This window comes from Phyllobates terribilis, unplaced genomic scaffold (genome assembly GCF_046119375.1).
Source record: "Phyllobates terribilis strain yellow unplaced genomic scaffold, ASM4611937v1 Scaffold_7__3_contigs__length_470593459, whole genome shotgun sequence".
Classification (NCBI taxonomy): domain Eukaryota; kingdom Metazoa; phylum Chordata; class Amphibia; order Anura; family Dendrobatidae; genus Phyllobates; species Phyllobates terribilis.
In genome coordinates this window covers 238,509,445-238,563,754 of record NW_027362767.1, presented here as the reverse complement: position 1 = coordinate 238,563,754, position 54,310 = coordinate 238,509,445, and the positions used below count along the sequence as shown (strand labels likewise).

The 54,310-nt window shown below is 43.7% G+C and overlaps 2 protein-coding genes across 2 annotated transcripts; both read right to left on the bottom strand.

Moving 5' to 3' along the window:
• Window positions 1-20,287: 20,287 nt before the first annotated feature.
• Window positions 20,288-30,264, bottom strand: LOC141153103 (ficolin-2-like). The gene is made up of 8 exons (XM_073637784.1): window positions 30,093-30,264; window positions 25,918-26,031; window positions 25,094-25,147; window positions 22,678-22,716; window positions 22,115-22,242; window positions 21,594-21,723; window positions 20,831-20,965; window positions 20,288-20,537 (listed from the first exon to the last, which is right to left on the bottom strand). Exons 1-8 carry the CDS (start codon window positions 30,202-30,204, stop codon window positions 20,290-20,292), a joined length of 960 nt encoding a protein of 319 aa, XP_073493885.1. The 5' UTR covers window positions 30,205-30,264; the 3' UTR covers window positions 20,288-20,289.
• A 13,302-nt stretch (window positions 30,265-43,566) lies between these two features.
• On the bottom strand, window positions 43,567-53,898 carry LOC141153102 (ficolin-2-like). Its single transcript, XM_073637783.1, has 8 exons — window positions 53,661-53,898; window positions 53,277-53,390; window positions 52,897-52,950; window positions 52,482-52,520; window positions 47,122-47,249; window positions 46,236-46,365; window positions 44,464-44,598; window positions 43,567-44,096 (listed from the first exon to the last, which is right to left on the bottom strand). Exons 1-8 carry the CDS (start codon window positions 53,728-53,730, stop codon window positions 43,849-43,851), a joined length of 918 nt encoding a protein of 305 aa, XP_073493884.1. The 5' UTR covers window positions 53,731-53,898; the 3' UTR covers window positions 43,567-43,848.
• Window positions 53,899-54,310: the final 412 nt, after the last annotated feature.

Here is a 54,310-nt window from a genome sequence, read left to right as displayed (position 1 = left end):
ACCAGCAGCAGGACCGCTACCTCCACCTTTGTGCAAGGAGGAGCACTGCCAGAGCCCTACAAAATCACCTCCAGCAGGCCACAAATGTGCATGTGTCTGCACAAACGGTGAGAAACCGACTCCATGAGGGTGGTATGAGGCTCTGACGTCCACAAATGGGGGTTGTGCTCACAGCCCAACACCGTGCAGGACGCTTGGCATTTGCCACAGAACACCAGGATTGGCAAAGTCACCACTGGCGCCCTGTGCTCTTCACAGATGAAAGCAGGTTCACATTGAGCACATGTGACAGACGTGACAGAGTCTGGAGACGCCGCGGAGAGCGATCTGCTGCCTGCAACATCCTTCAGCATCACCGATTTGGCAGTGGGTCAGTAATGGTGTGGGGTGGCCTTTCTTTGGAGGGACGCACAGCCCTCCATGTGCTCGCCAGATGTAGCCTGACTACCATTAGGGCCCGAGATGAGATACTGAGACCCCTTGTGAGACCATATGCTGGTGCGGTTGGCCCTGGGTTCCTCCTAATGCAGGACAATGCCAGATCTCATGTGGCTGGAGTGTGTCAGCAGTTCCTGCAAGATGAAGGCATTGAAGCTATGGACTGGCCCGCCCGTTCCCCAGACACGAATCCGATTGAGCACATCTGGGACATCATGTCTCGCTCCATCCACCAACATCATGTTGCACCACAGACTGTCCAGGAGTTGGCGGATGCTTTAGTCCAGGTCTGGGAGGAGATCCCACAGGAGACCATCCGCAACCTCATCAGGAGCATGCCCAGGCGTTGTAGGGAGGTCATACAGGCACGTGGAGGCCACACAATACTGAGCCTCATCAGGAGCATGCCCAGGCGTTGTAGGGAGGTCATACAGACACGTGGAGGCCACACACAATACTGAGCCTCATCAGGAGCATGCCCAGGCGTTGTAGGGAGGTCATACAGGCACGTGGAGGCCACACACAATACTGAGCCTCATTTTGACTTGTTTTAAGGACATTACATCAAAGTTGGATCAGCCTGTAGTGTGTTTTTCCACTTTAATTTTGGGGGTGACTCCACATCCAGGCCTCCATTGGTTAATAAATGTGATTTCCATTGATGATTTTTGTGTGGTTTTCTTGTCGGCACATTCAGCTTTGTACAGAACAAAGTATTCAATGGGAATATTTCATTCATTCAGATCTAGGATGTGTTATTTGAGTGTTCCCTTTATTTTTTTGAGCAGTGTATATGTATATATATTGATTTTTCTTTTGAAGCTGAAGAAACTTATACAGATTATTTTGACTGTAATGATGAATTTACAGTTTACAGCGAATGCAGCTGAGGTCTTTATATTAGAATTATGGGCTGTAGACATGGATCACTTATGATCATAATGATTTATTATGGTTTTCCGATGTGCTCGTAAAAAAAATATTGTCTATCAGTGATTTTTTGATAAGCTATCCAGAAAAAAAAAAAAGAGTCAACTTTGCATCCCTGGCATAAGGTCTCGTTCAGACTTCCGTGAAGCAAGGTCTGAGTATTGACTGAGATGTACGGACTGAACGCGGTTCCCCTGACCTGAGCTTGACAAAAAAATGAAAGCCGTATTGTGATTGGTTGCTACACGCAGAAAGATTTGATAAATGGGACCCATCTATATATTAATAGCAGTACGTTCTTGGGATGTGTTTTTTGCTGGATTCAACCCATTGACTTCTAATGGGAGAAGGGTAAACATTTCCCCCCCAAAAATGTAGTTTTCCATAGACCTCAATTCTGAACTAAGTGAAAAGCTGGCCTTGTTGTTCCTAACAACCAATTGTAGCTCATCTTACATTTTGTAAACTGCTGTGGACAAATGAAAGCTGTGCTGTGATTGGTTGCTATAGGAGACAAGGCCTATACAATGGCTCTGTAAACACGGCCATAGGCCAAAAGCTGCCTCACGTTTTAGGAAGTCTTCTACTTTTCTATCAATCATTACCACATTGGTTGACATAACCGTCTTTCTCAGGCCCTCGCTCATCACACATTTGTCCCATTTGTACAAGCATTAAACAAATGGCCATTTTCTCTGTCAAAATGCAAGTCAGGAACCTGTAGCTAAAATATTAGTGACTGTGCCTCGTTTCCAGCCCCCGCCATGTGTTGTGTGTTTTGTATCAGACAGCAAAAGTGTCAAATGGGTAGTAGGTGACACAATTTGCCCCTTTGCTCAATTTGCTGTGCAGGTTTTGTTGCTAATACCCCCCAGAGAGGTTAATGCAATTTCAAGGGTCTGTGCTAATTTCATCAGTGTGATGCTAATTTACACTGCAAAATTGGATTTTAAGTTAATCATTACCCTAAAGTTTTTTGAGGCTACATTACATAGCACGAAAATTGACTACAGAAGCCAGGAGTTCAAGTGTTCTGAATCATCATGTGAGCTTTATATACTGTATGGCAGTCCTAGAATACAGAGCTAATTAATAATAATAATAATAATCTTTATTTTTATATAGCGCTAACATATTCCACAGCGCTTTACATACATTATCGTCGCTGTCCCCATTGGGGCTCACAATCTAGATTCCCTATCAGTATGTCTTTGGAGTGTGGGAGGAAACCGGAGAACCCGGAGGAAACCCACACAAACACTGGGAGAACATACAAACTCCTTGCAGATGTTGTCCTTGGTGGGATTTGAACCCAGGACCCCAGCGCTGCAAGGCTGCAGTGCTAACCACTGCGCCACCGTGCTGCCCATTTATAATACTCCTGCACCGATGTCATCTTAGTGATGGATGAAATACATTTTGTTTACATTTATGAAGGGATTTCCAATGTATGAGAGATGCCAACCGGGCTCAGTGGGCTTAATGGGTTTGCACAATGCTGTTCCCCCTATCAGTGACAGAATTTGCAATGGACACTCCAAACGTAAGTAAACTGGATTGAAGGCCTGTTTCACACATCCATGAAACACAGACTGTATTGGGCCGGAACACCCGACTCGACCACCGAGTTCCCTGACCTGAGTTAGATGCCTCATATACCCGGCCTGACCGCTGAGTCTATTTACCTGGGCTAACTGCCTCATATACCCGGCCTGACCATGGAGTCTACTGACCTGGGCTAACTGCCTCATATACCCGGCCTGACCATGGAGTCTACTGACCTGAGCTAACTGCCTCATATACCCGGCCTGACTGCCGAGTCTCCTGATCTGAGTCAACTGCTTCATATACCCAGCCTGAACGCCAGGTCTCTTGATCTGAGCTAACTGCCTTATATACCCAGGCTGACCACGGAGTCTACTTACCTGGGCTAACTGCCTCATATACCTGGCCCGACCACTAAGTCTCCTGACCTGGGCTAACTGCTTCATATACCTGGGCTGACCACGTAGTCTACTGACCTAATCTAACTGCCTCATATACCTGAGCTGACCACGGAGTCTACTCACCTGGGCTAACTGCCTCATATACCCGGCCTGACTGCTGAGTCCCCTGACCTGAGCTAACTGCCTCATATACTCGTGCTGACCACGGAGTCTTCTGACCTGAGCTAACTGTCTCATATACCCGGCTTGACCACTGAGTCTCCTGACCTGGGTTAAGTGGCTCATATACCTGGCCTGACCGCTGAGTCCCTTGACCTGAGCTAACTGCCTCATATATCCGGCTTGACCACGGAGTCTACTGACCTGGGCTAACTGCCTCATATACCCGGACCGAACGCCTGGTCTCTTGATCTGAGCTAACTGCCTCATATACCCGGCCTGACCGCTGAGTCCCCTGACCTGGGCTAACTGCCTCATATACCCGGCCTGACCGCTGAGTCCCCTGACCTGGGCTAAATGCCTCATATATCCGGGCTTACCACTGAGTCTCCTGACCTGGGCTAACTGCCTCATATATCCGGACTGACCACGGAGTCCCCTGACCTGGGCTAACTGCCTCATATATCCGGACTGACCACGGAGTCCCCTGACCTGGGCTAACTGCCTCATATACCCGGCCTGACCGCTGAGTCCCCTGACCTGGGCTAACTGCCTCATATACCCGGCCTGACCGCTGAGTCCCCTGACCTGAGCTAACGGCCTCATATATCCAGGCTGACCACAGAGTCTACTGACCTGGGCTAACTGCCTCATATACCCGGCCCGACCATGGAGTCCCCTGACCTGGGCTAACTGCTTCATATACCCGGCCTGACCACGGAGTCCCCTGACCTGGGCTAACTGCCTCATATATCCGGACTGACCACGGAGTCACCTGACCTGGGCTAACTGCCTCATATATCTGGGCTGACCATGGAGTCCCCTGACCTGGGCTAACTGCTTCATATACCCGGCCTGACCACGGAGTCCCCTGACCTGGGCTAACTGCCTCATATACCCGGACCGAACGCCAGGTCTCTTGATCTGAACTAACTTGCTCCTTATTCATTATTTAACTCGTCTTTTGTTTTTGTTTTTGTTTTGTGCGTTTTTTTTTGTTTTTGTTTCAGCATTAAGGGCATGGTTATAAGCAGAGGCGGACATACTATTGGTACATCCTGTGCAGCTGCACAGGGGCCCAGGTGGGAAGGGGGCCACTTCCAGCTCCAGAACAGCGTTTGTTACTTACACATAAAGGGTGAATTATGATGAACTATTGGGTTGTTAAGGGCCCACATACTTGTCTTGCACAAGGGCCCTCTTCTGTCTGTGTCCGCCCCAGGTTTTAAGTATCCAAATGTTTTTAGCCTAATAAATCATTTGTAACTTTTTGAAATGTTGAAAAATGTTGGTGTAATTGAGCGTCATACCCCAGTGGAGGACAAAATCTGTCTTCATATTTTTTGTGCATTTGCAACATTCTAAAACTTTTCTTTTTTTTTTCTAAAGGATTGTGTGACTTTTTCTTCTAAAAAGGTGCAAAAGAGGCAAAAAATTAGCATCTTTGAATTCATAAACCATGGTGCACCCATTTTGATGATGAATTTGGAGCAAAGTCCAAATTCCAAGCTTAAACAAAGGGATTAATGATTGAACTCCAACCGCCCCATCCGAACGTCCCCTGATACAATCTGTTGGGGAAGGGAACAATCGGGAAGCCTCCATACGCATTAGATTGTCAGTCTATCGCCCTAACATTATTGGCTTCCAATGACTTTTATCTAATGTTTATAGTGGCCCTTTTGTGTCTAGTGCTTTCAACAGCAAGTTTCATATTTTTTGGATTCCCATTTGAATAATATACATAACCGCTACAAATATGAATGTCAGCAATTCCAGTGCGCATGGCATCCTGATTCCTGCATTTCATAGACTCTGCCTATTTCTGAATCAACTTTGATTTCCATTGTATGAGAAAAATTAATATTTTTTTTTATTATTTCATGATGCCATTGCTGGACAGCAATACATCTCCATGAGCCAAATGAGAAAATATTGTGCCTTTTGCCCCTGTTCACATTTCCTATTGCATCAGCTCAGATCTTCCATGATAGGGCAACTTCTGAAAATAAAAATACATCTGAAAAAAGGATTGCAGAATTCTATGACAGCCATTCAGGCCTGTTCACAAGATCAATATCTATCCCAGAGGCGGCCTATGTAGATGATACATGGCTCCTGGACAGAGGGGCCCAGACTTAGTTGGCCTCATCAACAGGATATATTAAAGGGGTAAAGTGCAAGCACCAAATGCCTCCTGTTCAAAAGGATTAGAGGTGTCAACCAGTACCAGATGGAAGGGGTCATTTAATTGACTTGCTATCGGACTCCCTTTCCTCTGTGCACATCCATGTGTGAGTGAATAAAGTGCATTGGTGGATTCTCCAGCTTTGCTAATGCAATTTCTATTCTTGAAGTCTTAACTCCAACAAAAACAATCAGAAATATACAACATTACCAAACCAAAGTGATGCAAATGTAGAATGTAATGACTCCCCTGTACAAACAAACCAATGTCCTGATTTGCATGATTGAAGTGACAAGTCTGGCATCAGTTAATGAGTTGGCAGGGGGCAGACAAGACGTCCTGCCATTGTGATAGATCTGGAGATGAAACAGACTCTTATTGATGCCATCTTGGTATAACGGCGATTCACATTCAATATGTAGAATATAAGAATAAGGAAACCTGTAATGATTGGGTTTTAGATTCTCATCGGATTTGCTGCCTATAATGAAAACTGAGATTTTCCTACAATTATGATGTACAATATCAAGGTGTATTGTGGTACCGTGCTAGCCAGAAAAATCAATGTAAATACTTTTATGTGTTAAAAATGACAAAAGTATTCTCAAAGTGATACCTTTATTGGCTAACCAGAAAAAAATATATATATACAAGCTTTCAGAGCACAGAGGCTCCTTCTTCAGGCAATATTACAAAAAAAAATATTCAGCCGGGGAAAAAAACTTCAGCCAGGGAAACCAGTAAAACCCCATAAGAAAAAATGTACAATTTCTGATATAAACTTCTTAAAAAGTAGGCAAGGAAGATTCAACCATGTGCTGGAGTCACTGAAGGTTTTGGCTGTGTGGTTGTACATTTTATAGATGGCCATGGGAGGTTCACCTGCTGTTTGATCTCCTGCCCTGACAACTGTTCTCGGTCCTTAGTGAAGGTATGGCTGAAGATCCAAGACCCATCACCTCCTCATGTCATATACTAGCCCAGTTGGCTCATTAAGTCACACTTGCTGCATTTAGTCCTTGGACACACATGGGTGAGGATATGGCAGCAGATGGGTTTGGGGTAGTGGTGGCTTTCACACCTCGCTTTTGTTGACTGCTGCAGATTGTGGCCTTCAGAAAGATGTGATCTGGATGTTATTAGTGAGGAGTCTATTCCAGCTGTTCCTGATTCTCCTTATCTCCAGCCTGGCATGTGTGTGTCCTCCTAACAAATGCCAGAGAATCCTGAGCAGATGTGGCTTATAAACCTGACAGTTACATATCTTGCATATCCATCACTGATAAGAGCGACAGGCAATCTGCAGGGTCCGCCACAAGCCTGTTTTGTTAAGCTGGCCAAGCAAATGGTGGCCAGAGACAAGGAGCTTATCTGGAGGATAACACAGAATTACTGCACAGCACAATGAAATATCAGCCAGACCTCTAAGAAGTCACCATCACTTCAATAAGACGGTCTCAGGACCACAACATCAGTCTATGTACCATATCAGGGTTCATGAATGTCAAAGATGGAGCAAAGATGGAGGGTCAAAAGCCGCCCCAATACACGAAGCATGGCTGTCGGCTGACAAATGGTTTGTTGTGTGGAGCGCCTCGTACATTGCTTATGTCTGGCTGGAGCAGATTTTACCCGATCGATGGTTGTGCCGGGTGTCATTAATTGTTACGTTGTGGGCAACCTCTTTAACCTGGCCATAGGAGCAAAAGTTTTACAAACAAAGATAATGCATGCAATGCAGCTCCGAAACCCATCCACCATATGGCCGAGCACTTGGAGCCAATCACATCCCCACATACTGGCCCGTTTTTCAATATGGCCATCTGAACCCAACTTTCTAGATCTGCTCTGTAAATACTAACATCTGGCAGACATTTTCAAGAAATACTTTTATTCAGCTTCCCAGCTGTTGCCATGATGACTCAATGTCGTCATGACAACATCCGGGTCACCAGACAGCAGGATGCGCAGTACATGACCAAACGATCTTCTCCCTGTGCAGGGCTGACAGCCTGCATAGCACAGTTATGGTGTTCCATCCCAATGCTATGCAGGAGATCAGAATAAAAAAAGTGAAAGTCCCATAGTGGGACAAAGTAAACAAATAAAAAAACTGTCAGAAAGTGAAAAAAAAATAAAAAAAAAAATTGTAAAAAAATAAAAAAAATAATCCACCAAAAATAAAAATATAATGTACCCATCAATAAATATTATTATGAAAAAAACAAACAAACAATAAAAGTACATATATTTGGTATTACCGAGTCCGGAACGACCTGACCTATAAAATTGTCCCACTAGTTAACCCCTTCAGTGAACACGGTAAAAAAAAAAAAAAAACAATGCTTTATCATCATACCACCAAACAAAAAATAGAATAACACACGATCAAAAAGACGAATATAAATAAAAATGGTACCGCTGAAAACGTCATCTTGTCCCGCAAAAAATCAAGCCGCCATACAGCTCCATCAGCCAAAAAATAAAAAAGTTATAGCTCTCAGAATAAAGCGATGCAAAAAAATAATTTTTTCACTAAAATAGCTTTTATTGTGTAAAAGCGCCAAAACATAGAAAAACAATATAAATGTGATACCGCTGTAAACGTACTGACCCGAAGAATAAAGCTGCCTTATCAATTTTACCACACATGGAGTAGAATAAAAATAAAAAAAAAAAACAATTCCTGAATTGTTGGTTTTTGTTTATTACGCCTCCCAAAAGCTGGAATAGAAAGCGATCAAAAAATGTCATGTGCCTAAAAATGGCACCAATAAAAACGTCAACTCATCCCGCAAAAAACAAGCCGTCACATGACTCTGTCGGCCAAAATATGGAAAAATTATAGCTCTCTAAATATGGCGATGCTAAAACAAGATTTTACAAAATATGTGTCTTTTAGTGTGTGACAGCTGTCAATCATAAAAACCCCATATGATTCTGGTATCTCTGTAGTCGCACCGACCCGAAGAATAAAGTCGTCTAATCACTTATACCGCACGAGGAACGGCGTAAAAAATAAACGCTAGGGCTGGGGTTGGGGTTAGGGTTGTGCTAATGTTAGGGTTGGGGTTAGGGTTGTTTTTTTTTTTTTTTTAAAGTAAAAAAAAAAAAAAGAAAAAAAAGATGACGATATGGCAACTAGTGTTGAGCGCAAGTGCTCGCTACTTGAGTTTGCATTGGGTGCTCGGGTATGCACGAGTATCGCGGGTGCTCGAGTCTCCGCCCCATATGCTTTGCGGCCAAAAAAATCTCGCAGGGATTGCCTGCCATGCACGAGCGATCCCCGCATGTTTTTTTTGGGGTGTCTAATAACCGTGAAACATGCGGGCGGAGACTCGAGCATTTCACTTGAGCACCCGTGATACATGGTGCATAGCTGAGTACCCGATGCAAACTCAAGTAGTGACCACTTGCGCTCAAGACTAATGACAACTTATTCAATATGATGACCTAATGTTATCAAATTCTGTGTCGTACCTCTTGGTTCAAAATGTTAACTATACCCCTTGATAAAATCCTTGAGGGGTGTAGTTTCCAAAATGGGATCACTTGTGGGGGGTTTCCACTATTTCGGCACATCAGGGACTCTCCAAACGTGACATGGCGTCCGCTCTCGATTCCAGATTCTTTGCGTTCAAAAAGTCACACAGTGCTCCTTCCCTTCTGAACTCTGCCGTGCGCCCAAACACTGTATTTTCCCCACATATGGGGTATTGGCGTACTCAGGAGAAATTGCACAAAAGTTTTTGCGGTCAATTTTCTCCTCTTACCCTTGTGAAAATAAAAAAAATGGGGCTAAAACATCATTTTTGTGGAAAAAGTTTGATTTTTTTATTTTCACGGCTCCATGTTATAAACTTCTGTAAAGGACTTGGGGGTTCAAGGTGCTCACCACACATCTAGATAAGTTCCCTGAGGGGTCTAGTTTCTAAAATGGTGTCACTTGTGGGGGGTTTCCACTGTTTAGGCACATCAGGGGCATATCCGCTAATTATTCAAGCAAATTTTACAATCAAAAAGTCAAATGGCGCTCCTTCCCTTCCGAACCCTGCCGTGCGCCCAAACAGTGGTTTTCCCCCACATATTGGGTATCTGCTAACTCAGGAGAAATTGCTCAACAAACTGCATAGTGCAATTTCTTCTGTTACCCTTATGAAAATGCAAAAGTGGGGGCTGAAAAACATTTTTGTGGGAAAAATGTGAAAATTTTATTTTTACGGCTCAATGTTATAAACTTCTGTGAAGCACCTGGGGGTTCAAGGTGCTCACCACACATCTAGATAAGTTCCCTGAGGGGTCTATTTTCCAAAATGGTGTCACTTGTGGGGGGTTTCTACTGTTTAGGCATATCAGGGGCTCCCCAAATGCAACATGGCGTCCGCTAATTATTCAAGCAAATTTTACATTCAAAAAGTCAAATGGCGCTCCTTCCCTTCCGAACCCTGCCGTGCGCCCAAACAGTGTTTTTTCCCCACATATGGGGTATCTGCGTGCCCAGGGGAAATTGCACAACAAATTTTGGGGTCCATTTTTTCCTGTTACCCCTGCGAAAATAAAAAAAATTGGGTCTAAAGTAACATTTTTGTGAAAAAAGTTAAATGTTAATTTTTTTCTTCCACATTCCAAAAATTCCTGTGAAGCACCTGAAGGGTTAATAAAGTTCTTGAATGTGGTTTTGAGCACCTTGAGGGGTGCAGTTTTTAGAATGGTGTCACTTTTGGGCATTTTCTGTCATAAAGATCCCTCAAAGTGACTTTAAATTTGATGTGGTCCCTAAAAAAATGGTTTTGTAAATTTTGTTGAAAAAATGAGAAATCGCTGGTCAACTTTTAACCCTTATAGCTCCCCAATAAAAAAAATTTGGGTTCCAAAATTGTGCTGATGTAAAGTGGACATGTGGGAAATGTTATTTATTAATTATTTTGTGTGACATATCTCTCTGATTTAAGGGCATAAAAATTCAAATGTTGAAAATTGCAAAATTTCCAAATTTTTCGCCAAATTTCCATTTTTTTTCACAAATAAACGCAAGTGATATCGAAGAAATATTACCACAATCATAAAGTACAATATGTCACAAAAAACAACCTCAGAATCAGTGGGATCCGTTGAAGCGTTCCAGAGTAATAACCTCATAAAGTGACAGTAGTCAGAATTGTAAAAATTGGCCCGGTCATTAGCATGCAAACCACCTTGGGTTGTAAAGGGGTTAAAATGTATAAGATGAAAATATATATATTTTTTGCCTAAAATACAAAGGAAATGTGTCAGCTTTAACTTTAGGCCTTTTAGAGATCATTTCATCTTTAACTTGGTTCACTGTTCATGATAACAGTATTTTTGACCAGGGGTGCACAAACTTTTACATGCCACTGTATACAGTGGGGAAAATAAGTATTTTGTAAGTTTTCCCACCTACAAAGAATGGAGAGGTCTGTAATGTTTATCGTAGGTACACTTCACCTGTGAGAGACAGAATCTAAAAAGAAAACCAGAAAATCACTTTGTATTATTTTTACATAATTAATTTACATTTTATTGCATGAAATAAGTATTTAATACAATAGAAAAACATAACTTAATATTTGGTACAGAAACCTTTGTTTGCAATTACAGAGATCAGACGTTTCCTGTAGTTCTCGACCAGGTTTGCACACACTGCAGCCGGGATTTTGGTCCCCTCCTCCATACAGATCTTCTCCAGATCTTTCAGGTTTCGGAGCTGTCGCTGGAGAACAGAGCCGCCATCAGGGCATTACTACCCTTACTGCTGCATGGGGCCCTGTGAGCAGCAGTACAGAGGGGGACCTGGGCCTAGTCGGGGTCCCCCTTCTTGTGCTTCTGCTCACGGGACCCTATGCTGTAACAAAATGTGAGCGCCAGGGTGTGCACCACCAAAGGCGGCGCACACCTCGGTGCTGAGTTCCACAGCCGCGCAGCTCCCTCATACTTCTCCTGACTTCTGGTCAGGTGACAGCGCATAAACGCCGTCATCTGACCAGAAGTCAAGAGAACCCAGCGGCGTACCTCTTCTCGGCGCTGGGACCCTAGGAGCGCCAGGATGCTTCAGACTGCTGCATGGATCGTATGATAGGTAAGTATGACAACTTTATTTTTTTAAATAGAATTAATTAAATGGGAGTGGGAGGATGAGCACATGGAGAGTGGGAAGAGCACATGGGGAATTGTGAATGGGGGGTGGGAAGAGCACATGGCGAATTGGTAGTGGGGAGGATGAGCACATGAAGAAATGGGAGTGGAGGGTGGGAAGAGCACATGGAGAATTGGGATTGGGGGGGTGAGCACATGTAGAGTGGGAAGAGCACATGGCAAATTGGGAGTGGAGGGTGGGAAGAGCTCATGGAGAATTGGGAGTGGGGGTGGGGAGAGCAAATGGTTAATTGGGAGATGGGAGTGGGGATTGCACACAATGAATTGAGAGTGGGGGAGAGTGATGATGAAGTGGGGGTGAGGAGAGCACGGACATGACATAATGAATTGGGGCAGAGGGTGCATGTGAGATTTGGGAGTGGAGGAATGAGCACATGGAGAATTGGGAGTGGGGGGGTGAGCACACGACGAACTGGGAGTGGGGGGGTGAGCACATGACGAACTGGGAGTGGGGGGATGAGCACATGGCGAATTGGGAGTGGGGGGATGAGCACATGGAGAATTGGGAGTGGGGGGGATGAGCACATGGCGAATTGGGAGTGGGGGGGTGAGCACATGGCGAATTGGGAGTGGAGGATGGGAAGAGCTCATGGAGAATTGGGAGTGGGGGAATGAGCACATGGAGACTTGGAAGTGGAGGGGGGTGATCACATGGAGAATTGGGAGTGGGGGTGAGCACATGAGAATTGGGAGTGAAGGGTGGGAAGAGAACATGGGGAATTGGGAGTGAGGGGGGTGAGCACATGGAGGATTAGGAGTGGGGGGGTGAGCACATGGAGAATTGGAAGGGGAGGGTGGAAAGAGCACATGGAGAATTGGGAGTGAAGGGTGGGAAGAGCTCATGGAGAATTGGGAGTGGGGGTGGGGAGAGCAAATGGTTAATTGGGAGATGGGAGTGGGGATTGCACACAATGAATTGAGAGTGGGGGAGAGTGATGATGAAGTGGGGGTGAGGAGAGCACGGACATGACATAATGAATTGGGGCAGAGGGTGCATGTGATATAATGAATCGGGGGAGCAGAAACTACAGAGTAGGGGGCGTTGATGATGCAGGAGCATGACTGGTAATAAATTGAGGAAAAGAGTCCAGGTTATAATTAATTTATATATTTATTAGGTGGGGAAGTGGCTATTTACAGTTAGTGGGGGCACAGGGGTGGATTACAAATTATATTTGGAATGGTGGGCTGCATAATGACTAATTATATATTAATGGTTAGATCACGTTTGTATTCAGCTGTGTAATGTAAAATTTGGGGAATGTGCTCTAGATAACTGTGTGTTATTTTATGCAGAGACGAGTCCTGGCTGGAAGAAGTGATGGCGGTCTGTGCTGGATGAAGGAGAAAAACCAAGATGAAGGAGTTCAACTAGAGACGTCACTGGTGAGTCAGTGTATTACATATACACTGACACTATACACTGTATACTATGTACAGAGCTCCTGTGTATAATGTCACTGGTGATCACTGCATTACCTGTACACTTACATTATACACTGTACACCAGGGTTCCCCAACTCCAGTCCTCAAGGCCCACCAACAGGTCATGTTTTCAGGATTTCCTTAGTATTGCACAGGTGATAATTACATCACCTGCACAGGCAATAATTACATCACCTGTGCAATACTAAGGAAATCCTGAAAACATGACCTGTTGGTGGGCCTTGAGGACTGGAGTTGGGGAACCCTGCTGTACACCATGTACAGAGCTCCCGTGTATAATGGCACTTATGGTAATATTAGTATTGGTTTTTTTTTATTAATGATCAGTATTGTAGTATTTGGTTACTATGTGGTGGTAATATGTGGTCCAGTCATGATGTGGCGGTATTTGTCCCTTGTATGTGGTATTATTCGGTGACAATGTGGTGGTAATATGTGGTCTGGTCATGGTGTGGCAGTTTTTTCCCTTCTATGTGGTATTATTTGGTCACTATGTGGTAGTAATATGTGGTCTGGTCATGGTGTGGTGGTATTTGATCCTTGTATGTGGTATTATTGTTCATCTTAAAAATGTATAGGACACATTCCCTTAAAGAAAAATAAAGAAAAATATACCTAAAACATGTATTGGATATGTTAAGAAATGTTTAATAGGTTAGGGTAGAGTAGGACCCTGCCACAAGAGTCTACCTTATTGTGGTGGCGGCTTTAAAAATCTTTTGGCCAAAACAAAAGCTGCTGGCCGTGTGTGTGATCTGGTGTTCGATGGGAACTGGTAATGTGTGATTGGTGAGGACGTAGTGCCGAAGTGGAGTTTTTCCAAGAGTGGGCGGTGGGACTGTAAAAGGTTTTAGGGATGGAGGCAGAGCTGTGGTGGAGCCTGGGCGGAGTCCCAAGGGGGCCCAAAAATTTTGCTAGTATGGGGCCATGAAATTTCTGGTGGCAGCCCTGCTGGGCATCATTGCGTTTCAGCTCCTTCCAAAGATTTTCTATTCTGTTCAGGTCTGGAGACTAGTTAGGCCAATCCAGGATCTTGAAATACTTCTTACGGAGCCACTCCTTAGTTTCCCTGGCTGTGTGTTTCAGGTTATTGTAATGCTGGAAGACCCAGCCACGACCCATCTTCAATGCTCTTACCGAGGGAAAGAGGTTGTTGGCCAAAATCTCACAATACATGACCCCATCCATCTTCCATTCAATATGGTGCAGTCGTTCTGTCCCCTTTGCAGAAAAGCACCCCCAAAGTATGATGTTTCCCCCACCATGCTTCACAGTTGATGATCTTGGATGGTGTTCTTGGGGTTGTACTCATCCTTCTTCTTTCTCCAAACACGGCGAGTGGAGTTGATACCAAAAAGTTCTATTTTGGTCTGATCTGACCACATGACCTTCTCGCATGCCTCCTCTGGATCATCCAGATGGTCATTGGTGAACTTCAAACGGGCCTGGACATGTGCTGACGTGAGCAGGGGGACCTTGTGTGTCCTGCAGGATTTTAATCCATGATGGCGTAGTGTGTTACTAGCGGTAATGTTTGGACTGTGGTCCCAGCTCTCTTCAGGTCATTGACCAGGTCCTCCCGTGTAGTTCTGGGCTGATTCCTGACCTTTCTCAGAATCATCCTTACCCCACAAGGCGAGATCTAGCATGGAGCCCCAAACCGAGGAAAATTGACAGTCATGTTGTGTTTCTTCCATTTTCTAATAATTGTGCCAACAGTTGTTGCCTTCTCACCAAGCTGCTTGTCAATTGTCCTGTAGCCCATCCTAGCCTTGTGCAGATCAACAATTTTGTCCCGGGTGTCCTTAGACAGTTCTTTGGTCTTGGCCATGGTGGAGAGGTTGGAGTGTAATTGAGTGTGTGGACAGGTGTCTTTTATACAGGTAACGAGTTCAAACAGGTGCAGTTAATACAGGTAATGAGTGCAGAGTAGGAGGGCTTCTTAAAGAAAAACTAACAGATTTGTGAGAGCCAAAATTCTTGCTGGTTGGTAGGTGATCAAATACTTATTTCATGCAATAAAATGCAATTTAATTATGTAATAATAATACAATGTGATTTTCTGTTTTCTCTTTTTAGATTCTGTCTCTCACAGGGCTGCCACTAGGAATTTCGGGGCCCCATACTGATAAAATTTTGAGGCCCCCTTGAGACTCAGCCCAGGCTCCACCCCAACTCCACAGCCAGAAATAGCCCCCTCACAGGGCCATAAACAGCCCCCAGTCCTCATACACTGCCCGCTGTTTCCTTGGCCTCCTCACTGACACAGACACTGACACACAAGACACTGACACACAAGACACTGACACACAAGACACTGACACACAAGACACTGACACACAGGACACTGACACACAGGACACTGACACACAAGACACTGACACACAGGACACTGACACACAGGACACTGACACTCACACTGACACTCACACTGACACTCACAGACACACTGACACTGACACTCACACTGACACTCACACTGACACTCACACTGACACACACACACACTGACACACACACACACTGACACACACACACACTGACACAGACACTGACGCACACACAGTCTGCCTACCTGCTGCCGCCACCTAAGTCTGCCTGCCTGTGCCGGTTCCCAATGCACATGTGGCACGCTGCTGCTCTGCTCCAAAATGAAAGTGAGCGCGCAGCTTGTCACATGACCGGCGTCAGGACCATGATGCACCCGGCGGTGGTGTATAGCACTCAATTCCGGCTGCCGGGTGCATTAAGGTCTCAACTGTTGCCCCTGACTCCCTGAGGCCCGGTGAGTAGAGACAAAGAGAGGGGGGGGGGCGGGAGCACGGGGCCTACGGGTCTGGGCTGGCCGGGCTCCCCCTAGTTCATTCTGTTCACCAGGCCCCATACAGTAGTAAGGGCTGTAATGCCCTGATGGCAGCCTTGAGTGTACCTACAATACAAATTACAGACCTCTCCATTCTTTGTAGGTGGAAAAACTTGCAAAATTGGCAGTGTATCAAATATTTATTTTCCCCACTGTGTGTATATATATATGGACCATTTTTCATCAACAGGCATCAGTATGTCATCCATATTTCTGGTTCTTACATCCGTATGGCATCCATTGTTTTATACATCACATTATCAATTTAAAATATAACTGGCCAGATGCAATTTTTTATGTTAATAATTGCAATGTATCTGTACAAAGCACATGTCATATGCATGGTATCCATTTGGTATCTATTTGGTATCTTTTAATGCACCCATTGAGTTAATGGACGAGTCTGATCCGAAAATAACAGATCAGAGTAGTGTGTGCTGCAATTTTTTTTATACGTGGACCATCGGTCTGTGGGTAAAAACGTTCATGTGAACGGCATTGTTGTCTTGCATCTGTCCGTGTGCTGTACGTCTGCTGTCTGTGCTGTATAAGGATATAATACGCTCGTCTGAATGAGATAGAAAAAAGCAGAGAGGTTGATAGGAGCTAAAGGGGCACAAGATGTTCATTGATGTTTTTGGGCTCCTTTATATGCCAGGTCAACAATTCTTTGGAGCAGGAGTCTGTGGTATACCTATAGGGGGGTCCACATAAGACATCAGTAGGTGGGTGCCCTGGTATAGACGTAGTGTTGGGGCTTAATTGCCTAATGCTTTGCTTCCTGCATTCCTGAAGAAGAGCTTGTACTGGTACCAACAGGATTTGACGATTTTACCTGAATTTTGCTGTATTTATTTTTTTCTTAGATTTATACAGTGGTGTTAAAATAGTGGCAAGTAGTGAGTATCTGGGGGGATTTTTATCTCCAGCTGGGGATGTTCTTTGAACTGAGGATTTCTAGAAACTACTTCAAAGTTCCCAGCATGTTCTCCTTCAGCAGGGGAGATCTGGAACTGTGACATGAGATACTGGAAATCCATTAATTACCAGATAAGGGATCCTGGACCAGATCTCTTATCTGCCTTGTCTGCTGGCGGAGCAGCATTGCTCCCACATATCAGCCATGGTCTGCAGATTATAGGAGGTTTTAGCATATGGCTTTCAGGTTTTAGCAGTCTGCTTTGTGTACACCATAATCTCTTCTAGATACGGTTTTGCAACTTTAGGGTTAAACAGCAATTTTGCGATTTAAGATTACAATGTTCTGCTGCAACTAATGATTGTGGTCGCATCGCAACACATCAGCTCGCAGAAATACAAACTTTCTGCATTCATTTTCAGTTGTTGCGATTTTAGCAATTAGAAATTATCGAATCTTTAACATTTCAAGTTTGCCATCTTCGGTGATTTTTTCTCACAATCTTACTAATAAATTTTCCGCAAACTGATTTGAAAAGATGTGTGCAACACTCTGAGGTCCTCTAGGACTGTATCCAACCCGTCTTCAAGCTCTTTAATGCAAACACAGTCTCGGTAATATCAAAGTGACTTCCACATACTGTATACAGATGCAGGTAAAGGGATATTAATGGTTCTTCCCTGCCGTTTTGTCACACATATACTATCTGTGTAAAGCGCTTGTAGCATCGGCGTCTCTGCCCCCTGCCAGGCAGAAACACCGTCCCCCTTACCGCCGAGCTCCCCACCCGGCATCTTCCGGCTCTCCTGCTGCTGCCTGTGCACGCAGCTTCTCGGGCGCTGTGCTTAGGGCGCGCGCGCGCTCCCCCCCTCTTAAAGGGGCTGCGCGCGCCGTCCTAAGGAGTCCCCGGCCAATGGCCGGAGGACTTCTCATTAAAAAGGCACCTCCTCCAAAATGGAGGTGCCCGTGCAAGGTTGTTGCTTTGTGTGCTAACTTAGCTTCAGCCCTCAGATCCCGCTTTCAGTCTGACAACCAGTCCAGTCCGCCAGTCTGAATTCCAGTCCAGCCCGAGAGTCTGATTACCAGTCCTGTCCGCCAGTCTGTCTATGGGCTTAACGAGCCTGCCTACCTGGAGGCGCCTGCCTGTAACCTGTCCTGCCTGCCAGCCTGCCTACCTGGAGGCCCCTGCCTGAAACCTGTCCTACCTGCCAGCCTGCCTACCTGGAGGCGCCAGCCTGTTACCTGTCGTGCCAGCCAGCCTGCTTACCTGGAAGCACCTGCCAGCAACCCGTCAGCCTGCCTGCTGTGCTCTTCTGCTGTACCGGTCAGTCCCTGCCTTCTGACCCGTGGGAGTCACCCGCTCTCATACAAGGTCGGTCCCAGAGTGGCACCTGGTCCCCCTGCTCGGTCTCTCCCTGGTTCATGGAGTCGACTGAGCCGCCGTGCGACCTTGGTCAGTCCGAGTTGATACCTAGTTACGCCCCTCTGGCCCCTCCTTGCACCGCAGCACAGAGGTTCCACCACCCGGATCCGTAACAGTGCTATGGAATAAATGGCGCTATAATAATAAATAATAATAATAATATATGTACAGTATTTTGAGTTATTTTGGCTTTTACTTCCTATTTCTATTGCTAAGCCTATCATGTCCTCTCACTAAACAGATTCACCCCCAAATGGTTGCAGCGCTGAATTCCCTGCCTTCAGCTTTTATATAGGCTGTGCTATACTATAGGATTTCATAGCTGCAAGGGATTATGGGAAAGCCCACCCAGCCTATCCCCCAGTCATGTGAACCTTCTCTGGCTGATGCAATCTTCTACAATGGGCATTTTTGTCAATTCACAAATTCGGCGAATTTACCAAAATTCTACACAAATTCTATTTACATTAAATGAATTTGCTCATCCCTAATTGTGATCTTATATAAACCTCAAAAGGGTTTTGAGAGATTTTCTGAAATTTGCCAGAGTAATAAAATAAACAGAACTCCCATTTTAGATCTTCTCCTGCGATCCCCGCCAGTCCTGCCCCCCGTCACGTACATCACATGCCAATCACTGACCTCCGCAGTCTTGTGTCGCTCATGCTCATATCATAAGAAGACCCCAGTAATGTAGATGACACTTGGTAAGTGTAGGCCCAGGTAGAGATTTTGCATTTTGGCCCAGAAACTAGATCATGATCGTATTGCAGTAAAAATCCTTTAATCCACCATCAGTGGCACAGAATGAGTGCAGGATAATCAAATATTAATATATTCAATAGTGATAGAAAAGTGAAAAGAACCTCTAGGAATAAAGACAATAACTCAACTTACTATACAAATGAAACGTGTCAATGAAAATATAGAAATTATATAGATTTATTCATTTACATACTATATAAAATATATGTCAGCATTGGAAACGGTGTCACGTGGTATAATTGGTAATTAATTGGCGATCCCATGCAATACTTTTGCACTAGGTCCCCATAGGTGGACTTTTTCTCCTTTGTTCTTACCTCTAGAACCAAACCTATATGGCTATATATCCAATGCCTAGCTATGGGAGGGGAGGACTGAATGCTTATAAGCCTTCCAGTACGGCTACAACCAATACACTCAACCTAAACCAGTCCAACCTTATCTTACTTGCCAAAAATCCCGATATTGCTGGACACTTTGGGGACATTCCCACAGGTGAGGCTTAAATGTTCAGTTCAGAGAAGAGCTACCAGGATGGTGAGCGGACTGCAAACTATGTCCGACGAGGAACGGTTAAAGGATCTGGGAATGTTTAGCTTACAAAAAAGAAGACAAAGAGGAGACTTAATAGCTGTCTACAAATATCTGAAGGGATGTCACACTGTAGAGCGATCATCCTTATTCTCATTTGCACATGGAAACACTAGAAGCAATGGAATGAGACTGAAAGGGAGAAGATACAGATTAGATATTAGAAAAAACTTTTTGTCAGTGAGGGTGATCAATGAGTGGAACAGGCTGCCACGAGAGGTGGTGAGTTCTCCTTCAATGGAAGTCTTCAAACAGAGGCTGGATAGACATCTGGACCAGATGACCCTGGAGGTCCCTTCCAACCCTAACATTCTATGCTTCTATGCTTTAACTTCCAGCATGATGTCCATCATATGTACCCAAACGTTGTAATTTGGTATCAATCAAGAAATGTATCCAAATTTTTGTAAATTCACACAACTGCTATGCTCGCTCTTCTGTCTTTTTCTAAACTGCCCGAATCTTCATTTCTACATGCCTGAATGAGTAGTTATGCCCTTTTGCAGAAAACCAGTTGATGCCATCCCCATAAGAAGTGTGTGCTCCTAGGTGGTATAATCCATTGAGGTTTGCCCCGTGACAGTTGCTATACCACCAGCCTCCTTTATAGAGTAGGGAACAACTGCCCTCGTAAAGGTCGTTGTCCTCATCTTTAGTACTAAACTTGATGTTGCTTAGACCTCCGATAGAATCTCCTGCAAATTGACAGAGACGGACATGTCAAATATTAGAACAGCTTGTCATTTACTAAACAATCATTTTTATACAAGCAGTGACCTACATAGAAGTGTGAAGACTCCATAGCAAAGGTCAAAATGTCCCACCTGACCTAAGGGCAGAAGGACTTCTACTTTGCTTAGCCCATCACACCTTCAGGACTATTCTCAACCATCCAGTTTATTGATTTTACAATTTCTTTGTAAAGTTCAGTTTTATATGGAGTTAAACCAACTTTCATGAAGGACATTTTGGCCACAATGCTTCTCACCTGCAGTTCCTTCCTTAAAGGCTCCAATTAATAACTCATATTTCTTAGATTCATCCAAAACTTTGAAGCTCGCATACTTGGCAAACACCTTTTTACCTTCAAAATCTTGTAGATCAACACGTAATTCCCATGTTCCTTTATAGAGAAAGATACTTTAGAAACTGGAAGTTAAAAATACAAAGAAATGAAGAACTTGTTCAAAAACCTAACCCATTCAGAAAACGTAGAGGAACTCATAAAATCCTTTGTCTTGGAGTGAACCATTCTAGGCAACGTTAACTGGAGCAGAGATCTGGTGTCTTCATAAGGATAGGTCTCTATACTCAGGTCAGCCCATCTGTTCCTTGTCTTATGACCAGAATTCGCCAGAAAGGTTTAGACCACAGGAGGTGTAGAAGGTGATAGCTTTTGGTGCAACAGCTAAATTATATGTATGGAATGCTTAGGTCTTCATAGTCATTAGGTATGTGAACTAGAAGAGGTGGCGAGGGATCTTCAGAATAGTGAGTTGGTTTTCAAATAAGTCCATCTTTGGGTGGATGTAGATCACCAAGACTCTTCTCTAACTTTTTTTCTCAAAGTTTTTTCTTAGAAGCAGGGACAGATGATAGAGAACTGCTTTCAAATGAACAAGCACCAGGTCAAGTAGTCCATGACAAACCACTATCAACCACTTATGGACCCTTTAACCTAGGATACACTGTAAAAGTCATGCAATAGGCAGAGAAGTCAATAAGGAGATGATCCACAGGTTTCTCGTTACCTGTCGAGGTTATTTGATGAATATTTTCATTCCCAAGCCAAAATTCATTCAGCCGACTTCCAAACCCTTTCTTATAAGCATCCCAAGTACGGAAGAAGTCCACAGACCCATCCCAACGTCTTTGTATGACCTAAAGCAAGAAAAAAGTACAGATTATTGGGCCACGACTACTGTTTGCGGACATGTTATAGATCATAATAGATCTGGTCTAGGAAATATAGTCTACAATAAGGCTATAATTGTTTTAGAAGCTATAAAGGGTCATGGCCTCCCAAAAATTCTCCTACAGGAGAACTACAAAGGTGTCAATTCAGTGGCGTAACTTCAAGCTCTTGGACCCCAATGCAAAACTGTTGTCTTCTTATAGGGCAGTGGGCTCTTTTGGTCCCCTTAGACATAAGGACCCATGTTTAACTGAATCCTTAATACCCCAATTAAAGGAAAGGATACAATTGCAATGGATCTGGATTTTCCAGAAAAATCTTCTGAACGTGACTTCCATTGACGTTGTAAATACTTACAATCCATCCTCCTTCATCTGTGTCCATATCACACAGGACCTTCAGAGGCTGGCTGCCATCTGGGTATATGGTGTACCAGTCACTGAACACTGTCCCCTGATTCTGTAATTCTTTGCAGCTGCTGGAAGCTACGAGACATATATAAAAATACAACTTAATTCAAAGGTATTTAGTAAAACAATCTTCAAACACCCCTTTAGGGCATTTTGAGTTCTGCAAGTGCTAAAGTTAATTATGAATCATCATCTATTAGTCTAAATAGAGAACAGTTATAAAGAGCAGTCGGGAGGATCCTCTGTGACCGTGCATGAGTTTTCTGGTACATGTGTAATACTTAATTTCCCCTGCGGGGGTGCTGCAGGGGAACTGCACACTTTCTGAAATCCTTTTTAATCCTATGAAACATTCGAAGACTATATTTTAGAATGTTTTTTGTTCTTATTGAAGTAATTTGATTAATTGGTTAATTTGCTTAAGATGCGGACTAACATTTTGGAAACTACAGACTTTGGACTGATGAAAGTGGAGTAGAAGTTCAGTTCTCGCTTAGACATCTAACTTACTGTATACTGGCTCAGCAACACCACTTTCTCCTTTCTCTCCTATAAGAAAAATATATATCAGGATAGTTGTCACTCCATCCCCCACAGCGCCCAGTTGGCAGAGCATAAATATAATTTTCCTAAACTTGGTGTAGACTAGTCTAGAAGATTGATAATACCCCATGTAAAGACTACAACATTGACCAAAAGTTAGATATTTACTGAAATAGCAAAGACTTTTATTATATTTCTATGTGCCACCCTTCCTCCTATTGTGATTGTGTCCATGATGTAGCCTTTAAGAGCAGCCATATTAGCAGCTATGGGGTAATCATCATTTTGTCACAGAGTCACACTGGCTTCATAGAAATACTGTTTCTCTGCTCTTTTTTCTTCTTCTTTCCTGGTGGCTCATTCTGCTAGAGCTCATGTACCCAACAGAGCCATATGCTGAGGCTGTATGGAGGCCCAAGGAGTACCTGAGGACTATTTCAGAACTGTAGACCGTCTTTGTGAACAACGTATAACAGATCCAAACTGCATGATAAGTTCTGACTGATGGAAATCAGTATCTAATGTCTAAATTTTTTTGGTGTTGGAAGCTGAGATATGAGGAGATGTAGTGGAGTCCTCATAATAAAGAGCTGCCTCAGCTATCCAAGGACCACACCAAACAGCTACTCCTATCTCAGATTCCTACAAAAATGTCACATAATGTGGAACAAAGTGGTCTGTTACTTAGGTAAAACCCCATTACAAAGATTTAGGATCCATGGTGAGAAGTCCTTGAAAGTTACCAAAACAGGACAGATTCTTTGAATTCCACATTACTTTACTCCATTATCACACTGTTGGTATTACATACACTGCTCAAAAAAAATCAAGGGAACACTCAAATAACACATCCTAGATCTGAATGAATGAAATATTCTCATTGAATACTTTGTTCTGTACAAAGTTGAATGTGCTGACAACAAAATCACACAAAAATCATCAATGGAAATCAAATTTATTAACCAATGGAGGGCTGGATTTGGAGTCACCCCCAAAATTAAAGGGGAAAAACACACTACAGGCTGATCCAACTTTGATGTAATGTCCTTAAAACAAGTCAAAATGAGTCTCAGTATTGTGTGTGGCCTCCATGTGCCTGTATGACCTCCCTACAACGCCTGGGCATGCTCCTGATGAGGTTGCGGATGGTCTCCTGTGGGATCTCCTCCCAGACCTGGACTAAAGCATCCGCCAACTCCTAGAAAGTCTGTGGTGGTTGGTGGATGGAGCGAGACATGATGTCCCAGATGTGCTCAATCGGATTCAGGTCTGGGGAACGGGCGGGCCAGTCCATAGCTTCAATGCCTTCATCTTGCAGGAACTGCTGACACACTCCAGCCACATGAGGTCTGGCATTGTCCTGCACTAGGAGGAACCCAGGGCCAACCGCACCAGCATATGGTCTCACAAGGGGTCTGAGGATCTCATCTCGGTACCTAATGGCAGTCAGGCTACCTCTGGCGAGCACATGGAGGGCTGTGCGGCCCTCCAAAGAAATGCCAACCCACACCATTACTGACCCACTGCCAAACCGGTCATGCTGAAGGACGTTGCAGGCAGCAGATCGCTCTCCACGGCGTCTCCAGACTCTGTCACGTCTGTCACATGTGCTCAGTGTGAACCTGCTTTCATCTGTGATGAGCACAGGGCTCCAGTGGCGACTTTGCCAATCCTGGTGTTCTGTGGCAAATGCCAAGCGTCCTGCACGGTGTTGGGCTGTGAGCACAACCCCCATCTGTGGACGTCGGGCCCTCATACCACCCCCATGGAGTCGGTTTCTAACCGTTTGTGCAGACACATGCACATTTGTGGCCTGCTGGAGGACATCTCCTGTTCCTCTATGCACAAAGGCGGAGGTAGCGGTCCTGCTGCTGGGTTGTTGCCCTCCTACGGCCCTCTCCACGTCTCCTGGTGTACTGGCCTGTCTTCTGGTAGCGCCTCCAGCCTGTGGACACTACGCTGACAGACACCGCAAACCTTCTTGCCACAGCTCGCATTGATGTGCCATCCTGGATGAGCTGCACTACCTGAGCAACTTCTGTGGGTTGTAGAGTCCGTCTCATGCTACCACGAGTGTGAAAACACAACCAACATTCAAAAGTGGCCAAAACATCAGCCAGAAAGCATTGGTACTGAGATGTGGTCTGTGGTCCCCACCTGCAGAACCACTCCTTTATTGAGGGTGTCTTGATAATTGCCAATAATTTCCATCTATTGTCTATTCCATTTGCACAACAGCTTGTGAAATTGATTGTCAATCAGTGTTGCTTCCTAAGTTGACAGTTTGCTTTCACAGAAGTTTGATTTACTTGGAGTTATATTCTGTTGTTTAAGTGTTCCCTTTATTTTTTTGAGCAGTGTATATCATAAGTTCTTTACTAACCCTTTTGGCCTGGAGGTCCAACCTTCCCTGCTCCGCCTGCAGATCCCTTTTGTCCTGGAGAAAAATAGCAAAATATTAATGTATCCTGATGTACGTAGAGAACAAGGACTTCTTTTAGGTTCTGCTAGACAACCTGCTGATTGCTGGAGGTGCAACTGCCAGGACCCTCACCGCTCCCAAGAAAAGGGCTCTGAATGCCCCATTAGAATGTAATGGTGGTCCCGCATGTGCACCAGAGCACTATTCTTCTCTATGGGACTGGACAGAGATAGCCAAGCGCTGTACTCTGCTGTCTTGGTCAGTCCTATAAACAATGAATGAAGCGGTGGCATGCATGCGCAGTCACTGCTCCATTCTAACAGGACATTTCAGAGCTCTATTCTCAGGACTTTGGTCCCAGTGTTCGGATTCCCATGGATCAACAAGTTATGACCTATCCTATGAAAGTAAAATTTGCCAAATTTGGAATAACCCTTCAATCCCAATAGAACCCACAATGGCTACCGCTATGATACATATGTTCATTTCTTCTAAATGTAGTTGAATGCTTTAATTGATTTGTGATCAAATAAATGGCAATATTTTATGAATACTTACTGGTGGCTACAATATAGGGTCTACCAGTGGCGGACATAGACAGAAGAGGGCTCCTGTGCAAGAACAGTATATGAGCCCCTCTTTATGTCAGTGACAAAAGTTGCTCACTTCTTCGGAGGTGGAAGTGCCCCCCCCCCCTCTACGGCTGCTTAGGTTTCACCAATGGTGTGTCCTCCCCTTGGACCTACCCTACCATAAACGGTCATAGATATTCGCTTTGTACTAACCTTTCTCTCCTGGTGCCCCAACATCTCCTTTTTGACCTGGAAGTCCAGGATGACCAGGGCAGCCTCGAAGAATTGACAATTTATCCGAATCCCCAATCCCTAAAATTTTCACTTCTGTCGGTGAAAAAAAACATGTTACATAAATGTATAATGTAAAACTAAACAATGCTTACATGTAACAGTCATGGAAATAAATATAAAACGAAGACCACTCATCCATGCAAGTCAACGGCCAGGAACCACCCAACTGTATGAAGCCGTATGGCTATGTCCGAGAAGGATGACGGGTGGAAAACCATATGTAGAAGGTACAATAATCGGTCTAAAATACGTAATAGATGGTGACATCAGCTCAGTCGCCGATTTTGGAGTGATTCCTTAGTTTTGATTCACACCCATATTATTATAGGTCATGGTTCATTAACCAGTTCATGGCCAAGCCATTCCTGACCAGGACATGTTCAGGTTTCTCTTTCATGCAGTTTTAAAAGCTTTACATTTTTTTTTGTTCAAATATTTTTTGCTTTTTTTTTTTAATTATGTTGGGCCTAATCATTTTGTTATTTTCATATTCCTTTTATATTCCTGCTGATATCAGCGGAAAATAAAAGGAATATGACCATATATATATATATATATATATATATATATATATATATATATACAGTACAGACCAAAAGTTTGGACACACCTTCTCATTTAAAGATTTTTCTGTATTTTCATGACTATGAAAATTGTACATTCACACTGAAGGCATCAAAACTATGAATTAACACATGTGGAATTATATACTTAACAAAAAAGTGTGAAACAACTGAAAATATGTCTTATATTCTAGGTTCTTCAAAGTAGCCACCTTTTGCTTTGATGACTGCTTTGCACACTCTTGGCATTCTCTTGATGAGCTTCAAGAGGTAGTCACCAGAAATGGTCTTCCAACAATCTTGAAGGAGTTCCCAGAGATGCTTAGCACTTGTTGGCCCTTTTGCCTTCACTCTGCGGTCCAACTCACCCCAAACCATCTCGATTGGGTTCAGGTCTGGTGACTGTGGAGGCCAGGTCATCTGGCGTAGCACCCCATCACTCTCCTTCTTGGTCAAATAGCCCTTACACAGCCTGGAGGTGTGTTTGGGGTCATTGTCCTGTTGAAAAATAAATGATGGTCCAACTAAACCCAAACCGGATGAAATAGCATGCAGCTGCAAGATGCTGTGATAGCCATGCTGGTTCAGTATGCCTTCAATTTTGAATAAATCCCCAACAGTGTCACCAGCAAAGCACCCCCACACCATCACACCTCCTCCTCCATGCTTCACGGTGGGAACCAGGCATGTAGAGTCCATCCGTTCACCTTTTCTGCGTCGCACAAAGACACGGTGGTTGGAACCAAAGATCTCAAATTTGGACTCATCAGACCAAAGCATAGATTTCCACTGCTCTAATGTCCATTCCTTCTGTTCTTTAGCCCAAACAAGTCTCTTCTGCTTGTTGCCTGTCCTTAGCAGTGGTTTCCTAGCAGCTATTTTACCATGAAGGCCTGCTGCACAAAGTCTCCTCTTAACAGTTGTTGTAGAGATGTGTCTGCTGCTAGAACTCTGTGTGGCATTGACCTGGTCTCTAATCTGAGCTGCTGTTAACCTGCGATTTCTGAGACTGGTGACTCGGATAAACTTATCCTCAGAAGCAGAGGTGACTCTTGGTCTTCCTTTCCTGGGGCGGTCCTCATGTGAGCCAGTTTCTTTGTAGCGCTTGATGGTTTTTGCAACTGCACTTGGGGACACTTTCAAAGTTTGCCCAATTTTTCACACTGACTGACCTTCATTTCTTAAAGTAATGATGGCCACTCGTTTTTCTTTACTTAGCTGCTTTTTTCTTGCCATAATACAAATTCTAACAGTCTATTCAGTAGGACTATCAGCTGTGTATCCACCTGACTTCTGCACAACACAACTGATGGTCCCAACCCCATTTATAAGGCAAGAAATCCCACTTATTAAACCTGACAGGGCACACCTGTGAAGTGAAAACCATTTCCGGTGACTACCTCTTGAAGCTCATCAAGAGAATGCCAAGAGTGTGCAAAGCAGTCATCAAAGCAAAAGGTGGCTACTTTGAAGAACCTAGAATATAAGACATATTTTCAGTTGTTTCACAATTTTTTGCTAAGTATATAATTCCACATGTGTTAATTCATAGTTTTGACGCCTTCAGTGTGAATGTACTATTTTCATAGTTATGAAAATACGGAAAAATCTTTAAATGAGAAGGTGTGTCCAAACTTTTGGTCTGTACTGTAATTAATATATATATATATATATATATATATATATATATTTTATGACCACAAGGACCACTAAAATACACTTTTAAGTTTTGTGCCTTTTCCATAACTATTTGTATATATCAGACATTATGTTGTTTTTTGTCAATGGGGTGGGGCTTTTAACAGCGATTCGGACAGGCAGCAGCTTTTTTTTTTCCTGTTTTTTTTTTATTAATTCATACCATAATTTCACACATTGTGCCTCCACAAGATCAATTGGGGGGGTGTAAATTTCTAGAGGAGCTATTTGTCCCACTTAAAGAGCAAATTCAGCCTCCTGTCTGCACAGCAGAGCTGATCTTGGTCTTGATTGGGAAGACAGACATGGTATTAACCAACTCTGCCTTCTCTATGGCTCTCTGCTCCTGCGCAATGTTGTGAAGCTACTCTACTACGCAGTGACATTTTTGGATGTCACTGCAGAGTAATATGTGCACCACTCAGACTTTAAAACTCTGTGGGCGGTCCACAAGTAGTTAATTGGAGCCCAAAATTACTGTATAAACTAAGCACACAGCCTTGTGGGGGGTGTAGCCACTGTAAAAATTGCACCTTTAGTGCTCTAATCGCTCCCTCTGTTCTGCAGAAATTGAAGTTTAATGAAATATGCTAATTAGTGTGCTTTTCACAACAATATTATGTCTAAGGGCTTGCTCACACGAGCGTAAAACACGGCTGAGCATTTTAGCACTCGGACCACTGTTATTCTATGGAGCAGCTCAGATCTGCGATTATTTTCACATGCCGATTTGGATCGCACTCACGCATACAAGTCTATGGGTGTATGCGAAACATAAGACTGCAATCGGATGTCATCCGAGTTCAGTGCGTTACCGCGGACGACAGCAATGGAGGAGATGGAGAAGTTACTTTTCTCATGATTATGCAAAAATTGCTGTAAAATTATTTGGGAAATGGTGATTTTATTGCAATGATTTTCACAAAACTCTATGGTGTTTTTTTTTTGCCGTGATTTAACATGTAAACACATCTTAAAGAGTAATGATGAACACAGCCTAAGAAATAATGATGAACACAGCCTAAAGAGCAATGATGAGCACAGCCTAAAGAACACTGATGAACACAGCCTAAAGAACAATGATGAAAACAGCTTAAGGAATAATGATGAACACAGCCTAAGGAGTAATGATGAACACAGCTTAAGGAATAATGATGAACACAGCCTAAGGAGGAATGATGAACACAGCCTAAGGAGGAATGATGAGCACAGCCTAAAGAGTAATGATGAACACAGCCTAAGGAGTAATGATGAACACAACCTAAGGAGTAATGATGAACACAGCCTAAAGAACAATGATGAACACAGCCTAAGGAGTAATGATGAACACAGCCTAAGGAGTAATGATGAACATAGCCTAAGGAGTAATGATGAACCCAGCCTAAAGAACAATGATGAACCCAGCCTAAAGAACAATGATGAACACAGCTTAAGGAATAATGATGAACACAGCCTAAGGAGTAATGATGAACACAGCCTAAAGAGTAATGATGAACACAGCTTAAGGAATAATGATGAACACAGCCTAAAGAACAATGGTGAACACAGCCTAAGGAGTAATGATGAACACAGCCTAAGGAGTAATGATGAACACAGCCTAAGGAGTAATTATGAACATAGCCTAAAGAGTAATGATGAACACAGCCTAAGGAGTAATGATGAACACAACCTAAGGAGTAATGATGAACATAGCCTAAGGAGTAATGGTGAACACAGCCTAAAGAACAATGATGAACACATCCTAAGGAGTAATGATGAACACAGCCTAAGGAGTAATGATAAACTGCTTGTTATCATTTACTGTCAGCTAAAAATAAATATAGTAGTACTCACCAGGACACGTCTGATCACTCCTACAGATACCAGAAACCATTCCAAGCAAAAGTAGTACTGACATACACATGGCGAACTCAAGAAGTGTACATCTGTCTTCTGGACCGCACATGTACTTTCTAAATAAATTTGTAGCCCTGAATGTTTATACATATACCTCGTGAGCTGTACTGGACCTGTTAAATATTTCCCTAGAGACTGGATGGGCCTTAATTATTTACTTAGCAAATTAACTCATTCTCTCCAATGGTTGGGTGTTCTAGCAGAATTGGTCGATAATTTACAGCAATCGGCAGGGTAAATCCAGACAAAAACATCTTGTGATCGCATTGGTGGAGGCTGTAGTCTCTAAATTCTGCTGAATGGTGGTGACTATCCCATAATTTAGGAAATTCCACCAGTGTCATTTTCTAAAAAGTTTCCATGACATGTCTGGAGATATCTATTAGCTGTATGTCCGCTACTGTGATTACCTATTGTAGTGGATTAATCTTCCTTCTCGCCTTACGAAGGCCGATCTAGGTCCTTGGTCTTCTGCTGCTTGAAGTACCTGCCCAGGCTTTTGGGCTGCTTTCTATTGTCTCCTTTGGTGGCGTTTTTAGTTTTATCTAGTTTTGTACTCTTGATCGGTCGCGGGCTGTCAGCACCACCCTTACATTAAAGTTGTCCATGTACATTAGGCAACTATTAGGGTGACCGCTATCTCTCCAGAATAGTGGAGGAGGTAATAGTAGGGATCTATGACATTCACTGTCTGTTATGGGGATGTTATAAGGACCCTGCAGTCTCTCATCAATACATACAGTACAGACCAAAAGTTTGGACACACCTTCTCATTTTAAAGATTTTTCTGTATTTTCATGACTATAAAAATTGTACATTCACACTGAAGGCATCAGAACTATGAATTAACACATGTGGAATTATATACTTAACAAAAAAGTGTGAAACAACTGAAAATATGTCTTATATTCTAGGTTCTTCAAAGTAGCCACCTTTTGCTTTGATGACTGCTTTGCACACTCTTGGCATTCTCTTGATGAGCTTCAAGAGGTAGTCACCGGAAATGGTCTTCCAACAATCTTGAAGGAGTTCCCAGAGATGCTTAGCACTTGTTGGCCCTTTTGCCTTCACTCTGCGGTCCAGCTCAACCTAAGCCATCTCGATTGGGTTCAGGTATGGTGACTGTGGAGGCCAGGTCATCTGGCGTAGCACCCCATCACTCTCCCTCTGGGTCAAATAGCCCTTACATAGCCTGGAGGTGTGTTTGGGGTCATTGTCCTGTTGAAAAATAAATGATGGTCCAACTAAACGCAAACCGGATGGAATAGCATGCCGCTGCAAGATGCTGTGGTAGCCATGCTGGTTCAGTATGCCTTCAATTTTGAATAAATCCCCAACAGTGTCACCAGCAAAGCACCTCCACACCATCACACCTCCTCCTCCATGCTTCACGGTGGGAACCAGGCATGTAGAGTCCATCCGTTCACCTTTTCTGCGTCGCACAAAGACACAGTGGTTGGAACCAAAGATCTCAAATTTGGACTCATCAGACCAAAGCACAGATTTCCACTGGTCTAATGTCCATTCCTTGTGTTCTTTAGCCAAAACAAGTCTCTTCTGCTTGTTGCCTGTCCTTAGCAGTGGTTTCCTAGCAGCTATTTTACCATGAAGGCCTGCTGCACAAAGTCTCCTCTTAACAGTTGTTAAAGAGATGTGTCTGCTGCTAGAACTCTGTGTGGCATTGACCTGGTCTCTAATCTGAGCTGCTGTTAACCTGCGATTTCTGAGACTGGTGACTCGGATAAACTTATCCTCAGAAGCAGAGGTGACTCTTGGTCTTCCTTTCCTGGGGCGGTCCTCATGTGAGCCAGTTTCTTTGTAGCGCTTGATGGTTTTTGCAACTGCACTTGGGGACACATTCAAAGGTGTCCCAATTTTTCGCACTGACTGACCTTCATTTCTTAAAGTAATGATGGCCACTCGTTTTTCTTTACTTAGAATTTGTATAATGGCAAGAAAACAGCAGCTAACAGTCTATTCAGTAGGACTATCAGCTGTGTATCCACCTGACTTCTGCACAACACAACTGATGGTCCCAACCCCATTTATAAGGCAAGAAATCCCACTTATTAAACCTGACAGGGCACACCTGTGAAGTGAAAACCATTTCCGGTGACTACCTCTTGAAGCTCATCAAGAGAATGCCAAGAGTGTGCAAAGCAGTCATCAAAGCAAAAGGTGGCTACTTTGAAGAACCTAGAATATAAGACATATTTTCAGTTGTTTCACACTTTTTTGTTAAGTATATAATTCCACATGTGTTAATTCATAGTTTTGATGCCTTCAGTGTGAATGTACAATTTTCAAAGTCATGAAAATACAGAAAAATCTTTAAATGAGAAGGTGTGTACTGTACTGTACTGTATACTGTACTGTATAAAATGTGTGCCATGTTCTATCACGTATTGTATTATAACCCCTGGCAAAAATAATGAAACCACCACACTTCAAGGATGGTAACAGTTTTTTTTTTTCTTTACTAAATACACACATCACATGATATGGCACAAAACAATGTGCGTTTAATACATGAACATTTGGGTTTCGTGAAGAATATGTCAAGCAAAGTAAAATATAAATAATGATGTTTTTCAGATCAAGTAGAGGAAAAAATGGCCGGAGTGTGATCCATCAAAACATCGGATCGCACTTGAACCAATGTTGTTCTACGGGGCCGTGCACATGTCAGATTCCCTGGCCCGGTCGGGGGAAAGAATAATCGCTGGATGCCCGAGTTAGATCTGATATTTGGATAACACTCGGCTATGCAAGTTTGTGGGTCGGTGGAAATCATTGGACTGCACTCAGATGACATAAGAGTGCAGTCTTATTTTCATGGACTGACCAACTGAAGAAAATGGAGAATTTTGTTTTCTCCATCTTCTCGTCATCCGAGAGAATCAGATCACACTCTGATTAGAGCTTGATCACAATGTGATTTGTATAATTAACCCGATTCTCTCGGATGTGAGAAAATACAGTGATGTGACCCCAGCCTAATAATTAGCAATATTCTGCATCAGCTTTGCAAAAAAAAAGGGGGAGAATGGGAAGGGGGAGGGGGATTCTTAATTGGGGAAACCATCCTGGTATTTAGTATCTTTATACACCATTAATTATCAAAACTTAGTGTGATCAGTGCCTCTTATATCAGATAATAATCGGCATATACTCCGTATATAGCATTACAGTATATCATATCATTAACCATGCTAGAATAAAAGCTCAGATCAGAAATAAAAAATAGCCTCTTATCTTTCCATATAAATCACTCAGGGGGAGACACTAAGAGAGCGGCTCAGGAGGGGGTCAAGATGGGAGTCTATTCAGCGAGTCTAGACAGCATAAAATAATTCCAAGGTATCAGTTTTAGTGGCTTCAATGCGATCATTAATCATTAGAAAAAAAAAATTGGATAATATAAAGATAAAGACAGAGTTGATGTTTTCCACTGAGCAGCTTTTGATTGTTTTTTTGGGACATTTTTGGCATGTTTATTTTATTTTTTTAAAAAGTATTCATCATATGGGTTATGGTACAGTTTTATAGCTTGGGTCGTTATGGATGTGGCGATAACAAATGTGCACTTTTTTTGTTTAGTTTATATATAAAACAGCATTTTTAGCGGCAAAATATGCTTATTTATTAATTTATTTTTTTACAACTTTGTTTCCCCCAATTGGCCACATACAGTAATATTGTCTTACAATTAGCACCATATAGTAATTCTGGCAAACATCTTGTAGTAATGTGCCCATCCTGGTCCCCATCTTGTAGTAATGTGCCCCATCCTGGTCCTCATCTTGTAGTAATGTGCCCATGCCGGACCCCATCTTGTAGTAATGGCCCATCCTGGTCCCCATCTTGTAGTAATGTGCCCATGCCGGTCCCCATCTTGTAGTAATGGCTCATCCGGGTCCCCATCTTGTAGTAATGCCCATCCTGGTCCCTATTTTGTAGTAATGTGCCCATGCCGGTCCCCATCTTGTAGTAATGGCTCATCCTGGTCCCCATCTTGTAGTAATGCCCATCCTGGTCCTCATCTTGTAGTAATGTGCCCATCCTGGTCCTCATCTTGTAGTAATGTGCCCATCCTGGTCCTCATCTTGTAGTACTGTGCCCATGCCGGACCCCATCTTGTAGTAATGGCCCATCCTGGTCCCCATCTTGTAGTAATGTGCCCATGCCGGTCCCCATCTTGTAGTAATGGCTCATCCTGGTCCCCATCTTGTAGTAATGCCCATCCTGGTCCCTATTTTGTAGTAATGTGCCCATGCCGGTCCCCATATTGTAGTAATGGCTCATCCTGGTCCCCATCTTGTAGTAATGCCCATCCTGGTCCTCATCTTGTAGTAATGTGCCCATCCTGGTCCTCATCTTGTAGTAATATGCCCATCCTGGTCCTCATCTTGTAGTAATGTCCCCATGCCGGTCCCCATCTTGTAGCAATGGCTCATCCTGGTCCCCATCTTGTAGTAATATGCCCATCCTGGTCCCCATCTTGTAGTAATGTGCCCATCCTGGTCCTCATCTTGTAGTAATGTGCCCATCCTGGTCCGCATCTTGTAGTAATGCCCCATCCTGGTCCCTATCTTGTAGTAATGTCCCATCCTGGTCCCCATCTTGTAGTAATGCCCATCCTGGTCCCCATCTTGCAGTAATGCCCATCCTGGTCCCCATCTTGTAGTAATGCCCATCCTGGTCCTCATCTTGTAGTAATGTGCCCATCCTGGTCCTCATCTTGTAGTAATGTGCCCATGCTGGTCCCCATCTTGTAGTAATGGCTCATCCTGGTCCCCATCTTGTAGTAATGTCCCATCCTGGTCTGCATCTTGTAGTAATGCCCATCCTGGTCCCCATCTTGTAGTAATGCCCATCCTGGTCCTCATCTTGTAGTAATATGCCCCATCCTGGTCCTCATCTTGTAGTAATGTGCCCATGCCGGTCCCCATCTTGTAGTAATGGCCCATCCTGGTCCCCATCTTGTAGTAATGTGCCCATGCCGGTCCCCATCTTGTAGTAATGGCTCATCCTGGTCCCCATCTTGTAGTAATGTCCCCATCCTAGTCCTCATCGTGTAGTAATGTGCCCATCCTGGTCCTCATCTTGTAGTAATGTCCCCATCCTGGTCCTCCTCTTGTAGTAATGTCCCCATCCTGGTCCTCCTCTTGTAGTAATGTCCCCATCCTGGTCCTCCTCTTGTAGTAATGTCCCTATCCTGGTCCGCATCTTGTAGTAATGCCCATCCTGGTTCTCATCTTGTAGTAATGTCCCCATCCTGATCCTCATTTTGTAGTAATGTCCCCCATCCTGGTCCTTATCTTGTAGTAATGTCCCATCCTGGTCCCCATCTTGTAGTAATGTCCCATCCTGGTCTGCATCTTGTAGTAATGCCCATCCTGGTCCCCATCTTGTAGTAATGCCCATCCTGGTCCTCATCTTGTAGTAATATGCCCCATCCTGGTCCTCATCTTGTAGTAATGTGCCCATGCCGGTCCCCATCTTGTAGTAATGGCCCATCCTGGTCCCCATCTTGTAGTAATGTGCCCATGCCGGTCCCCATCTTGTAGTAATGGCTCATCCTGGTCCCCATCTTGTAGTAATGTCCCCATCCTAGTCCTCATCGTGTAGTAATGTGCCCATCCTGGTCCTCATCTTGTAGTAATGTCCCCATCCTGGTCCTCCTCTTGTAGTAATGTCCCCATCCTGGTCCTCCTCTTGTAGTAATGTCCCCATCCTGGTCCTCCTCTTGTAGTAATGTCCCTATCCTGGTCCGCATCTTGTAGTAATGCCCATCCTGGTTCTCATCTTGTAGTAATGTCCCCATCCTGATCCTCATTTTGTAGTAATGTCCCCCATCCTGGTCCTTATCTTGTAGTAATGTCCCATCCTGGTCCCCATCTTGTAGTAATGCCCATCCTGGTCCCCATATTGTAGTAATGCCCATCCTGGTCCCCATCTTGTAGTAATGTGCCCATCCTGGTCCTCATCTTGTAGTAATGTGCCCATGCTGGTCCCCATCTTGTAGTAATGGCTCATCCTGGTCCCCATCTTGTAGTAATGTCCCATCCTGGTCTGCATCTTGTAGTAATGCCCATCCTGGTCCCCATCTTGTAGTAATGCCCATCCTGGTCCTCATCTTGTAGTAATATGCCCCATCCTGGTCCTCATCTTGTAGTAATGTGCCCATGCCGGTCCCCATCTTGTAGTAATGGCCCATCCTGGTCCCCATCTTGTAGTAATATGCCCATGTCGGTCCCCATCTTGTAGTAATGGCTCATCCTGGTCCCCATCTTGTAGTAATGTCCCCATCCTGGACCTCATCGTGTAGTAATGTGCCCATCCTGGTCCTCATCTTGTAGTAATGTCCCCATCCTGGTCCTCCTCTTGTAGTAATGTCCCCATCCTGGTCCTCCTCTTGTAGTAATGTCCCCATCCTGGTCCTCATCTTGTAGTAATGCCCCATCCTGGTCCTCATCTTGTAGTAATGTGCCTATCCTGGTCCTCATCTTGTAGTAATGTGCCCGTCCTGGTCCCCATCTTGTAGTAATGTCCCCATCCTGGTCCTCCTCTTGTAGTAATGTCCCCATCCTGGTCCGCATCTTGTAGTAATGCCCCATCCTGGTCCTCATCTTGTAGTAATGTGTCCATCCTGGTCCCCATCTTGTAGTAATGTGCCCATCCTGGTCCTCATCTTGTAGTAATGTGCCCGTCCTGGTGCTCATCTTGTAGTAATGAGTCCATCCTGGTCCCCATCTTGTAGTAATGTGCCCATCCTGGTCCTCATCTTGTAGTAATGCCCCATCCTGGTCCTCATCTTGTAGTAATGCCCCATCCTGGTCCTCATCTTGTAGTAATGTGCCCATCCTGGTCCTCATCTTGTAGTAATGTGCCCATCCTGGTCCTCATCTTGTAGTAATGTCCCCATCCTGGTCCTCATCTTGTAGTAATGTCCTCATCCTGGTCCTCATCTTGTAGTAATGTCCCCATCCTGGTCCGCATCTTGTAGTAATGTCCCATTCTGGTCTCTATCTTGTAGTAATGTCCCATCCTGGTCCTCATCTTGTAGTAATGCCAATCCTGGTCCCCATCTTGTAGTAATGCCCATCCTGGTCCCCATCTTGTAGTAATGCCCATCCTGGTCCCACACTTGTAGTAATGCCCATCCTGGTCCTCATCTTGTAGTAATGCCCCATCCTGGTCCTCATCGTTCATTAAGAAGTTTCTGAATCATTTCTGGAGTTAGAATACGCCCTTAGTCATAGAGATATCACCAGAGTCTCATCAGAATATATTTAAAACCATTGCAAACCAATCAGAGCGCCGGCCAATCAGAGTCCAGCAGCTGACTTTGGCATGCCGGCGCATGGCAGTAACGTCATAACACCCTGATGTCAGCTATTGGCCTTTGATTGGCGGGGGGCGGCTGGCATTGGTATTGCTGTGCAGAGAGCTTATCCAAGGACGCACATTCAAGTGAAATAAAGCGCTGACGTCAGCGGTCCCTGGACCAGACTGCGATCGTCAAGGGGTCTACAGTTCCTGCGGGCCGTATGAAGAAGCCTCAGGGGCAGCATGCGGCCCGCAGGCTGCGTGTTTGAGACCCCTAGTCCAGGGACGGACACTGACAGCTTGGGGCCCCTGTGCAAGAATTGTGTCTGGACCCCCACCTTTTATGGCGACAAAGCTACAGATTTCTAGTATATATTTCCTCTGTATGAAAGGCGGCTCATCTGACGAACTTGCATCATTTACAAGATTTAAAAGGCTGAAGGTCAGATATTATGCCTCTTGATCCAGTTCAATTGAAGTCTTGGATACAGTTTCAGGATCCATTTCCATCTTCTTCACCAATGAAGCCACATATAAATATATATATATATATATATATATATATATATATATATATATATATATATATATATGTATACATATCTTACATAGTCTCCTTTATTGTGTATATTGTCGTCCCTTATTCCACAGTGCCCTCTCTTGTTATATACAGCACCGTCCCTTACATATTGGATTATCTATAGCGCCCTGATCTTTATTACATACCGTCTTCTCTTGTTAGATATATAATGCAATGACAGCTGATGGAGCATGGGAAAGCTTCTTTCCTGATGGAGGAGCTGATGGACTGGTCTTCTGATCAGATGCTGCCCCATCAGCCATCATTTTATATCTAACAAGAGAGGACTATGTAATAAAGAGAGGGTGCTGTGACTGACACAAATAACAAGAATACTCTATGTAAGGGACAGCACTGTACATAACAGCAGAGGAAGCTATATAATAAGAGACGGCACCATATATAACTAGAGAGGATGGTACATAATAAAGGAGGGTGTTATACATAAATAAAAGAGGAAACTATGTAACTAAGGACTGCGGTATACATAATAAGTAAGTACATGATATACTAAGGGAATATGTTATACATAATAAGGCTACATTCCTGTATCCGTGTGCAGTGTCGGCGTGCTGCCCGCTTTTACAGACGCATTGAGCATGTCCTATTCTGATCCTCAAAATTGGATCAGAACAGGACACTCTTTGACCCTCACGGATCTCATTCTCAGATCCATGATTTTCATGGATGTGTGAATGGACCTAGAAAATTCTACGAGTCTGTGTGCCGTCCGATAAAAAAATCTGGCAGCACACGGACATTTCACACAAATGTGAGAATGCAGCCTCAGGGATATTACAGATAACATTATCACTACAAGTCACACAGTGCAGATACAGAATAATATTTACTTCCAGGCACTTACCACTGACGTCTCATCTGATTAGAGTCGATTTCAGCTGGTTCTTCTCCATCTGGTCAGACCTTCATGTCAACATCTCCCAGCCACGACTTGTCTTGTCACGATGATCACCACAGCCCTAAAAATAACAAGGTCACATATATTGTAAACATACATGTGTCTTCCCAACACTGCACCTCTGACCACAGATATGTACCCCACCATTAATATACTAATATCCACGCACCAATCAAAATATATCCATCATTGTCCTCTCCCCCACCTCCATCATTGTCCTCTCCCTCACCTCCATCATTGTCCTCTCCCCCACCTCCATCAATGTCATCTCCTCCACCTCCATCATTGTCCTCTCCCCCACCCCCATCATTGTTCTCTAGCCCACCTCCATCAATGTCATCTCCCCCACCTCCATCATTGTTCTTCCCCCTCCATCATTGTCCTCTCCCCATCTCCATCATTGTCCTCTCCCCCACCTCCATCAATGTCTTCTCCTCCACCTCCATCATTGTCCTCTCACCCATCCCCATCATTGTTCACCCCCACCTCCATCATTGTCATCTCCCCCCACCTCCATCATTGTCCTTTCTCCCACATCCATCATTGTCATCTCCCCCACCTCCATCATTATCTCCCCCACCTCCATCATTGCTCTCCCCACCTCCATCATTGTCATCACTCCCACCTCCATCGTTGCTCTCCCCCACCTCCATAATTGTCATCTCCCCCACCTCCACCAATGTCCTTTCTCCCACATCCATCATTGTCATCTCCATCATTGTCCTCTCCTCCACCTCTATCATTGTCCTTTCTCCCCCATCCATCATTGTCCTTTCTCTCACATCCATCATTGTCATCTCCCCCACCTCCATCATTGTTCTATCTCATCCCCATCATTTCCTCTCCCCCACCTTCATCATTACTTTCCTCCACCTCTATCATTGTCATCTCCACCTCCATCATTGTCCTCTCCCCCACCTCCATCAATGTCATCTCCTCCACCTCCATCATTGTCCTCTCACCCATCCCCATCATTGTTCTCCCACACCTCCATCATTGTCTTTTCTCCCACCTCCATCATTGTCTTTTCTCCCACCTCCATCATTGTCCTTTCTCCCACATCCATCATTGTCATGTCCCCCACCTCCATCATTATCTCCCCCACCTCCATCATTGCTCTCCCCACCTCGATTATTATCATCACCCCCACCTCCATCATTGTCATCTCCCCCACCTCCATCATTGCTCTCCCCCACTTCCATCATTGTCATCTACCCCATCCCCATTATTGTTCTCCCCCACTTCCATCATTGTCATCTCCCCCACCTCCCTCATTGTCCTCTCCCCCACCTCCATCAATGTCATCTCCATCATTATCCTCTCCCCCAATCCCATCATTACTCTCCCCCACCTCCATCATTGTTCTTTCTCATCCCCACCATTTCCTCTCCCCCACCTTCATCATTACTCTCCTCCATCTCCATCATTGTCCTCTCCCACACCATCATTACTCTCCTCCATCTCCATCATTGTCTCCCCCACTTCCATCATCATTGTCATCTCCCCCACCTCCATCATTGGTATCTCCCCCACCTCCATCATTGCTCTCCCCACCTCCATTATTATCATCACCCCCACCTCCATCATTGCTCTCCCCCATCCCCATCACTGCCATCTCCCCCACCTCCATCATTGTCATCTCCCCCACCTCCATCATTGTCATCTCCCCCACCTCCATCATTGTCATCTCCCCCATCCCCATCACTGCCATCTCCCCCACCTCCATCATTGTCATCTCCCCCACCTCCATCATTGCTCTCCCCCACTTCCATCATTGTCATCTACCCCATCCGCATCATTGTTCTCCCCCACTTCCATCATTGTCATCTCCCCCACCTCCATCATTGTCCTCTCCCCCACCTCCATCAATGTCATCTCCATCATTATCCTCTCCCCCAATCCCATCATTACTCTCCCTCACCTCCATCATTGTTCTTTCTCATCCCCACCATTTCCTCTCCCCCACCTTCATCATTACTCTCCTCCATCTACATCACTGTCCTCTCCCACACCATCATTACTCTCCTCCATCTCCATTATTGTCTCCCCCACTTCCATCATCATTGTCATCTCCCCCACCTCCATCATTGTTCTCCCCCTCCTCCATCATTGTTCTCCCCCTCCTCCATCATTGTTCTACCCCTCCTCCATCATTGTTCTCCCCCTTCCTCCATCATTGTTCTCCCCCAACCTCCATCATTACTCTCCCCAATCATTGTCATCTCCCCCATCCCCATCATTGCCATCTCCCCCACCTCCATCATTGCTCTCCACCACCTCCATCATTGTCATCTCCCTCATCCCCATAATTATTCTCCCCCACCTCCATCATTGCCATCTCCCGCACCTCCATGATTTCTTTCCCCCATCTCCATCATTGTCATCCCCCCCATCCCCATCATTGTTCTCGCTCACCTCCATCATGGTCATCTCCCCCACCTCCATCACTGCTCTCCCCATCCCCATCATTGTCATCTTTCCCACCTCCATCATTGCTCTCCCTTACCTCCATCAATGTCATCTACCCCATCCCCATCATTGTCTTCTCCCCCACCTCCATCAATGTCATCTCCATCATTGTCCTCTCCCCCACCTCCATCATTGCTGTCCCCCACCTCCATCATTGTTCTCGCCATCCCAATTATTGCTCTCCCCCACCTCCATCATTATTCTTTCTTATCCTCATCATTTCTTCTCCCCCACCTCCATCATCATTGTCATCTCCCTCGCTCCCATCATTGTCTCCATCTCTATCATTGTTCTCCCCCCTCCATCATTGTTCTCCCCCTCCTCCATCATTGTCATCTCCCCCATCCCCATCATTGCCATATCCCCCACCTCCATCATTGTCATCTCCCCCATCCCCGTCATTGTTCTCCCCCACCTCCATCATCATCATCTCCCCCACTCCCATCATTGTCTCCCCCACTTCCATCATTGTTTTCCCCCTCCTCCATCATTGCTCTCCCCAGTCATTGTCATCTCCCCATCCCAATGTGGATAATGGAGAACAATGATTTGGGGTGCGGGACAATGATAGAGGTGGAGGAGAATAATGATGGATGTGGATGAGAACAATGATGAGATGGGGGAAACAATGATGGAGGTGGGGGAGATGACAATGATGTCATCCCCATCATTGTCTCCCCCACCAACCCTCATTGTCCTGGACCTCTGTCCAGTGTACTAGTAAAAAAAAACTTAAAAAAACAACCAAAAAAAAACCCCAACACTTACCTCTCTGCCCGTTCCCCCACAGCATGGTAGTTGCAGGCAACTTTCTCCCTGACACAGGTGCGCGCTGCATGTTGATGTCATCAAGCCGCGTGTGCCCGTGTCAAGGAGAAAGCACTGGGCAGGAAGCAGAGGATGGATCCCTCAGCACCGCTGCCATTTTTCTCCTGTCAGCAGCGGAGCTGGCGGGATCGCTCCCTGCATGTCGCGTGTGATAAGGGCAATCTGGCCATGGGCCACACAGAGCTTCGGGCTCCGAGACACAGGCCAGATTGCCCTCAGTTTTAGCCATCCTGCAAGGGCCCCCCTCCACCTATGGGCCCGAATGCATCTGCACTGGCGGTATGTCCGCCCCTGGCCTGATCTATGTCAAAGGTGTTGCTATGGGGCTTCTGTTTGGACACCAGGCACTATATGCCAGGAGGTGCCAATAAGCCACTCTGCATTAGCCAGGGTATTTAGATACAGGCCTGGAGGAGCAAACTAACATTTTTATCCCAAATGAAGGAAAGTCTACTGCCAGAAACCAATATACCGTACTCTGCTGGTCTACCACTACCAAACCTAAAGGGTTATTCAGCAACATACAAATATATATAAAATAAAAAAAATCACTAATGTACTAATTTTGAATATTATACCATTTTCTCTGTTGCAGATTATCAGCTTTTACCAGAATCATCAGTAGTCAGATAATGATCAATTTATGTCCGGAGTAAAATAGTTCTTTCTTCTACAAAATCTGAATTCTGATTGATGATTCTGCTGAAAGCTGAAAATCTGCAACACGTTATGTTCCAGACTACATTTCATAATCTTTCTGCTTTGTTTTGTCTTCTTTCTCCTGTAATCCTCTATGTTGCGTTGATGAAGATAATGGTCGCTGCATGTGCCAAATAAAACAATTCATTCTCCCCCAATGTCAGAATGCTGATGAAAGCTAAAAATCTGAATCAGGATATGTTCCCGACTATATTGTATGACCTCTGTGGTTTGTTTAGTCTTGTTCTTCCTGTAATCTTTCATGTTGTGATGGTGCAGTTAATGGTTTATGTATGTCCCAAGTAAACCAGTTAATTCTCCCACAATGTCTGAGTGCTGATGATTCTGCTGAAAGCTGAAATCTGCAACAGGCTCAATTTCAGATTCCCTCAGGAAACATCACTTATGTTTTCATTCCAAGACAGGCAGAGAGTCCTTCCCTTCTCAGTCAATGATGTGCTTGAAGGAACCTGGCTGGCTCAGTTCAATAGAAAAGCCAGGGCCATTCTCTGCCTCTACATCAGGTACACAAGCAATATTTGATTCGGCAGAGCACCATCAATTAAAGAACAAAACAGAAAAAATCCTATAAAATATAACTTTTATTCCTATAATTACAACATGCAAATTTGGTGTAGGATAAAAAGCATATAGGCTATAAAGAAGAGGGATTGGGACATGTGATCGGATTTCCAATATATCCCCGAAAACTAAGATGAGTATACCGGGATGGATGAGGGATTGTGCACATTTACATTGCTGGTATCCACCCTTGTTATGTGTTTTGGTAGCTATCAAGACGCTTAAAAAATTCAACCAAATATCTGGAAATTCACAAATTTCAGGACCTGCACCTCTTTTGTTCTTTAAATTGGCCTGATCTTCATTTCTGAATGCTTGAATGAGTATTTAGCTCCTCTTGCAGTAATCCAGATAATACCAACCGCATTGGATGTTTGTGCTCCTATGTGGTATAATCCATTAAGGTTGGCATTGTGACAGTTGTTATACCACCAGCCAGCTTTATAGATTTCGGAACAACTTGTCCCATAAATGTCATTGTCTTCATCTTTAGCACTGAACTTCATGTTGTTTAGATCTCCCATGGAATCCCCTGCCAAACAACAGAGACGGGTCATATATCAGATCGGCTTCTCATACGCTAATTACTCAGGCTTTACACCTAGTGACTTTATGCTACGAAAACGTTACTATATTCAGTGACCTACATAGAAGAAAGAGGTCAAAATGTCCCCTATTCCATAATTATGGTTTTGCCATCAAGGACAGAAGGGCTTTTCCTTTGTTTGGCCCACCGCACCCTTCCATCAATCTCAATTCTCTAGTTTTTCCTCTGGAGAGTCCTGCACCGGTTCCCCCCCCGCACCTCCTGTACGCCTACTACTTGCACCAAGCCAGCATACTGGATCTGGAGTTAAACCAGCTCACGTGAAGGACGTTTTGCCCATATTGACTCTCACCTGCAGTTCCTTCCGTAAAGGCTCCAATTAATAACTCATATTTCTTAGCCTCATTCAAGACTTTGAAGCTTGCATACTTGGCGAACACATTTTTACCTTCAAAATCTTCAAGGTCAACACGTAATTCCCATGTTCCTTTAGAAAGAAAGATATGCACAAGAGCTTTAGAAAATGGAAGCTAAACTGGCTAAAAAACCCATAGCAATAAACTTATTCAAAAGCGGTGTATTGAGATGGGCATAGGTCACAGCATTTGGGCTAACCTCTCTGTTCCTTCTTATGACCCTTAATTGACTTAAGAAGTATATACCACCACTTAAGGAGGTGTTAAAACAGATAACTGTCAGCCCCAGGAGGGTTTGACCATCTTATGTGTATGTTCCACTACATAGTTATTAAGTCTGACCTACAAGAGATGGTGACTAATCTCCACAAGAGAAGGTCCATAACAAAAATCCAAAATTGGGAGTATAAGGACCACCAAAACTTAGAGTATCTAAAAAATATATATGTTCAACAGAGACATGCAATGGAGGACCACGATACATCTACATAATTATATTTTACAATGCTATTTAGCTTAAAGAGAGATGTATACCTCATCCAAGTGTCTGCACTTTCACTGACTCTCATGTAAGTATCTGCATAGTGCAAAAAAGTGCGGCCTTATTTGAGTTGATAGTACTAATTGCTTTAAATGATAGACAAAAAAGTGAAATAACTTACATAATTTTGCAGACTAAAGTGGTGTGTGATCCTGGTGCCCCAACGCACATTTCACCCTTTGCTTCATCAACTGGCCATGCCATGTGTGATCCTGGTGCCCCAAAGCATGTTTCATCCTTTACTTCATCAGGGGATTGTCCCCTGATGAAGTTAAGGGTGAAACGTGCATTGGGACACCAGGATCACACACCACCTTAGTTTGCAAAATTATGTACGTTATTTCATTTTTTTGTCTAGAATTTAGAGTAATTAGTACTATCAGCTCAAATAAGGCAGCACTTTTTTGCACTATGCAGATACTTATATGAGAGTCAGTGAAAGTGCAGACACTTGGATGAGGTATACATCTCTCTTTAAGCTAAATAGCATTGTAAGATATAATTATGTTGATTTATCATGTGGTCCTCCATTGCATTTCTCTGTTGAACATACAGTATATGTTTTTTAATTATTAATGTATGAATTTTGAGAGACTACATGCACCTATCTTTTCTTTGGGTGGTATTTATAGTTGAAGTTTGTCTTTAGCTATTAATATTGAATGTACATGGTCTATATGTTGGTAGTCACCATGCTGAAAGTGCTGTTTTACCTGCCTAGTTCATGTTCTTTTAGAAGCTGATTTGAACTGCTGCTCTAGCAAGAATCTATACCCGAATATTATCAACAAGCACTCTTATTGTCTTATCATGGGGAAGGGGAGCAGAGAAGGCTGCGAAGGGCGAGTATTAGTAAAGAGTGTTTGAGCGGCGTCTTAAAGAGCTTGAAATAGGCAGTTAAAACAGCACTTTCAGCATCAAGATTGAGGGTGAAGGAAGCAAAATAAGGTAATGGAGTATATTACAAAGATTCATAACTTTGCAAAGGCTGATCAATGATTCAATAAAATCAGAGAGTTACTAGTTGCTCTACTTTCCCATTCAATGAAACATGGAGAGATGATAGAGCACCAGATAAACTAGTCCAGCCTTATTGACCCCTTCAATTTGGATACACAAAAACAGGTCAGGCAATAATCAGAAAAAGATCAATCAAGAAATCGTTACCTTTTGAAGTTATTTGATGAATATATTCATTCCCCAGCCAAAATTCATTCAGCCGATTTCCAAACCCTTCCGCATATTCAAGCCAGGTGCGGAAAAAATCCACTGATCCATCCCAACGTCTCTGTATCACCTAAAGCAATAAAAAGACCAGACATTTTTGAGTCATGCCAACTTATTTAGGGCAAGTTATTGTTGGGAATATACCTTGTCGAGACCATAAAATGGCTACCACTACCCTAGAAACTATACCGGGTCCTATAACAAAAACATATTTTCCGACGCAAAAGAAAACATAGAGTTTCAAGGGCATGGGTACAACTGCTACCTCTGTACCCAATATAGCTCCACCACCCCACCCGTAATACCTCTGCACCCAATATAGCTCCACCACCCCACCCGTAATACCTCTGCACCCAATATAGCTCCACCACCCCACCCGTGCTACCTCTGCACCCAATATAGCTCCACCACCCCACCCGTGATACCTCTGCACCCAATACAGCTCCACCACCCCACCCGTAATACCTCTGCACCCAATATAGCTCCACCACCCCACCCGTAATACCTCTGCACCCAATATAGCTCCACCACCCCACCCGTGATACCTCTGCACCCAATATAGCTCCACCACCCCACCCGTGATACCTCTGCACCCAATATAGCTCCACCACCCCACCCGTGATACCTCTGAACCCAATATAGCTCCACCACCCCTCCCGTGCTACCTCTGCACCCAATATAGCTCCACCACCCCACACGTAATACCTCTGCACCCAATATAGCTCCAACACCCCACCCGTGATGCCATTCCATCGGAAAGGATACAATTGCGATGGGTCCAAAATTTCCAGAAGAACCTTCTCACTGTGATGTTGTGTGTACTTACAATCCATCCCCCACCATCTGTGTCCATATCGCAGAAGACCTTCATAGACATTCTGCCCTCTGGGTATATGGTGTGCCAGTCACTGAACACTGGCCCATAATACCGCACTTCTTTGCAGTTCCTGGGAGCTATGACACATATATAACAATAAAGCTTCATATAAAGGTGCTGACTGATTTAGAAATTATTTTCATTCACTCTTTAGGTTTAGGGCATTTTCAGTTAATAGAGGGTCAGGGTTGTCGCCAATTAGTCACAGAGAAAAAGGGTACAAATAATACTCAGGAGAACGCTACATGTTTGAGCATGGCAGATAATAAGGGAGAGTGCAGAGCCTCCATTGCAGGGCCCTTCTGCAGGATAGTTATCTTTGGCCCGTGACACCAGAACCACCAACCCTATCTGGGGCCATTATCCTGTATGGAGGACTATATGGTACCCATTATACTGTATGGAGGACTATGTGGGTCCATTATACTGTATGGAGGACTATGTGGGGCCCATTATACTGTATGGAGGACTATGTGGGGCCATTATTCTGTATGGAGGACTATGTGGTACCCATTATACTGTATGGAGGACTATGTGGGGCCATTATACTGTATGGAGGACTATGTGGGGCCCATTATACTGTATGGAGGACTATGTGGAGGCCATTATACTGTATGGAGGACTATGTGGGGCCCATTATTCTTTATGGAGCATTATTTGGGGCCCATTATACTGTATGGAGGACTATGTGGGGCCCATTATACTGTATGGGGGACTATGTGGGGCCCATTATACTGTATGGAGGACTATGTGGGGCCCATTATACTGTATGGAGGACTATGTGGGGCCATTATACTGTTTGGAGGACTATGTGGGGCCCATTATACTGTATGGAGGACTATGTGGGGCCCATTATTCTGTATGGAGGACTATGTGGGCCATTATACTGTATGGAAGACTATGTGGGGCCCATTATACTGTATGGAGGACTATGTGGTACCCATTATACTGTATGGAGGACTATGTGGTGCCCATTATACTGTATGGAGGACTATGTGGGGCCATTATACTGTATGGAGGACTATGTGGGGCCCATTATACTGTATGGAGGACTATGTGGGGCCATTATTCTGTATGGAAGACTATGTGGTACCCATTATACTGTATGGAGGACTATGTGGGGCCATTATACTGTATGGAGGACTTTTTGGGGCCCATTATACTGTATGGAGGACTATGTGGAGGCCATTATACTGTATGGAGGACTATGTGGGGCCCATTATTCTTTATGGAGCATTATTTGGGGCCCATTATACTGTATGGAGGACTATGTGGGGCCCATTATACTGTATGGGGGACTATGTGGGGCCCATTATACTGTATGGAGGACTATGTGGGGCCCATTATACTGTATGGAGGACTATGTGGGGCCATTATACTGTTTGGAGGACTATGTGGGGCCCATTATACTGTATGGAGGACTATGTGGGGCCCATTATTCTGTATGGAGGACTATGTGGGCCATTATACTGTATGGAAGACTATGTGGGGCCCATTATACTGTATGGAGGACTATGTGGTACCCATTATACTGTATGGAGGACTATGTGGTGCCCATTATTCTGTATGGAGGACTATGTGGGGCCATTATTCTGTATGGAGGACTATGTAGTACTCATTATACTGTATGGAGCACTATGTAGGGCCATTATACTGTATGGAGGATTATGTGGGGCCATTATACTGTATGGAGGACTATGTGGTACCCATTATACTGTATGGAGGACTATGTGGGGCCATTATACTGTATGGAGGAATACTGTATGTGGTACCTGTTATACTGTATGGAGCACTATGTGGGGCCCATTATACTGTATGGACGATTATGTGGGGCCCATTATATTGTATGGAGAACTATGTGGGGCCCATTATACTGTATGGAGAACTATGTGGGGCCATTATACCGTATGGAGGACTATGTGGGGCCATTATACTGTATGGGGGATTATGTGGGGCCCATTATACTGTATGGAGAACTATATGGGGCCATTATACTGTATGGAGGACTATGTGGGGCCCATTATACTGTATGGAGAACTATGTGGGGCCATTATACTGTATGGAGCACTATGTGGGGCCCATTATTCTGTACAGAGGACTATGTGGGGCCCCTTATTCTGTACGGAGGATTTTGTGGGCCCATTATTCTGTACAGAGGACTATGTGGGGCCCATTATTCTGTACGGAGGATTATGTGGGGCCATTATTCTGTATGGAGGACTATGTGGGGGCCATTATTCTGTAAGGAGGATTATGTGGGGCCATTATTCTGTATGGAGGACCATGTGTGGTCCATTATTCTGTATACTGGTTGGCCCACGACTTTGTCTAAGTTTTTCATTTTGGCCCTATGTGTGTTTGAGTTTGACATCCCTGCCCTATAGGGCTAGACTGCAACCCCTTTTTTTTTTCTCCTGGATGAGTTTTACCAGGATGAAGTGCACCCCCCACCTGGAATGAAGAACACAGAATGGGTTAGAACATTCCACATTATTTCTAACCATTGTGTGTTCTGAGTTATATTACAGTCATATGAAAAAGTTTGGGCACCCCTATTAATCTTAAGCTTAATGTTTTATAAAAATTGGTGTTTTTGCAACAGCTATTTCAGTTTGATATATGTAATAACTGTTGGATACAGTAATGTTTCTGCCTTGAAATGAGGTTTATTGTACTAACAGAAAATGTGCAATCTGCATTCAAACAAAATTTGACAGGTGCATAAGTATGGGCACCTCACCAGAAAAGTGACATTAATATTTAGTAGATCCTCCTTTTGCAAAAATAACAGCCTCTAGTCGCTTCCTGTAGCTTTTAATGAGTTCCTGGATCCTGGATGAAGGTATTTTTGACCATTCCTCTTTACAAAACAATTCCAGTTCAGTTAAGTTTGATGGTCGCCGAGCATGGACAGCCTCTTCAAATGATCCCACAGATGTTCAATGATATTCAGGTCTGGGGACTGGGATGGCCATTCCAGAACATTGTAATTGTTCCTCTGCATGAATGCCTGAGTAGATTTGGAGCGGTGTTTTGGATCATTGTCTTGCTGAAAGATCCATCCACTGCGTAACTTCAACTTTATCACTGATTCTTGAACACTATTGCCAAGAATCTGCTGATACTGAGTGGAATCCATGCGTCCCTCAACTTTAACAAGATTCCCAGTGCCGGCATTGACCACACAGCCCCAAAGCATGATGGAACCTCCACCAAATTTTACTGTGGGTAGCAAGTGTTTTTCTTGGAATGCTATGTTTTTTTGCCACCATGCATAACGCCTTTTTGTATGACCAAACAACTCAATCTTGGTTTCATCAGTCCACAGGACCTTCTTCCAAAAACAAATAGGCTTCTTCAAATGTGCTTTTGCATACCTCAGCCGACTCTGTTTGTGCGTACTTGCAGAAACGGCTTCTTTCGCATCACTCTCCCATACAGCTTCTCCTTGTGCAAAGTGCGTTGTATAGTTGACCGATGCACAGTGACACCATCTGCAGCAAGTTGATGCTGCAGCTCTCTGGAGGTGGTCTGAGGATTGTCCTTGACTGATCTCACCATTCTTCTTCTCTGCCTTTCTGATGTTTTTCTTGTCCTGACACTTCTGGCCTTAACAAGAACTGTCCCTATGTTCTTCCATTTCCTTACTATGTTCCTCACAGTGGAAACTGACAGGTTAAATCTCTGAGACAGCTTTTTGTATCCTTCCCCTGAACAACTATGTTGAATAATCTTTGTTTTCAGATCATTTGACAGTTGTTTTGAGGAGCCCATGATGCCACTCTTCAGAGGAGATTCAAACAGGAGAACAACTTGCAAGTGGCCACTTTAAGTAGCTTTTCTCATGATTGCATACACCTGGCTATAAAGTTCAAAGCTCAATGAGGTTACAAAACCCAAAAAAGTGCTTTAGTAAGTCAGTAAAAAGTAGGCAGGAGTATTTAAAACAAGAAAATGATAAGGGTGCCCATACTTATGCACCGGTCAAATTTTGTTTGAATGCAGATTGCACATTTTCTGTTAGCACAATAAACCTCATTTCAAGGCAGAAACATTACTGTGTCCAACAGTTATTACATATATCAAACTGAAATAGCTGTTGCAAAAACACCAATTTTTATAAAACATTAAGCTTAAGATTAATAGGGGTGCCCAAACTTTTTCATATGACTGTATGTACCATGCACTGGTTTGAGCTTTTGCGCTTGGACATTTGGCATGGTCTGATGTGTGTGTCCTAATCTGTTCTGTTGGACCTAATCTGACCACTGTCAGTACTTGACCTCTGATATCAGTGGAAACTGGAATAGTAACAGCTAGAGCTACACGATTAATTGTCCTATAAATGCTATAAATGTACATGCCATGAGATACTGTCTTCTAAATGTGGGTGCCCTCCAGTGTCCAACCTTCTCCACGACAACTCCTAGGATTTATGATCTTGACCTCCTTACTTCAGGGTAGGTCGGATCATTCTTTACTTGATTTTAATAAGAGAGGTTAGATCTCCATATTGTACAAAAGGTGACTTATACCTAAAGTGTTGTGCCTACCCTCTTTTTAGGCGGCACTTTGGTTTTATGTTTGAACTATTAAAAGTTAAATCTTAGTTTAATTCTCACTATTGCTATATCTGATCTAACAGAGTAAGATAACTATATTTACAAGTGGGCAATATACTCCCACCACTTTTGCTTTTTCTATAGCACACAGACAAACCCCAAAGTAAAATAAGACCAGAGTGCAATACTTCATTTCCCCTGTGGGAGTGCTGTGGGGGAGTAGAACACTTGCTGAGAGATTCCTTCACTGTGTGATCAACTTACTGTCGTAAGAATCCTTCTGATAAGAAGAGATTGGCTAAAGCAGACAATTTTTTGTTTAATTCCGTGTATAATATAGTGAAAAATCGACCGGCCATTTCTTTTTTAGTTGCTTCACAGCTTCCGAAACCTAAAGCATTTAAAAGAAGTGACAAAAGACGGAACATGGGTACAGCAAGTCGTTTTGACATTGCTGTGCATATGTTATTATTTTTTTACTTGTTTTTAGCTCTTTTTTTTAGGTTGGATCCAGGAGGAATCCGCCTAAAAAAAGACAATGACGTGCTGTGCTCATACCCTAAATTTGGAGGCATACATGGTCAACTTGGGAAATATTACAAATAGACTAAAGGGAGGAATTCCTTGTGTCTATTTTCCAAAATCAATATTTTTTTGTTTTTATTCTGTTGTTGCTTAATGACTAGTATTTTAGACAAATTTGGAGCAGCAGAAGACATTCAATTATCATTTAGATATTTAACTTACTGAATACTGGGTCAATAACAGCACTTTCCCCTTTCTCTCCTAAAAGAAAAAGATATAAATGCATAAGAAACTTTATAAGAAAAGTTTTTATTCAATATCTCCCATAACTTTCCAGGTTTGCTACAACAGTGGCCATAAATACGTAAGTTAGATGTTTCCTGAAATATCAAAGCTTCTTCTTCTATCTCTGTGCGCCACCCTTCATCCTTTAGTGACTATGTCCATATGACAGCAGCCATGTTAGCAGCTATGGGGTCATCATTTTGTCACAGAGTCGCCCAGGCTTCTTGGCAATGCTGATTCTCTAACCGTTTCTTCCCTCTTTTTTGTTCCTGGTGGCTCCTTTAATTAGGCATCATGTACTCAACAGAGGCCTGGCCCGATGCTGTATGGAGGTACACAGTTCTTGACTCACCTTTGTTTCCTTGATATCCTGCCATTCCTGGACTCCCTACATCCCCCATTTCTCCTGGAAAGTTAAAAAAGCAATAGATTTATACACAGTGAAGTGTGGCCCCATAGCAAAGATAAAAATGTAGCCCATTTTAGTTTTTACTTGACACCATCACATCCCTGTGAAAGGTCTCGACATTCATTAAAAAGGAGAGAAGATCAATCTTGGGCCCGGTAGAAGCCACATGGGCTCACTGTATGGCAGGTATGCACATATATAGTCAATTTAAAGGGTTTAGATCAAATGTTAGAAAATATTCAATAGATATTCATTGGGAACTAGACTATAGGGACTAACATACACAACCCATAAACTGTATTAGTTATTCTCTTGGTACCAACCTTTCTCTCCTGGTGCCCCAATATCTCCTTTTTGACCGGGAAGACCAGTATGACCAGGGCAACCTCGAAGAATTGACAATTTATCCGATTCTCCAATCCCTATAACTTTCACTTCTGTAAGAATTTTTTTTTTTACAAAAATATATAAACTATAATAGTGCAAATATGTAATAGACATGATATGTGTAATTACAGCTGTGTTCACACAATGTGATTGCAGTTTTTTTCCTTCTATGATTTAGCAAAAATTGCTGCATTTCTTCCTTTAACCATATTGGGATGATTTTCCAAAAATTATAATGTGTAGGCAGGGCACATAAATGTAAAAATTAAATATAAATGTGTATATATATATATACATATGTATATAAAAATAAAACTTACCCGGACAGGACTGATCGCTGCTACAGAGCCCACAAACTATTCCAAGCAAAAGTAGTACCGGGACACACATGATGACCTCAAGAGTTTAGATCCGTCTTCCAGAAGTCCCCCCAAAATCTTCAGAATGAATTTGTAGCTTAAGACCTTCACTTTTATATATGTTGTCTGACCCCTAATGCTCCTCTCCAGGAAGCTGTACTTTCCCAGCCATGTCCTTGTGAAATATTTCCCCAATATGATACATAAGCCTCAATTCTTGCTACGTGATGAATCGAACGCAGACCCTCCAATGATTGAGAATTTTAGTAGAAATTCTTGACCACACATTGGGATCACAAAATGAAGTCCGGCCAAAAACATCGTCATGTGATGGGGTTTGCGGAGTCTGTAATGGTGAGATCTCTGAGCCTTGAGTAAATAGATTTTGCAGTCTCATAATTTAGTAAATTTGTGGATGTATGAATATTTTAGATAGATTATTAGGTGATTTTCCCCTTTAAAGGAAATCTGTTTGCAGGTTTTTGTTATGTAATCTGAGAGCAGCATGATGTAGGGGCTGAGACCCTGGTTCCAGCGATGTGTCACTTACTGGGCTGTGTTTTGGTGTTTCAATGAAATCAGTGTTATATCAGCAGGATATTATCATTCTC

What these genes read in the sequence shown, in the direction of transcription:
- LOC141153103 (XM_073637784.1), bottom strand. Translation starts at nt 30,204, where the DNA reads ATGTGCGGTCCAGAAGACAGATGTACACTTCTTGAGTTCGCCATGTGT. An exon ending in GAGTGATCAGACGTGTCCTG is followed by an intron (nt 26,032 to 30,092) that starts GTGAGTACTACT and finishes TTTCACCGACAG; the next exon opens with AAGTGAAAATTTTAGGGATT. An exon ending in CTTTAAGGAAGGAACTGCAG is followed by an intron (nt 20,538 to 20,830) that starts GTGAGAAGCATT and finishes GTCAATTTGCAG; the next exon opens with GAGATTCTATCGGAGGTCTA.
- LOC141153102 (XM_073637783.1), bottom strand. Translation starts at nt 53,730, where the DNA reads ATGTGTGTCCCGGTACTACTTTTGCTTGGAATAGTTTGTGGGCTCTGT. An exon ending in CAGATGGTGGGGGATGGATT is followed by an intron (nt 46,366 to 47,121) that starts GTAAGTACACAC and finishes TTATTGCTTTAG; the next exon opens with GTGATACAGAGACGTTGGGA. An exon ending in TCATCAAATAACTTCAAAAG is followed by an intron (nt 44,599 to 46,235) that starts GTAACGATTTCT and finishes TTCTTTCTAAAG; the next exon opens with GAACATGGGAATTACGTGTT.